Source organism: Zea mays, chromosome 5 (assembly GCF_902167145.1).
Source record: "Zea mays cultivar B73 chromosome 5, Zm-B73-REFERENCE-NAM-5.0, whole genome shotgun sequence".
NCBI classification, from domain to species: domain Eukaryota; kingdom Viridiplantae; phylum Streptophyta; class Magnoliopsida; order Poales; family Poaceae; genus Zea; species Zea mays.
Genome location: NC_050100.1, coordinates 197626895 through 197698809, shown reverse-complemented (window position 1 = coordinate 197698809; position 71915 = coordinate 197626895). Strand labels below are relative to the sequence as shown.

At 46.0% G+C, this 71915-nt stretch overlaps 3 protein-coding genes across 4 annotated transcripts; 1 reads left to right on the top strand and 2 right to left on the bottom strand.

Moving 5' to 3' along the window:
• Positions 1-16091: 16091 nt before the first annotated feature.
• LOC100194169 (uncharacterized) lies at positions 16092-26800 on the top strand. 2 transcript variants are annotated; one of them, XM_008683013.3, is made up of 13 exons: positions 16092-16610; positions 17829-18634; positions 18734-19471; positions 20122-20209; positions 20375-20437; positions 21240-21400; positions 21510-21585; positions 22036-22095; positions 22192-22299; positions 23220-23456; positions 23770-23861; positions 24437-25143; positions 25559-26800. In XM_008683013.3, the coding sequence occupies exons 2-12, from the start codon at positions 18093-18095 to the stop codon at positions 24951-24953; spliced, it is 2682 nt and encodes an 893-aa protein (XP_008681235.1). In that variant the 5' UTR covers positions 16092-16610; positions 17829-18092; the 3' UTR covers positions 24954-25143; positions 25559-26800. The 2 variants fall into 2 exon arrangements, with proteins under 2 accessions (XP_008681235.1, NP_001346347.1); NM_001359418.1 differs by lacking the exon at positions 25559-26800 and having other exon boundaries at positions 16193-16610; positions 24437-25090.
• LOC541779 (plasma membrane intrinsic protein 1) lies at positions 26516-29772 on the bottom strand. The gene is given in 4 exon segments (NM_001111464.1): positions 26516-26958; positions 27314-27454; positions 27879-28174; positions 29376-29772. Coding segments are annotated over 4 exon segments (870 nt in total). The 5' UTR covers positions 29713-29772; the 3' UTR covers positions 26516-26862.
• Positions 29773-34343: 4571 nt separating this feature from the next.
• On the bottom strand, positions 34344-38014 carry LOC103627524 (subtilisin-like protease). The gene has a single exon (XM_008647818.4). The coding sequence runs from the start codon at positions 37156-37158 to the stop codon at positions 34552-34554; it is 2607 nt and encodes an 868-aa protein (XP_008646040.1). The 5' UTR covers positions 37159-38014; the 3' UTR covers positions 34344-34551.
• Positions 38015-71915: the final 33901 nt, after the last annotated feature.

Below are 71915 nucleotides of genomic sequence, written 5' to 3'. Positions count from 1 at the left end.
AAAAGTCAACTCCCTCAAAAACCAAGCAAGTAATAGGAGCATAACAAGGCAAAGTACAGTTTCATAAATCACCTTTTCAGAATTGAGCTGAGCGTGAAGAGAAGAACTCAGTGCATTGGCGTCATCCAAAGCAGCGGAGACCTGACCCAGTTCAGTCTGGCTCTGAGAGTACTTCTTCTCAAAGTCAGTGCACCGCTGGACCAATTCAGCCTGATCTCGGGAATGTTTTTCCTCAAGAGTGGAAATCTGCCGAGTCATTCCTAGCAGGAGACAATCAAGCAAAAAGGGTCAGAAGGTAAAGCAGTCCATAGTGAAGACAAAGAGAAGCAAAAAAGCACTAACCAGCGTTGGTCGCCTCCAATTCAGAGACACGACGTTGAAGTGACACTGGATTCCAACATGCAAGAGATGAAGCTACTTCTGGGACAGAAGCACCCTGTAACCGCAGCTGGCTAGCCATTCCGTCCACCAAAGCCTGATGAGGAGAACAGATGAGTGTAATGACGGCAGTTCGTGCAATGTAAAAATCAAGCTAAAATACATCACATTACCTGGAGGTTGGAAAAGAACGAAGGGATCCCCAAATCAGAAGAGATCAATTGATAACCAGGCGTAAGGCCACCACCCGAAGCAGCTTGCAACGAACCAGCAGGAATCAGCTCGGTGCCTTCAACAGAGCCCAACACTCGGTCAGTGGGGCCGCTGCCCTCTAAAGCGACTCCCTGGTCCAAGGCTTGGGCTACCACCATACAGCCAGAGTGTGGAGGCGATCCCGCATGAACGTCCATGGAAGTACAAGAGGGAGACCCCGCTCGGACACCCTCGGGGGCTGGGTCATAGTTTGCACTGCCCACTTGAGCCGGATCATCCCCGGCAACACCCTCGGGGGCTGGGCAGTGGCTTACACTTCCCACCCGAGCCAAGTCATCCCCGGCGACATCCTCGGGGGCTGGGCATGTGTCAACACCATCCTTGGGGTCCAAATTCCCTGCAGTAGCCACCTCTAAGGTTGACGGGCCCTCAGCTACTTCCATAGGACCAGGACGATCCAAGTCAGTCTCTCGACCCTCGAGATCGCGCTCTAAGGTCGACGAGGCACGGGATGACCTCAACCCAGCATCAAGCACATCAACGCAAACCTCCATCACACCATCATCCACTGGCTCCGATAACAAGTCCTCTGGAACCATATCCTCAAGAGTGTGATCAAAGTTGGCCAGGGACAGTTCTTGCAGACCGATGAGAGCAGACAAAGCAGGAGAGGGAACTCCACTACTTTCACCGCTGGCGATGAACTGTCGACTGTTTTTCTGAGTCAAAGGAACTTCATTTTCCTCCTCCTCCTCGTCCACAGTGGCAACACAAGCAGCACCCCCATTGGGATCAGCAACAGATGGAGCACCCACATTGGGATCAGCAGCGGATTGGGTACACCCATTGGGGTCAGCATCAGCAAATTCAGTAACAGGCATTTCTTCAACAGCAGGAACCGAAGTACCGGCATCCCGATCCAAACTGGATACTCGCTGGAGGCGTCTCCTTTTCTTTTTCTGCTCATCAGCAGAAGGATCAGGCTGATTAGCTCGGCAGGGGCGCCTCGGGCGAGTACTGGCAGGCTTCTGAGTATCCAAAGTTGTATCAGCCTCTGGGAGGGGCGCCACTACCAGTGCCCCAGCAGGAGCAGCATCAGAAGAATCCTCAGCCAGCAAATCAAGCATAGCGCTTATCTCTGCATCACTAGGGTTCGGGGGCACCTCGAAATGGACCTGTCGTTCATCATCAGGAATCTCTCCAAGCGAGGCAACCAAGGCACTAACTTCTTCAGCAGAAGGTCTCACTCTAAGACCCAAGCTGCCATCAGTGACAGGTGGATTCGACACAAAAAGGGTGAAGGCTTTGGGAGGAGGCAGGTTCCAGGCCGAGTATGCCACTGGAGCACCAACATTTGACTCTTTGCCTCTAAGGATCATCTCAAGTCGGCTCACCAAGTCTGCAGAGGGAATTTTTCTGTTGGTAACCCGAGTTGAGTCGGCTAGGCCTCGATACAGATAAGCTGGGTATGCCCTGTCCTTCAACGGCTGAATATTCTTGAAGACAAAATCAGCAACCACAGCTTCAGCAGTCAGACCCCTCTCTTTCAGCAGTCCAACTTCAGCTAGCAACGCACCTGCCTCAGCTACCTCCCGATCTGTGGGAGACTCGGTCCAGCTTGGGGTGCGAACATCCGGCTGTCTTCCCGACCGGGGGGGAGAGAATTTCCATAATTCTCAACTATGAACCACTCCAGGCGCCATCCCTTGATGCTGTCTTTGAGAGGGATCTCGAGATACTCAGTCTTCCTCCCGCGGCGCATCTCCAAGCTGGCACCCTCAACCAACTGATGTTGTCCCCCGGCCATCCCAGGGCGACAATGATACAAATACTTCCACAACCCGAAATGTGGCAGCACGCCAAGAAAGGCTTCACATAAATGAACGAAAATGGAGATTTGCAGGATAGAATTGGGATTCAGATGGGTCAAGTTAAGATGGTAGAAATCAAGGAGGCCGCGGAAAAAGGGAGAAATGGGAAGGCCAAGGCCGCGGAGAAGGAAAGGAGCATAAACAACGGACTCATGGGTATCCTCAGTTGGGACAGTAACCCCATGGCAAATCCACCAAAAACAGAGTTCCCGCGGAGGAAGAACCCCGATGGACACGAGGTGGAGAAGTTCGGTTTCAGAGATGACGGACATGTGGTTACCTGCGAAAGGCAACTGGCTGTTGGGGTCGATTGGAGGAATCACCACGGCAGACGAGCTCGAGGCTTTCCTCTTGGGCGCCATCTCAATTCTATCAGCGAGCAGAGTGGGAGGCGAATTGCAGAGAGGATTCGGAAGCGATAAAGCAAGAACTAGGGCACGGAAAGCAGAGGCGGCTAAAAGCGCAACACTTATGGGATATTCCCGAGCCAGATACCGTTTCAAAAAGTGCCCAGTCAGCACCCGGCGGTTATTTCCAAAACACCGGCGTGCCACGTGATCACCCGGCAGTTATTTCCAGAACACTGGTGCACCACCTCATCACTCGGCTATCATTCTCAAAGTGGCCCACACATCCTGCTATCACTCGGCGTTACCTCTAAAACGCTGATATCGTGTTCAGTTGCTCGGCGTTACCTCTAAAACGCTGACGTCGCCCTCCAGTCACTCGGCGTTACCTCTAAAACGCTGATATCGTGTTCAGTCGCTCGGCGTTAACTCTAAAACGTCGACGTCGCCCTCAGGTCACTCGGCAGTTATCTCTAAAACTCCGACATCGCGTTCAGTCGCTCGGCGTTAACTCTAAAACGCTGACGTCGCCCTCAGGTCACTCGGCAATTATCTCTAAAACTCCGACATCGTGTTCAGTCGCTCGGTGTTAACTCTAAAACGCCGACGTCACCCTCAGGTCACTCGGCATTTATCTCTAAAACTCCGACATCGCGTTCAGTCGCTCGGCAGTTACCTCTAAGGCGCCAGCGTCATCTTCAAGTTACTCGGCAGTTATCTCTAAAATCCTGACATCATCCACAAGTCGCTCGGCGGCTACTTCTAAAAGCATCAGTATGATGCCCGAGTTATTCACTTACTGTTTCAAAGGAATCAGCTCCACAAATGAGCAGGACAATCATCAAGGAGAAACCAACATCATTCCTTCATTAAAGGGAAGATAACATACTTACAAATCAACTCTTTATGAGTTGATACTTCCCTATTACTACTACTACATTACATTACTGCTACTACTACTACACTACACTATACTACTCTACACTACTAAATACTACTACATTATTCTAACTATACTATACTAATATCTAAAAGACCAGTGGCATCTAGCCACTGGCCCTGTTGCTGCCGCCGCCACTGTCGCCCCTGGTGCTGCCTCTGCTGCTGCCGCCACCGCCGCTGCCGCCCCTGCTGCCGCCACCGTCACCGTCCTTGCTGCCGCTGCCGCCGCCCCTACTGCTGTCGTCATCGTCACCGCCGCCACCGTCTTCGTCATCGTCGTCGTCGTCGTCCTCGTCCTCGTCGCCGTCGTCCGAGTCCTCCTCATCCGAGGAGTACTCTGCCTCATCCGAGCCCTCGAGCCCGGAGCGCTCGATGGCCCGGATGTACGTCCAGACCTCCGCCGCGAGCCCCTGGGAGTCGTCTGAGTCGTCAGACGACTCACGCAGGGGGATGGGAGCTGGAGACCCCTCAGACTCAGAGGAGAACTCCTCCTCTGAGTACTCCGAGTCACCAAACTCCTCCGATGGAGGAGTTGGCTCACGCTTGCGCTTGTTGTTCTTGCCCATGGTGGAAGCAAAAGGGAGAGAAGAAAGGGAAGCAACAGAGAACAGCGAGAGATGCGAAAAAGCCGGAGAGACAATGACGTTATTTATAGAAGGAGAAGGCAACCGCTCACCTCCAACCATGGTCACCGAACAGTCACAAAGCATTCAATAAGCACTCCAACCCGTCTGAAGACACGTCAGGCGGCCGACGCCGTTTCACGCAACACAACACCCATTGGGACTCCAGTCAACAGCGCGAAGGATATGATTACACCCGCCGTCACATCACATTACTACTCAGAAGCAGCCGGCTAAAACACTCAGTGTACCAAGCCGTCCCTTGCCCACACCCATTGGGGGGGACGCCCAAGAATTATCAGTATATTTTTCAAAACGGTCACATCTGTGCAGAGCACACAGTGAATACCTCAAGACAAAAATGAGATATCTGTAAGGATCAGAGGAAAGCCAAATATAGCCAGCGAAGTACAAAATATGGCCGATAGAAGCGACATGAAGACTAGACAGAGAACGTCCATCAAATGTCCAATCAGTCACAGAGCAAATAAATTACACTGCCTAGCAAGATATGGATGGATTGCGAACTCGGCTGCAAAAGACAAAATGCATGCTGACCTCTGAAGCATAATATTGATGACATAATGCTGACCTCCAAAGCATAAGGCAGATGGCATCATGCCGATGTTTTACAAGCAGAAAGGATAATCTTCAGCAAAAAGACACAAAAGGAAGACTTTCGAATGGATTATCCTCAAAAATCCACTCAAAGGTCGGGGGCTACACCCATTGGGTGCACCTTCGGTGCACCCCATGGATCATCATTCCAAGCCAGATAGCGCCGACTCCTAAGGCATGGGGCAAGATTAAAGACAAGGCTTGCCCTCAACCAAAACGCATGAGTAAAAATGGAAATAATTTTTGGTAAAGACCTTCGAGCAGATTATTTTCTAAAAATCTACTCGAAGCTCGGGGGCTACACCCATTGGGTGCACCTCCGGTGCACCCAATGAAGTTCAGGGTCCTACAAAACGAAATGCCGACCTCTAAGGCACAAACACAAAACAAAGCTTCGGTTTACGAGTGATCAAAGCAGGAGGAGACAGTAAGAAGTTGTTTTCTTCAAATCGCCTGCAAGCTGGACCTGGGATCTTTGGGTTGATTACCTCTAAATTAACCCAAAGATCGGGGGCTTGTGGGGGATAGATATCCCCCGGGTCCACTAAAAGAGTAAAAGACCTCACGAAAGGCCCAAGGGCCCAATAAGTCGTAAGGTCATTCTTTCGTGGGCCTGGGGAGGGACAACCAGCAAAGCAGATAGACATGGGGCCGAATTGGTGCAAACCCGGACGGCCCACAACGTCGAGCGAGCGACCACAACAGAGATCCGACTTTCCCGCGCTGGAGCCCCCATGCAACGGAGCCATGCGAAGATAAGTCGGTAGAGCCGAACTACAGGGAGATAAACTCAAACAGTTCACTATCTTTTAGCTACACGTTGTTATCATATCCATGTGTATTGCCCCACGGTCGAGTATATAAGGCCTAGGGGGCACCCCTTCAGAACGATCGACCCTACTACTTAGCCACCCACTCCAACTCTCTGCATTCTCAATTCAGAGAGCTCTCTTGTAACCTCATTCACCAAGCATACTCACCAGGACGTAGGGTGTTACGCATCTCTAAGCGGCCCGAACCTGTAAACATTACCCACTGTCCCTCGTGCAGTCGGCACGAACCATTTTGCTACAGTCGTCGACACCGTCCTACTCCTAAAAACACCTTGAGGGGCAACCCTGGGTGTGCGGTCGGACCCAAAACACCGACACCTAAGGCTATTGTCACTAACCTTGTAGGACCCAACAAGAGTTGGGTACCTAAGACCCAAGCCTAAATTTGCCTTGCAGGTTTATGCATCCGGGGGCTCAAGCTGGATTATCGACAGCGGATGCACAAACCACATGACAGGGGAGAAGAAGATGTTCACCTCCTACGTCAAGAACAAGGACTTCCAAGATTCAATCATATTCGGTGATGGGAACCAAGGCAAAGTTAAAGGACTAGGAAAAATAGCAATTTCATCCGAGCATTCCATTTCTAATGTGTTTTTAGTAGAATCGCTCGGATATAACTTGTTGTCAGTTAGTCAATTATGTAATATGGGGTATAATTGCTTATTTACAAATGTAGATGTGTCTGTCTTTAGAAGGAGTGATGGTTCATTAGCTTTTAAGGGTGTACTAGACGACAAACTCTATTTAGTTGATTTTGTAAAGGACGAGGCCGGTCTAGATGCATGTTTAATTGCTAAGACTAGCATGGGCTGGCTGTGGCATCGCCGTCTAGCACATGTAAGGATGAAGAACCTTCACAAACTTCTAAAGGGAGAACATGTGTTAGGACTAAGAAATGTAACTTTCGAAAAAGATAGACCTTGTGCAGCTTGTCAAGCAGGTAAACAGGTGGGAAGTGCTCATCACAGCAAGAATGTAATGACCACATCAAGACCTCTAGAGTTACTTCAAATGGACCTCTTCGGACCCATCGCCTACCTAAGCATAGGAGGAAGTAAGTATGGTCTTGTTATAGTTGATGATTTTTCCTGCTTCACTTGGGTATTCTTTTTGCAGGATAAAACAGAAACCCAAGGGACCCTCAAGCGCTTCCTAAGGAGAGCTCAAAATGAGTTTGAGCTCAAAGTGAAGAAGATAAGGAGCGACAACGGGTCCGAGTTCAAGAACCTTCAAGTGGAGGAGTACCTCGAGGAGGAAGGAATCAAGCACGAGTTCTCCGCTCCCTACACACCACAACAAAATGGTGTGGTAGAGAGGAAGAATAGGACGCTCATTGACATGGCGAGGACGATGCTTGGAGAGTTCAAGACCCCCCGAGCGATTTTGGTCGGAAGCCGTGAACACGGCTTGCCACGCCATAAACCGGGTCTACCTTCATCGCCTCCTCAAGAAGACGTCGTACGAACTCCTAACCGGTAACAAACCCAATGTATCATACTTTCGTGTTTTTGGGAGCAAATGTTATATTCTAGTGAAGAAAGGTAGAAATTCTAAGTTTGCTCCCAAAGCTGTAGAAGGGTTTTTGTTAGGTTATGACTCAAATACAAAGGCGTATAGGGTCTTCAACAAATCATCGGGTTTGGTTGAAGTCTCTAGCGACGTTGTATTTGATGAGACTAATGGCTCTCCAAGAGAGCAAGTTGTTGATCTTGATGATGTAGATGAAGAAGACGTTCCAACGACCGCAATACGCACCATGGCGATTGGAGATGTGTGGCCACAGGAACAAAAGGAGCAAGATCAACCTTCTTCCTCAACAATGGTGCAACCCCCAACTCAAGACGATGAACAGGTTCATCAAGAAGAGGCGTGTGATCAAGGGGGAGCACAAGATGATCATGTTATGGAGGAAGAAGCACAACATGCCCCTCCAACTCAAGTTTGAGCGATGATTCAAAGGAATCATCCCGTCGACCAGATATTGGGTGATATTAGCAAGGGAGTAACTACTCGCTCTAGATTAGTTAATTTCTGTGAGCATTACTCTTTTGTTTCTTCTATTGAGCCTTTTAGGGTAGAAGAGGCCTTGCTAGATCCGGACTGGGTGTTGGCCATGTAGGAGGAGCTCAACAATTTCAAGAGAAATGAAGTTTGGACACTGGTGCCACGTCCCAAGCAAAACGTTGTGGGAACCAAGTGGGTGTTCCGCAACAAACAGGACGAGCACGGGGTGGTGACAAGGAACAAGGCACGACTTGTGGCAAAAGGTTATGCCCAAGTCGCAGGTTTGGACTTTGAGGAGACTTTTGCTCCTGTGGCTAGGCTAGAGTCAATTTGCATATTGTTAGCCTATGTCGCTCACCATTCTTTCAGGTTGTTCCAAATGGATGTGAAGAGCGCTTTCCTCAATGGGCCAATCAAGGAGGAGGTGTACGTAGAGCAACCCCCTGGCTTTGAGGATGAACGGTACCCCGACCACGTGTGTAAGCTCTCTAAGGCGCTCTATGGACTTAAGCAAGCCCCAAGAGCATGGTATGAATGCCTTAGAGACTTTTTAATTGCTAATGCTTTCAAAATTGGGAAAGCCGATCCAACTTTATTCACTAAGACTTGTGATGGTGACTTATTTGTGTGCCAAATTTATGTTGATGACATAATATTTGGTTCTACTAACCAAAAGTCTTGTGAAGAGTTTAGCAGGGTGATGACTCAAAAGTTTGAAATGTCAATGATGGGCGAGTTGAACTACTTCCTTGGGTTCTAAGTGAAGCAACTCAAGGACAGCACTTTCATCTCCCAAACGAAGTACACGCAAGATTTGATCAAGCGATTTGGGATGAAGGACGCCAAGCCCGCAAAGACTACGATGGGAACCGATGGACATGTCGACCTCAACAAAGGAGGTAAGTCTGTTGATCAAAAGGCATACCAGTCTATGATAGGGTCTTTACTTTATTTATGTGCTAGTAGACCGGATATTATGCTAAGCGTATGCATGTGTGCTAGATTTCAATCTGATCCAAGGGAGTGTCACCTTGTGGCTGTTAAGTGAATACTTAGATATTTAGTTGCTACGCCTTGCTTCAGGATCTGGTATCCAAAGGGGTCTACCTTTGACTTGATTGGATACTCAGACTCCGATTATGCTAGATGTAAGGTTGATAGGAAGAGTACATCAGGGACGTGCCAATTCTTAGGAAGGTCCCTGGTGTCTTGGAGTTCTAAGAAACAAACTTATGTTGCCCTATCCACCGCTGAGGCCGAGTATGTTGCCGCAGGACAGTGTTGCGTGCAACTACTTTGGATGAGGCAAACCCTCCGGGACTTTGGCTACAATCTGAGCAAAGTCCCACTCCTATGTGATAATGAGAGTTCTATCCGCATGGCGGATAATCCTATTGAACACAGCCGCACTAAGCACATATACATCCGGCATCACTTTTTGAGAGACCACCAGCAAAAGGGAGATATCGAAGTGTTTTATGTTAGCACCGAGAACCAGCTAGCCAATATCTTTACCAAGCCTTTAGATGAGAAGACCTTTTGTAGGCTGCGTAGTGAGCTAAATGTCTTAGATTCGCGTAACTTGGATTGATCTATAGCATACATGTGTTTTCTGCCTTTGATCATGTTCCTTTATGCATTTTGTTGCTCAATTATTGTGATCAAGTTGTACAAAGCAATCCTCGGACCTCATAAGTTCATGTGTGAGTGATGCACATATTTAGGGGGAGATGTGCTACAACTTGATCCCTTGAGACTAACCATGTGCTTGAGTTTTCTTAAATTAGTCTCAAAGGTGTATTGAAAGGGAAAGGTGGACTTGGACCATGAAAGACTTCCACTGCACTCCGATGAGAGGGTAACTAACTCCAAGTTCATTTCCATGCTCTTATTGCCTCTTTACTCTAAGTTGAAGATTTTGGTGAGGTAATGGGGTTTAAGGGCCAAAAAATGATCCCGTTTTGGTGCTTGATGCCAAAGGGGGAGAAATTAAGGCTAAAGCAAATGGATCAGCTACCACTTGAGGATTTTGAAAATAGTAGAGTTAGAACTTTTGTTTTGTCAAAATACTCTAAGTGTCTCTTTTTGTTAAAAGTTGGTCTCTTGTGGGGAGAATGTTTGATTATGGGAAAAAGGGGGGGTTTGAATCTTTGATCAATTTCTCTTGGAATACCTTTCTCTATGCCTCAACAAGTGAATTTGACTTAGAGATAGGAAATTGAGTTTGATTTGCAAAAACAAACCAAGTGGTGGCAAAGAATGATCCAAATATGCCAAATTTGAATCAAAACAAATTCTTGTTCTCATTTGCATTGATGTTGCACTTCTATATGTTGCTTTTTGTTGTGTTGGCATAAATCACCAAAAAGGGGGAGATTGAAAGGGAAATATGCCCTTGGGCCATTTCTAAGTATTTTGGTGATTAAGTGTCCAACATAAATGGTTATGTGTTAAACTATGTCAAATGGTGGACAAAGTGCAAATCAATACAAAGGTATGATTCTAGACTTAGTACATTGGTTTTTGTGTACTAACATATTTGTCTAAGTGCTAGAATTAGAGAAAAGACAAATGGAAAAGACGTGGCTCGAGCAGCCAAGACTCTGCTCAGTCTGGGTGCACCAGACTCTTCCCACTCTTACATCTGTGCTTCTTTGTGATCATCTCATTGTAAGGGCGAGAGGCTCCAAGTTGTGGAGATTCCTCGCAAACAGAAGAGTAAAGAAAGAAGAACACCGTGGTATTCAAGTTGATCATTGGATCACTTGAAAGGAGTTGAGTGCAACTCTCGTCCATTGGGACGCCACAACGTGGACTAGGCAAGTATTGTACTTGGCCGAACCACGGGATAAATCATTGTGTCTCTTGTGCTTGTTCTCACTGTGTCAATTGTGGTTCACAAGAGCTCTCCTTAGCCACTTGATTTCATTGTGCTAACACTTAATCAAGTTTGTGGCTTTAAGTTTCAAGTTTTTACAGGATCACCTATTCACCCCCCCTCTAGGTGCTCTCAAGAACCGAACCTCGGTAAAACAAATCACTCGTGTCTCTTGTGTTTATTACTTGTGATTTGTTTGTTGTCTCCCTCTCTAAGTTCTCTTGCACTATTCTTTGCTAATATTATTTTGTGTTGCTTCAAGTTAAATTCTCATTTAGAGAAGCAACACCTTGCAAGAAAGAATCTGTGGTATTCCTCTTCTTATCTAAGCCCTCTTGTTTTATTCTCTATAAACATTTTAGTTGTGTTGATTTGTTAATTCTGCATTCTTTGAAAGCAATACTCTTTGCAAGCAAAGGACTTAGTTTTTATACTCCAAAAATTGTGAATCTTGTTCTAACCACTAATCAAGGGATCAAGTATGGGTTTAGAGTTATAATTTTTAGGTTTCGCCTATCCACCCCCCTCTAGGCGACTTCCAACTGCCATAGAGCATTTCTCAATTCCGTTCTCGCGGTATTCCTTCCAGACGTACTCCGTCTTCTTGCGGATCCCCATCCGAAGCGCGCAACTCCGTAGAAGATGAGGGAATCCTTCTACCTCCGAGCTGTAGGATGTCCTAATGACAAAGGATTCTTCCATCTGGTAGCAAGAGAAGAAGGGTTTGTTAATATCGGGGAAAGAAGAGAAGATTCTTTTAGAGGGTAAGAGGTCTTTTCTTTTAAGTCCTATGGCTCCAATACCACCTGAAGTGTCCCGATCCTTTGGGACTCAAATGTGATACAATTACTAGTCTTAGGAGGCTAGTAACCACATTCCTTACTTCAAATAGTACAGAGTTTGAATAAAAGTTATTACAATACCAAAGTACAAGCTCTAGCGAGCCTGAAATACAAAGCACTGTGGAAGATCAACTAGCCCAAGCCACAGGAAGACTGGGTGCAGACACAACCCCCTTCTAGTCGAACATAGCAGAAAAGAAGTCTTCGGCGGCTAAAAAACATAAATAAATCTGGGTGAATACACGAGGTATTCCGCAAGCCCATCTCGCCCGTAAAGAGAGAGGGACCTATACAGTACATGCTTGGTATGGTGGAGTTGAAGTCACTCTTCTTTTTCAGAGAAAGGCAATACTTTGATGGTTTTACCCCAAAGAAAGAAGTAGCGCGTTTTCACACTCAACCACCACTGAGCTTCCCGCTCCCGTGGCATTGTTTTCATTTCCAAAAACACCCACACACACATTTCCCTGTTTACGGAGATCATAAACACTAATTGTCATACCACACTAGACTCGTCCATACCAGTGGACACAAACTATTCGAATAGGTTTAAACTCTGCGCAGAGGGGTACACCTTACCCACTAGTCCGGCTCTGCGGTCTCATGGCCAATGAGAGCCGAATCCGAATCTCTTTCTTTCCCCACATGTCCTTACCTTAGTGGTTATACCGGAAGGAGTCAGGCCACCGCCATGTCCAAACCGGACAAAACATTCCCCCTCCTTATCCTTCCGATGCTCCCCAGCCATCATAACCCTGGGGTTCGGACCGTACAAGTTCAAATTGAGTGACTGCCCATACAGTCTCGAGTGTTTGTACTTGTCATGAGTATAGGTAGTGAAGGATGACAAATCGGTCCTTATATGAGGCGACAATCCTTCTGCTCACACCTAACCCGGCTGAGCCAACACCTGAGGCCCTCCCCTAAACCAGGGAGTCCCTGATTATCCCACTCAAAAGGTGATAAGGGTGAATACCCTTCATCATACACTTTTTGAAAACACCACCCTTTTTCTCATCCCACATTCTGTATTCCAAAAGATATTCTTTAATGTGGACTATCTCTCTTCTCACAATGCAAAGGACCCAACCCTTATTCCCGGCTTAGGTAGTGGTAGAAAGAGCAGGTAATTTATGCATCAAGGGAAGAATGGACTTGCCTTCGTCGAAGTTCTCCTGGCACGAAAGGTCTATTTCGAAGAGATCGGGTTCCTGCCCTTCTTCCGGAGCTACAATTTCCGGAGGATCGGATCCCTCTTCCCCTAGCAAAAATAGGTAATGAACAATACATCAACCATGGTGGCTTAGTGGAGTGTGCCAAGTTTTAAATATCATTATTTTGTGCCCTATAATTTATTTAGACTATTTTTGGTGCATAAAATATCAATATATGCATTTATATATGAAAATAGAAAAAGAAAAAGGAGAAAAGGAAAAAGAAAAAGGGTTCTCGGGTAGCTGGGCCCGGGGGGGGGGGGGGGGGGGATTTCGGCCTAGCTGGCCTAGACGGCCCACGAGGAGAGGGGACGACGCGGGCGGACGCCGTGAGCGCGGGCCCACGCGCCAGAGAGAGGGGAAGGGCTGACGGCGTCGGGCGGTTTGACGGGGGAGGGGGCAAACCGGCCGGGGTCGGGAAAAACCGACCGCCGATGAGGTTCTGCGGCGGTTCTCCGCCGTGGTTCCGGTTCTGGGTGGTCGGGGAGGTGGGCTAGTGTGGCCAGAGGTAGGGGGGTCATGGTGGCGGGGTCAATTTGGCCGGTGGACGCTCGGGATGGCCGGTCCACGGCGAGGTGGCGGGCTCCCGTGGCGGTGAGGTCGCCGGTGGGGCTACCGGGCGCAATAGGCGAAGAAGAAGTGCGTGATAGGCTTGTGGCGCAGTGGCGGAGCTTAAGAGCTAGAGCAATTTGACCATAAGCCACCAGAGAGGGGAGAGTGGAGCTCACCGGAGAGGGGAGGGACGATGACGTCGAGCTCGATTGGGTCCAGGGGAGGAAGATGGAGTGGCTGAGGCCTGGTGCGGTGAAGGGGCTCGGGGCGGTCCTTTTATAGGTGACCGATGAGGGGAGGTGGCGAGCACCGGCGACGCTTGCTGCGGCGGCGATGATGGCACACAGTGGCGACGGGACGGCTCGGGCAGGCAGTGGCGACGAGACGACTCGAGCACAGTGCGCGGGGACACAAGGCGCCAAACCGAGCTGGCGAGCGCGTTAATGGCGAGGCGACGGGGCGGGCGATGGCCGGCAACGAACGCACCGATAGCCTGATCATGGGCAAGGGGAAAGGGGCTGACAAGCGGGGCCCGCCTGCCAGAGAGAGGGCGGTCGCGAGGGAGCGAGGGCGAGCGCGACTGATGGGTGGGGCTGGCAGTGAGCGCGGCGCGGGCGCGCGCGAGAGGTGGGACGAGCTGGGCCTCGGGCGGGGGAGATGAGCGCGCGAGAGAGAGGGGGGGAGCTTGGGCCGGAAACGGCCCAACCGGGGGGAGAGGAATTCCTTTTTCTTTTTCTTTTTCTATTTCCAAATCTATTTCTCTTTCTCTTTTTCTATAATCTCTTTTTCCTTTAAACAAATATTTATCTAGATTTCTTGGGTGTCAAAATATTCTATGTGAAGTACTACTAGCAACTATAGTGTATGCATGTGATGAAGGAAATGTTTCATGAGATGGGGTCTTAGGAGATAATTAAAGGGGGGGTTAGGGGTTTAGGGTTCCTAACCTTGGGATCAAAATTGGGATGTTACAGAGATGCATTTGACATTTGTGGAGATAACCTGAGTGGAGCATCGCAATGATCAAAAGGACAACTTTCGAACGACCACATCCAAACATGGAGGAACAATCGTCATCACAATTTTGACATATTTCACCTAGTCATCTTTAGAGCATATGGAGATCAATCGTTGGAATACTGTTCCAGATGCAACATGAGACGATAAACCCTCAATTGATATGTCAGGGCCGTTTAAATTGCAACTAAACTCCTCACAAGCTCAAGCGAAAATCTGGCCAAAAGAGGGCCTTTCATCGAACATCACCATCACCTTCTCCATTCCATCAAAACTAACATTCCCATAAACATCTTCCTCCACACTTCCTCCATGGTATAGTGTCACTAGGGTGTCCATCTATTGCACACATAGATTTATAACTCAATAATCATTAAAGATGATACCTGACTAACACTATCAACTAATGTCTAACTAAATATTATCCCCATCTACTAATCTACTAATGCCTAAATACTTAATACTAACTATATATACTAAGAAACAACTAACCACATCAAGCAGTTATATAATCGATTAATACTGTGTGAAAACAGGTATACATGAGGTCGCGGTGTAGTCAAGCTACCGGCGGCGGAGGTGGTGGAATCGGACGACCTCCTATCTACAAAAAATAACATAGTAGCCTCAGTAAAAAAATATTCTGCAGCACCTCCCCTACACAACGAGGTTTCTAAAACCTATAGAGAAACGATCAACAAGATGGCTGACATCTACACTTTCCAACATAGAAAATAACACGATGGCTGACATCTAAGTAGCTATCAAACTATATTCACTAACAACTAAGTAGCTCTAACTATATTCACTAAATATACTAAGCAAAACGAAATAAACTATATAACTAAACTAAGTAACTAAACTTAGATCACATAGATGAAAACAATTTAATGGAACCTATATATACTTATATATAAGTAATGAAGCAATTAATGAAAACAATTTAATGGAATTGTATATACCTATATATAAGTAATGGAAACAACTAACTTAGATTACATAGATGAAAACAGTTTCACAAATACAAAAAATCTAATTATCATCTACCTGTGACGCCGGAGCGCGGAGGGCGGCTCGCCGGGGCGGCGCGGCGTGGCTGTTCGGTGGGGAGCGTGCTCGTTGGGATGACGGATGAGCCAGGGCGGAGGACGAGCCGGAGCGACGCTGCGGCGCTGCGGGCGGGCGGACGTGCGGCGGGGAGGCGACTGTAAGAGTGAGGGTTCGGCGGGAAGAGAATGGGAAAGAGAAGCCGGGCCCGCGTCTAAAGCCCTAGCCGGGCTATGTTGGCACCTCTTCGTCCTCACCGTCGTTGCCACGTCAAAGCTCGGCGCTATAGGTTATGGTGTCGAGCTATGTTGACTTGACGTCATAGACTATGACACAGAGCAAAAGGTACAAAACATAAAATAAGTCGTTCAGAGGTTTAAACGTGATTTTTTTTGAAAAAAGAATTAAAATAAAAAAATTCGGTTGCAACGTATGAACATTGTACTAAGTATTAGTATAAACCACTACCGTAATTGCACACAGCAAAGTGTGACGGCAGCTCGGCAAGACGTCGCGGCTGAGCCGCTTTGCAGGTTAACATCAGCACATGCAGTGCAACACCATAGTTAAAGCTCGGATTTTGGCACAAGGAGGTTTGAGCAGCAGCCCCGGACCCCACCACGGCACGACAGCCCACAGGGATTCCGAACCGCACGAGATTCTCGCCACCACCACCAACCATCCCTTCCCTCCTCACTCCCGTCCCGTCACAGCACAGGCGCGGCGCGGAACACGCACACTCCCCTAGTCCCCTTGGCCCTTCCCACCTCACTCGCACAAGAGCATTGCGGAGCACACAGCAGACAAGGCGAACAATAACTGCCCCCCCTTCATCCTCCCCCGCTCCCGTCGTCGTCTCCTTTCCACCCCCTTTCCCCCGCCCCCTGCATCCTGCATTACCCCCCTCGCGCGTCCCTCTCCGATCCCTCACCCCCCAGATTCCTCCTGCCTACGCTCGCGGGTCTCTCCTGCCCGCCCGATTTCGCCTCGGACCTCGTCGTCCATGGTGTGCTTTTTCTTCGTGGCGATTTGCTGCGCCTCGTCGCCGGCGACCTTGGCGCTTGCAGGCGGCCGACTGCAGTAGGGCAGGTCTGCTTCCACAGACGTCTTCGCCGTTTGAGAGGTGGCGCCCACCTCCACCGTCTCGTCTGCTGCCTGCTCTAGTGGTGCCGGACCTGGGGTGGAGCGGAGATCCACAAGGGCTTGGATTGCTTTCGTTGTCTTGCTGGTACGTAATCCGAACTTGTTTGTAGATAGATTGTGCTCGGAGTTCGTATCGTTGTGCGGCGCATATTAATGCTGCTACTGTGAGTAATCAATTCGGAATCTTGCTTTATCTACACTCAACCACCTGTGGATTTGTTTACTATCTGCTGCGCTATTCTAGTCTGTCCATAGTTCGATTATCCTGGGGTTCTTCCGGGCATGATCAGTGCCACTTGGCCCCACAGGATTTGGTATCCAAAGGCTCGAGTGTAATTGATTTCACAAAAATCTCCGAAGTTTGTATCTTGTCATTTCCTGCATAAGTTCCAATTGGTATAGAAGTTAGGGCTTGTGTTGTTCCCTTGCAGATTATATAATCCAGCTTATTTCATATAGATTATATAATCCGGATTATATAGTCCAGTTTATATAATCCTATTAGAGATATTTCTTTACACAAATTATTAGTGAGTAAAAAGCCAATCAATAATCTAAAATAAGCACCTAATGACCTGCTTATGGATTATCATAATCTAGGTACCTAGATTATATAATCCATTCCAATAAAATGTGTTGTTTGTTTGCCTCTTAAGTCTTAACTTATTTAAGCTGGATTATATAATCTAGAAGGTAAACAAACAGGGCCTTAGCTGAGTTATATCAGTATTCTTAGTGTTGGATACTTCAGAACAAGTTGGCTTGGTAGTTTATGCCACCAATCGGAATGGTGCATATTGGATTGTGCATATTTTATGCCGTCAGCACATACCATACCCATTCAAAATGGTTATTGCGTGAAAGCTCTGAAAGAAACCTGCATATCATATGCCCGGTGTTTTTGCATACGTTTTGATTAGATACTATGTCCATATGGCTGTTAGTATCGTGGGCAATTTTTTGGTCAACATCGTGATAAATTTTCCTGGTACTTTACCCTTTTGCATGTAAGCAGTTCTCATGAAAAACGATGTTACAAGATTGAAGAAAAGCTATTTTTCGGATCTTTTCTTTTGATTTCTATATGATCCCAGCAAACCGTTGAAATGATGCCTATTATAGTTTGAGTAAATTGTTTCCATTTGTGTGTTTTTAGAGCACACTACTCGAAATGGTTACTCGATTTATTGAAAATCTGAAACTGAACATTCGCTTGCAGTCAGCTTAAGAAATTGTCATAATATTTTGTTTTAGTGCTCCATTATTGTTATTGATAGCACCTGATGTTTGGATATGGTTTCAGGCTTTGAGGTGGAGATGACACTAAGTTGAAATTTTTATCACACGAGGAAGCAAGAACAGGAAAAAAAATCACATTTCAGTGTTGCACTCTGTGGAGGGTTCATTGTTGGTCCACCAAACTACTGCAGTGCTGGAGGGTTTTTGTTGAAGTCCTCTTCATGTTCACCATTTCTAAATTGTCATAGGCTCATAGCATTGTAGCTGATCAGTCTTCAAGATCTTCCTATGAGTACATAGATAAATCATCATCGTATCTGTGTTAAGTATGCCACCATGGTGGGGAAAATCTTCATCCAAAGAAGTGAAAAAGTCTGCCAAAGAAAACCTCATCGACACATTTCAGCGTCTCATAAGTTCAAATGAGCAAAAGGGAAGCAGAAAATCACGAAGTAGTCGTAGACATGGTAAAGACACAGCTGGTGACAAAGGTTGCTGGTCCACTGCCCAATCCCGCTCAACATCCCCTTCAAAAGAGGTCTCTCGATGTCAGAGCTTTGCAGCAGATAGACCACATGCACAGCCACTTCCTCTTCCCAAATCACGTGCTAAGGTGACACGTACTTCTTCTGATATTACCAACTCAAAGTCCACTTTGGAAAAGCATGGCAAAGGACAACTGCTTCCACTCCCTCCAATTCAGCCTAAAAAAAGACCTGAAGCTACTGAACCTGTTACTGAAGTAGCTACTGCTTCGGTCTCCAGCAACTGTTCTATTGACAGTGATGATCCTGGTGATTCTCAGCTTCAGAGTCCTGTGGGAAATGAGGCTGAAAATGCGACTAGAATTACTGCAACAAGTAGTTCAAGGTATGCCCTCAGGTTCCATGAATAATTGTTTCTTCTTTTATTGGTTTCTGTAATTACTTGAATTCATGCTTATGAATTTTGATTACTCTTCTTGTGAAGTGTTGTGCGCAAAGAATGTTCTAGTGCTATTACCAGAAAGAACACAAAGGAAGTTGCAAAGCCAAACAGTGCTTTTCTCAGTAACCAAATCCTGTCAACATCTCCAAGAGGTACCTTTGCTGATGGTTATCAATCCAATTTACAAAGCCCCCGACAGATTGCCCTGGAGAGTGCTCCGAATAGTTTGATGTCAAGTCCTTCTCGAAGCCCAAGAAATATATGTCCTGTTCAGATTCCAACTTCAGCTTTTTGGGCAATAAAACCTCATACTGATGTAACTTTCCTTGGGTCTGGTCAGTGCTCCAGTCCAGGTTCTGGTCAGACATCTGGGCATAATTCAGTGGGAGGTGATATGCTAGGCCCAATCTTTTGGCAGCCTAGCCGAGGTAGTCCAGAGTGTTCACCAATTCCAAGCCCAAGAATGACGAGTCCTGGTCCAAGTTCTCGGGTGCATAGTGGAAGTGTCTCTCCTTTGCATCCAAGAGCTGGTGGGGTCACTCCTGAATCCCCAACAAATCGACATGCTGAAGGGAACAAGAAGCAAACCCACAGATTGCCGCTTCCGCCATTAAGCATTGCTAATAGTTCTACCTTTTTGCCAAACAGCTCTAACCCAACTAGTCCTATATCTCGTAGTCCTGGTAGAACAGAGAATCCACCGAGTCCTGGTTCACGGTGGAAGAAGGGAAAATTGATTGGCCGTGGGACATTTGGCCATGTATATGCTGGTTTTAACAGGTATGCCTTTTGCCATTCTCATGCATGGAAATGTATTGTATTTATTTCAGTTTGTATGCTGATTGAAGATATGATTTGTTTATCAGAGTTACAGTTTCTGTAGGTAGCCACTAAATCTAATTTTATATTTTGAGTTTTGAATGTTTAATTTCTGGCTTCTCGTTCTTGCAGATGTGTTTTAACTTTTAAGTGCTGCCACTATCATATAAAATAATGATCTTTTAGCAAGTTACTATCTGCATTCACCTTTATTATCTCTTAATAATCCCTTGCAATCTTTCGCTAGTTTGTGAAACTACATGTAATACCATGATTTATAGATTGGTATATTTGGAAGGAGTCATTGACGTGAATGCTTTACATTAAAAATCCAGAATTCCAGATTATGTTCTATCTGTGCTGCAAGAAATTTGGGCTAGAATAGAACATATATTGTGATATAAGTAGTAACAAATTGCTCCAGATCTTAGTTGTTTTCTCTTGTATGGTGTCTTCGTTCCTTTTACCATCAATGATAGGGTCCTGTGAAAACATAATGTCAGACCTCATAATAACTCTAAACTATCATCTGTCTTGACTAGCTAAATGTTTTATTGCACTTGGTCATTATTTGTTTCCTTATTTGAATTGTTCATTATCATCTATTTCAGTGACAGAGGTGAAATGTGTGCGATGAAGGAGGTTACCCTTTTCTCAGATGATCCTAAATCAAAAGAAAGTGCAAAACAGCTCTGCCAGGTATGGTGTCTTGTACATGTTTGCACAATATTGAAAACTAGGCCTGTTTGGTTTCTTGCCTAAGACACCACAACTTGCCTAAGCTAGTGACTAAGCTTAGACAAGTTGTGACCATCATGCCTCATGCTGTACTTTCTCTTTTAACATTATTATTTCATTTCACAGGAAATATCACTTCTGAGCCGACTGCAGCACCCAAACATTGTGCGATACTATGGATCTGAAACTGTATGAACTGCTGCCTTCAGTTATTAATTTATTGCCATTATTATTCATACTATTGTTGTGACTTTCACATTTCCATGATTGCACTGGTAGCTGAACAGTTTATGTTTCCTACTCTTCACTATGTTCTTCATGTAGAGAATAGCAGCAAAAGAAAAAAAACGAATGAAACCTGCAGCATTGTATTATCTGTCTAAAAAAGAATGCAATTCTAGGTGCGTTCTTGGTTATAGTGTCTAAGGTTTGACTAAATATATAGTTAAAAATATTAATGTTTGTGACACCAAACAAGTATACTATGAAAATATATCTTATGACAAATCCAATGATACTTATTTGATATATTGCGAAAGGGCCTCTAGCTGGATTGGTTAGGTGGTCTGAGTTTTAGGCTGGGGCCTCTACCCGTGGGAGCGAATTTTAGGTTGGGGCTAAAAAAAACCCCTTGTCCATCCCACACCAAAGCACAAGTCTAAGGTCCGGCCCTGGTCGTGGTCGTTCTCACACAGGCTACGATGCCGCTGTGCATGGGTGGGGCAGAGGTTTGGGGGTTTTCTCGACTTGTGTGAGAGGTCTTCTCTTAACACAATATCCAGAGGCTGTCTTACCCTCCGCAGGTTGAGTTTTTTATTTGATATCTTAAATTTTGATACTTTTTTTACATATAATTAGTTAAACTCAAGATACTTTAATTTGGTACTGTGCTAGAATCACATTCTTTTCTGGATGGAGGGAGTACATAGTTACTTTTCCCCATGCATCTTGTGATTCTTCTAAATGCATCTCCATATATTATACAAAATAGGTTGATGATAAGCTTTACATATACCTGGAGTATGTTTCTGGTGGATCTATACATAAGCTTCTCCAAGAGTATGGACAGTTTGGTGAACAAGCCATTTGCAGTTATACTAAGCAAATACTTTTGGGCCTAGCTTATTTGCATGCAAAGAATACAGTACACAGGTAACATAATTTGTATAGTTTTCCTTTTCCAGCCTATTATTTTATGCTTACTAGAGGTCTGCTATTTTTATTTTTTTTTCTTTTACTTACTCTCTTCCTAAATTTGCAGAGACATCAAAGGCGCAAACATATTGGTAGACCCTAATGGCCGCGTGAAGCTCGCTGACTTTGGGATGGCAAAACATGTAGGTTTTCTGCTCGTCTTTTATTCCTATTTGTAGAAACTAGAAAGCAACTCAGATGTCAACAATAGTATTTTGTCTCCACCGAGGAAATGTGTTGCTCTCTTTTGTACCTGCACCTCTACTAATAACTTCTGCTATTTCAACCTCTTCTATAAGAGTTAACCACTTTATTTTGGCCGTCGGTGTCTCTGTTACCATATCTTCTGCTTGGATTTTCATTGTCAGCCATGCTTTTCACTGGGCAATAGTTCTGAAGTCTTAGATATGTCTCCAATTTAGCTGAGGGCTTTTATTATACCTTGACTGGTTGTTTTGTTGATTGCTTGTAGTAAGTTTCATCTAAATGTTGAGAATGTTTTCTCCCCTCAAAGGCTCAAAATATGATTCTTATATATACATATTTTTTAACCTGTGAGGTCTAAACATGTGTTTTGCTGTTTTATTTCTTAGATCAATGGGCAGCAGTGCCCTTTCTCATTTAAGGGTAGCCCGTACTGGATGGCTCCTGAGGTATTGCCCCAAATCTTGCATTGTCCCGCTACATTAGTTATTTTGGTTGGGTTTATATATCTTGACTTTTTTTCTTGTGTTGTGACAAATATGCAGGTTATAAAAAATGCTAGCGGATGTAACCTTGCAGTTGATATATGGAGTTTAGGATGCACAGTCCTAGAGATGGCTACTTCAAAACCACCATGGAGCCAATATGAAGGGGTTAGTGTTAGACTTTAAAGCTATGATTTGTGTTTCTGTAGTGTAAATTTGATTGCAGAGGGTCACACATTATGCAAGATGTATGATGCACCTTTTTTTCTGCTAATGCATTGTCAGTCAGCAGTTCAAAATTGTATTAACCACTGGATTGGGATTCTTACAGAATAGATGTAAAAAGAAGATAGCTACTAGAGAAGTTATTATTCCGTGCTGCCATTGGATTTGTTGTAGCAGTCTTCATTTTATATAGCATATTCTGGTGATATTCATTAACAAAAGTATTAACTAAAGTACAGGATGGAAAAGCATAACATTGGAGTCACCAGCAAATTAATGAAGGGTCCAATCAGTAACACTAATCGAATCGAACACCCTAATCGAGCATAGAGAAACAATCAGCCCGACTAATCGTGACTAATCGTGATTAGTTGGACGATCTGAAAACAATCAACGTTTTCCCCCCTTGTTTTCACCGCTTTTCTAAAAAACTGATCGATTCTGGTTTTCTTTGTTTACATCCATGGATGTTACTGCAGTGAACGAAGACATCTAGGTCACAAACTGCAATCAGTTCTTAAACTATTTGTTCAGCATGGCGGAGTTGTTTCATTTTACCGCCTTGGTCTTGTACAGTTCTTACGTCATGAGTAGCCAATAAACTATTATCAACTGCATTTTCAAAGAACTATTTCCTTATGCTGCATCTAAGCTTTGAGAGCCTTGGAATGCTTTTAAGAATGATGAGTACTTTCACTTTGAATTTCTTGTCATTGAAAGAAAAAAAAATCTGAAAGTATTGCTACTTGCTAGGAAGAACAGTTTATAGACATAGTACTAATGCTGAGTTATCTTTTGTTTTGTAAGATACTGTTGTCCTTCAAAATGTAACATGTCACTTTACTTTTTTACTTCTCCAATAGATTGCCGCAATGTTTAAGATAGGAAACAGTAAGGAGCTTCCACCAATACCGGATCACCTCTCAGAAGAAGGGAAAGACTTCATAAGACAGTGCTTGCAACGTGATCCATCCAGCCGTCCAACAGCAGTGGATCTTCTGCAGCATCCATTCGTACAAAATGCACCGCCACTTGAAAAATCATCTGCCTCTCATCCACTGGAACAGTTGACGGCTATATCATGCAGAACAAATTCGAAGGTATCAACTGTTTACTCTTGCTGAAGCTATGCTATCTTTCGGCTAATTAACATGCATGCTTTATTAGCCTGCAGATATGTCTTCAATTCTGCAAATTTTTTAAGTATAAAGTATTGACATTTGGTTTTAGTTTCCCCCCTCTATTTTGCCTCTCTCTGGCTGTAAATGATTAACATTTTGTCTAGAAGGTCTACTGGCACACTAATGACCTACATAGAATATTAGGGCCCTATCAATGGATGAGCACATGCTTGTTTATTTCTTTTTCGTTGTTTTGCTTACTACATTCTTTTTGGACGTCTTGATATTTCAGGTGGTTGAGCATGCCAGAAATATGTCCTCGCTTGGTTTGGAAGGCCAATCAATTTTGCAGAGAAGAGCTGCCAAATTTTCTTTGCCAAATAGGTAACATATTCATTTTTTAAAAATCTATCTGTTAAGTTTGTACGTTGGTTCCTTTCATATGTCCATACGTATATCCTAATTTGCATACAACCAAATCTTTTCATGGTAGAATGAAGTTTACACACTAATATATCCTAATTTGCATACAACCAAACATTTTCATGGTAGAATGGAGTTTACATACTAATATAATATATATCCTAATTTGCATACAACCAAACCTTTTCATGGTAGAATGAAGTTTACTTAACATTTGAAAATAGGAAGTGTCAGTTGGAGCAGTGTCCTAAATATCACATATTATATGGTATCCTGATATGCCCTCTGTTTTCGCTATTGCTTCTATAATTTCATTATTCAGATCATATATCATTTTGTGCGAAAATAAATAGCAAAGCACCCACCTGTAGAGGGCGTTATGTTTTACTCTTCTCTGTAGCCTATATTACTGCAGTTTTGCTGTAACTTATTTTTCGATCAACCCAACACCATGCTCCTGTCACAAATTTTACCATTCAATGAGTTTTCTTGTCTATATTAAAATGTCTGCCCACTAATTATTTACATATGTGCAGTGATATCCATATACGGAGTAATATATCTTGTCCTGTATCTCCATGTGGAAGTCCTCTTCTAAGATCAAGATCTCCACAGCATCAAAATGGTAGAATGTCACCTTCTCCAATTTGCAGCCCCAGGACTACTTCGGGTGCTTCAACTCCTCTGACTGGTGGTAGTGGAGCTGTTCCTTTAAACCATGTGAGGCAACCAGCTTACAGAAATGAGGGCTTCACGGTCACATCAAGAGGTTTTGATGACCACATGCCTAGCCGGCCTGTTGATCCAGTACATGGACGTTTTATTCGAGTGCAGCAATTTTCCGTGGGTCGGCAGGAGAGGGTAGTCTCTGAAGTTGACATTCTGAGCTCTCAATATGGAAAGATGAGACATGCAAATGTGTGGGATCCGCATGATAGGCCATTACCTTCTGAGCGTTCCTCTCAACAGTGCTTTGGGAATCATGCGAAGCTAAAACCTTCACTGGACTTGAGATCTGGTCCTCGGCAACCTGGGCGCAATCATGGCCATTGATTCTGTAGCAAAAGTTAATGGATAAGCTTTCAGTCGTGTCTATGTGATAGCTAGTGGTCCTAAGCTGGTTCACTGAAACCTTTAATTGTATCATAGTAGAAGATGTTCATTAATTATTTCAGATGCTGACAGTTGGCAGTGGATAAAGATTCTCAAATGTCAATCTCATATTCCCATTACTCTAAAGAAGGTACGTCCCTTGTCAGGATTTTCTGGTGATGAGAAAATTACAATCAGTAATGTAGACTGTAGAATGGGAAATAACTGTTATAACTTAAGTTCTTTACATTATCCACTACTCGTTTCATTTACTAGCTATATACAACGCAAAATGAACAAGTTACATGTGTGCAATAGTTTTTGCCTAGTTTGAATGAACAATTTAATTGTTTCTTGAAATGTGTCTCATTGTTTGGTATTACAGTTTAGTTTGCAAACTGTATGCTTTGGTTATTTTATCAACTGATTTTTGGTAAAATTTTGAAACACAACCTAATATGGGAAATGGGTGGTCTGAGGTCTAGATCACTTCCAGTGTCACCATTCAGTCTTCGGTTCATGTAACTGCACACTGAAATTTGTTGAATTGCCTTCTTGACTGACAGATGAGACATGCCCTATCAGGAAGGGGATGTTGTATACTCAAGGACCCAAAACAGTGACTCTGAACCTGTATACTCTTACTCTCGTATCTACAACAATTTAGTTTTCGTTTTCTTCTATGGGTTTGGAGGCCATTGTACAGAAGGGAACTCTCAACAAGAAATCCAGATTACATGGCACAGGCGAAAGCAAGTGAGCCGTTCACCAATCTTTCCCTTTTTTTTCGTTTTAATCTTATATAACAGATACACATATGCCGACTGCTCACTGTAAAGTGTTGATCGAACTGTGGTTGTAATACCGGTTCGATCCATTAAACGTATCTGTTACTCGAATATCATGTGAAGAGTCTAATCGTTAATCAAATTAACTGGTCCAGTTCTAAAACAGATTAACTCTTCCTGTGAAATCCATTTTCGAACGGGTGTGTAATGCCGCTTGAGTCCTGACGAACTAGTGTCCGATGTCTGCTTCAAGAGTCAAGAACACACTACACCTGCCTTCTGGGATGGATCATGTGATGTCTACTATCCAGTGGTCCGGTGGTGAGGGAGCCTATACCTTATCGTTTTGCGCCCTTCACCTTCGAAAACGCCTTGGCGGCTTGCGAGTTGCGAGCCAAAACAATCAAGGGAACAACCCATGTGCCATGGCGTAGAGTACGCAGGCAGCAAGCCAGCAATGCATTAGCCATTAGCTCCCAGGGTCCCCCATCCAGCAGTCTTTTACACCTGTCATCCATCATGTTCGTCCTCACTCCAATCATGGCGCTGCCAGAAGGCCACCCACACACACCAGGTCCACCATCGCTGTAGATTCAAATGAAGCACTGGAGCTGTTTTGAACCACTAGTGGTCACGCTACGTTCTATGTTGCTTTTAAGATCGTTTCAAATTACTATTAGTTTCCAGGAGGCATATCCGATGTGAATGCGAATCCAGCCAGTGCCGATTTCTGTTGAAACTGAAACCAAGAAAACCCTGAATCGATTTCACTTAACTTAAATTCTCACATGACATCTGCCCTTTCTTGCCAACATCCCAACGCATAAAATGAGACGGCAAACCTTGCAGCAAACGGATAATAACTTAAATTCTCCACGATGGAAAGAAAAAAACATGCACAGCTCGGTACAGGAATACACAGAGTTCTTGTTTCGGTTAACAGAACGGCGCAGCAGTGAGCACCAGCCCTGAAGAGACGACGAATAGGAATCGACAGAGAAACTAGGCGTGGGCAGACAAGAAGACATCACAGGAAGACGCCCGTTCTTCGGACTGGCATGTCTCGGCACGGCCACGGCAGCTTAAGACCTGCTCTTGAACGGGATGGCTCTGATGATCACCTGGTGGTAGATGGCAGCCAGAGCAGCGCCAATGAAGGGGCCGACCCAGAAGATCCACTGCAAAACAATCATAGGTTATAACACGACTCCTCGGTACCAATAGAGGATTAAACATGCATGCATTAACAAAGGATCATTAGTTAATACATGCCATCTATATGTATAAACCTATAATTATATAGGTCATGATTGTCAATAGCATGCCACTGTGTCTTCATCATTTGAAGTTTGGTGAGTTAATGATAAGTCGTAGTTAGAATCAGGCCAGACTTTCTAGAGCATGCCACTATGATTGCTGCACAATGGAAAGTTGGATGTCTGATATTTGGATGGAGACATTACACTGCGAGTGGTACCAAACTGTAGGAAATGGAAAGTTGGTTAGAGGGGAATCGAGAGTAGTTCCACTCACATGGTCGTTCCAGGCGTGATCCCTGTTGTAGATGATGGCAGCGCCAAGGCTCCTAGCTGGGTTGATGCCAGTGCCAGTAATGGGGATGGTGGCAAGGTGGACCAGGAACACCGCGAACCCAATTGGCAGTGGGGCAAGGATCTGTTTTCACCAAATAAGGGTTTCATTCATCGTAAGTCTTAACACAATATGAAAAATATGTATCGAAGAGTATGCATACATTTTCAATTTGTTGAAACACAAGATTAAGGAATCAGCTAAATTCCAGTCCCCAAAAGACATAAGACCTACAGTTCATCAGTTCATTACATGTGGTTTCTTACTGTCAAAAATAATGGATACTTAAGGAGTTCATTTCATCAGTATGTATGTATGTGCACAATCTATGAGCTGTATCAAGTTCAACATCAGAAATCCAGAAGTCAGAACACAAATTAAAACCATTATCTTATATTTAAGTTGCAAAAGTTGATTCAATTACATATATGTGTGCTAAGCCAAACTAATCCAAGCAGAACTATAACAACTGAACAAACTAGGAAAAGGGAAGTGGAAGAGTACTTACAGGAACATGGGAGTCCCTGGCATTCCTCTTGGCATCGGTGGCTGAGAAGACGGTGTAGACTAGGATGAAGGTGCCAACAATCTCAGCGCCAAGGCCATCACCCTTGGTGTAGCCAGGTGCGACAACATTGGCGCCACCACCGTTGCCCATGTAAAGTCCCTGCTGGAAGCCCTTCACCACTCCAGCTCCACAGATGGCACCCAGGCATTGCATGATGATGTAGAAGAGGGCCCTAGTCAGGGACAGCTTCCTGGCTAAGAACAGCCCGAAAGTCACAGCTGGGTTGATGTGTCCTCCTGTTGCAGTAGCAGGTAACAACCATTAGTGGTGTCTTTGGTTGTTGTAGTTGTGTTCTTGGTCTATGCTTGCTGAATTGCATGGATTCTTTCACAGTTCGATGCTTTGAAATTAAGCATGTATCTGGAGTCAATTACACAAACCATGACCAGGAAAGTACTATGCAAATTAACCATATGTCGGACCACTACTGTTTTTGAGATGGAATGACCACTGTAGGTTAACTGATATAGTTTTCTATGTACACACCTCACAAGTTAAAATGGTGCCTTTTGTACTTTAATCTTTAATTTTTTACACACAACTGTGGCCCGAAGTGCTGACATGAACTACTAGCATGTTTGGTTTGAGGAATGAGCTAGTCCATCATATTCTCACTCCTCACTTTTTTTGTTTGGTTTGTGGAATAGAATGAGTTGATCTATCATCACCTCATTCCTTATAGTTAGTTAGTTAGTACTAATATGAGGAATGGGGTCATCCCACCAAATTTGAGGAATGGATCCATGATGCACCACCATATTTTGGATGGAATGATTCCTCAAACCAAACACCCCCTACATCTGGCAGTTGATGATGCCTTTGCATAATTACACGCAGCACATGCTATAGTAGTACAGTATGTTACATGGTTTTTTTTTATTGCGGGTCAAATCTCCCTAGGTGCAAATAAGGTACAAACTGGTAACAGACAGAAGGGCCGGAAGTGGCTTAAGATCTGTTTTCTTTTTAACAAAATAATGAATTAACAGGGGCTTGCTAATCCCCATGCTCACGGCATGTATAACTGTGAGAAAGCTCTACTGTTTCAAAAGAAAAAAAAAAGGAATTTAAGATTCTCAGTTACTGATATCGGCTAAATATAAAATTATCTCTTTTTTTTGTCGTCTTCTTTAGTAGTGTTACTGACTGTAATCAGTGTATCCAAAGTAGGAAGTGGAGCAAATTCAATACGTCAGAGCGTATAGCAAAGTGGATACCCTGCCTATACATGTTGCTTTTTTTATTTACCCCAGCTCTTTTGCTTGAATATCTCGGAAAAATTGCACAGTAACTAGTCGGTACCATGAAGGGTTGTTACTGAGCTAAGCAAGTTGACGGACCAAAAGTGTAACGAATAATTGCAGTAAATTTAAAAAGTTCGTCCCATGGAATCTGGAAATAGAAGAAGCCACGGCAGCAAGAAGGGAGAGAGCTGACCGGAGATGCCGGCGGTGCAGTAGACGAGCGCGAAGATCATTCCTCCGAAGGACCAGGCGATGCCCTGGATGCCGACGGTGGCGCACTTGGAGGTGGACTTGGAGACGCCCATGACGGTGAGGATGGTGATGTAGAGGAAGAGGAAGGTGGCGACGAACTCGGCGATGCCCGCGCGGTAGAAGGACCAGGACTTGAGCTCCCCGGGCTCGAACAGCGGCGCCGGCGGGGGCTCCTTGTAGTCCTTGTCGTCAGCGGCGCCCTGCGCCGCCGTCCCGATGGGCTGGCGCTCCGAGAACTTGTTGGCGCCCAGGCGCACGTCCTCCTCTTTCCCCTCCATTGTTTTGCTCCCCGCCTCTCTCTCTCTCCTGCCTCGCGCGCTTGTGCGGTTGGGCTCGGCGGTGGTTTCTTGGAGCAGCGGCGTGTGTCACTGAGGCGCTCTGCCCCGGTGATTTATAAAGGCAGGCAGAGGGAGCTTGGGAGCAGGTCAGGTCAGGGTAGTGGTGAGGAGAGTGAGCAAGGAAGACACGGACGCTGTCCCTTCTGGAACGGAAGAGAAGGTGGTGGCGAGTTGTCGACACGGGAGTTGGGGACGGGGCCCACAGGCGAGATTCCGTTTTCTCCTGCGTTATGTCCAGACTTATCCAAATTGTTTTTTTTTTGTTTGTAGCGAGAAGCATTGAAACGAGGAAATACGAAATGGATGTTTTGTCAAAGAGAATGAAGGAAAAAAATATATGCGTGGTTGCAATTGCAATATTCTTTCACGGGGCGTTTAGATCCATTTATTTTAGAGAAATTATAATTTACTTAATAAAATAATTTATTTAGCTTGAAATTTAATATTTCACTAATTTCCAAAGTTTAAATATAAGACTTTTTCAAGTTCATGGGGTGAAGAATAAAAAATGCTTTTATGAATCGGTAGAATGTATTTCTACTTTGCAATATATAGGACGTTTTTCGGGTCACTACTTTATAGTAAAAATGTAACACATAAATATTTTTAACATCTTATCAATAATAATATATAAATATATTTTACATAAAACTATATTAGCTTAGTTGATATGTGCCTAAGTTACTATTATTAGAATAGAATTGGATTCCAAGGATGCAAACGGGTCCTCAGGGTAATTGTGACTATACTCTTCTCGACATTACAATTATGATTTAATCGTTTTTCAACTTTGGAATTTTACCTCTGTTTTAAAAGGGAAGCTATCGTCTGCCCCTCCCTTGTAACATGGTTTATGAAAATCAACTTTAGCGATTAAAAAACGAGGGATAAAATCACAATTGTAAGGTAGGAGAAGTGTATAATCACCCTAAAAATAATGTTAGATTTTTTGGGTTAATTATGATTATACTCTTCTTTCACTTTGGAATTGTGATTTTATCCATCATTTTTTATTTTCTAATCACTAATTCTGATTTTCATCAACGATATTAAGGGGAGGGCAAATGGAGGCTTCATTTTCAAAACAAGGTAAAATCGTAAAGTTGAAAAGCGAGAGATAAAATCATAATTGTAAGGCCACATAAGGGTATAATCATAATTGCCTCTTCTTTTTGCGCCCATTGTTGTCAATATATGACCAGTAGATTGTGCATATAACCGTACAAAAATATTTTACACTATTTTGAAATGGAATATAAAGATAAATAATCTGTTGAAGATAGTTTTAAGCTGCTTGCCTTTTGTTATCATGACTAAAATCCCACCATATATGCACCATCCATAGCAAAATTCTATGTACCCACAAGATAAGTGCATGTAGCCTCATCGATCTCCGGCAAAGAATTTACTGCTCCTTGTTGTTGTTGTGATCCTGTCATTATTGCTTTTAGCATGTGCTGATAGCGCATGATTTCATTCCTTGCGTTGGATGATCGATGGAACATGAACCTAACCTCTTTGCTTTGTCACTCGGCAACGGTATGGTTGTCTAGAAGCATCGCCGGTGCGAAAACTGCAGTGCAATTCAGGCCATATCCTGAATTCCTGGGTATATATATCCGCTGGTACTTTTAAAAAGAATTCAGGCCAGTGTTTCAGAAATATCATTATCTTCAGTGGAGCCGTGAATTCCCCGTGCGCATCTTTATAGATATGTGAACAGTATAGCATATAATATAAAATAGTGTTTTATATGGTCATAGGTTCTATATACAATGTGTCCGCCATAGCATTAAGACAATACGCTGCATGATCGATGTTTCTCCTTTCGCTCCTGAAAATAAAAAATAAGTCTTGATGCACCAAACCCCTAGATCCATCTAGGGCTTATTCAGTTACGTCGATCAAAAAAAAGATTGAAAGAGATTAAATCCCTAATTAACTAGCTAGAAAGAGATTTAATCTTTTTATGGATTGACTTAACAGAACAAGCTTTAGTCGGTGACACCAGTGAAAGAAAGGCAAGCAGCCAAGGAGTCAAGGACCCACCCACGAATATCGTGCTGCAACCTGTACTGCATACTATCTGAAAATCTACTGCAACGAGAGGTAAAAACGTCGTTTTGTAAAGCAAAGAAAATACTCCTATAAAATTCGAGGAATCGAAAAGGCCAGGAGAGAGACGTTACCAGTGATTGCGTTCCAAACTTGCAAACAACGGGCCTGGAATCGTGCAGATTTTCCAAAACGATTCTGGGGCACCACCAGGGCAGAGGGAATCTTTACACCGAAGCGCGACTGATGAACGATGATGATTGAGGGCCCTCGAGGGCAACGAGCCACTTGTACAAGCCAGAGATGGAAACGTGGGGCACGACGACAAATAAACCGGAATGATCGTACCTGTTTGGTCCAACTTTTTTTTTCTGAGAATTTGGTTGTAGAAAAAATCTAGTTATGGAGAAAATCTGAGTATCTCGAGGATTACGTGTGAAGTAAGATGAAGTGGTCCAAATGGTTTAGGATCTAGAAAGCGATGGATTCTATTATCGTAACGACTCGACCGATGTTGTGTTCATTTTAATTTTAGACGATCTTTACCAAATCAGTTTTTATACAAGCTGACTGAAAATACAAGACGTTTGGCTTCTGCATCAGTTTTTGGTGACTAAAAGCTGAAAAAAAGCCCAAACAAAAAGTGCCATCATCGTTCAATTTGTGACCCGCATCAAATAGGTCGTTTTCAAATAACGCAAGCATATAGCTAAACAATTCCCCCCGGACGAAAATTAAGAAATCTAGCTCAGAAAACATGAGAGAGAGAGAGAGAGAGAGAGTTGAAAGTAATACGGGTAGCCTATGCAACTGTGCCTTTTCGTCCAACTCACAGTCTTGGGTATCGGCGTACCATGCACATGCACGTGCAGAGTGCAGCGCAAACAAACATGTAGAAACCGTTGCGCGAGCAGAAAATGCAGGCGGCCGGAGGAACAAGTGCAGCAGTACTTCCCGCTCTGATTGTTTCGTCACGGCGCAACGACTTCCGCCGCAGGTACAGGCCGCGTCCGCGTCACGACTCACGCCCCCCACCGTCCGTTGCCGCGCGCGCCACACACGTACTACCACCGTACCGTGGCCTTTGAGGCCGCTGGCGCTGGGCGGCGCCGCCAACTACCGCGCGCCGTTGTCGTCTGCCTGCTGCCGTGGGGGTCTGTTCCGTTCGTTTCGTGGCTCCGCCACGTCTCCATCCAACCCAACCCAACCCGCTGCCCGTTTTTTAATAATAATAATAATAATAATAATTCCTTGGTGGAAGTGGAGCCGTGGTGTTTGGAATTTTGGATACGGGCAGCGAGCGAGAGGAGCTCAAATGATTGCAGAGATGGGAGGGGAGGAAGTAAACAAATCCGCTCCCGTCAATCATCTAAACTAGGGGGATTAGTTTAGTGGCCGGGCCCAACCACTGCATCTGCCTGGCTCACGTACTTGGGGCGGTGCTGGCTGTTCGGTAAGGCAAATGACTGGCTCCGCTTCAATCATCCCCTGCTTTCCGTTCCGTAGCTCTACAGCTACAGGCCCAGCTTTGTTCGCAGGCACAGCAAAAAAAAAAAGTCGCAGAAACAGACAGGTCGGGCGACGAGAAGCTTGTTTCATTATTCGGCAAGGCGCAAGGATTGGCTGGCCGTAATCTAATAATACTCCAGCTAGTACAAACCATGCAGGCGAAGACAAACAACCCACCCGTCGGTTCTTTTTCGTCCTTTCCATTTGCTTCAGGAGTGGATGGCAATGCAGCTCGATTTGCTTTGGGCAGCGAGCGAGCGAGCCAGCATGTCCCCGCTGTCAAGCATCTCCTGTCCATGCTGCTTCTCGGCACCGGCTAGCTTTTTAGAAATTAGAAAACGAGGCTGTATTTGATGATGATTGCTTAGAATGCGACCGCTCAACCACGGCGTCCTTATCGTAGAGCGCTGTCTGTGTGCATGCCTGTCCTTGGCTGAATTCTGACCGTCCTTGCATACCCTGTGGATTCGTTGTTCGAGCTCACAGTAGGAGGACTCGTATGTCTCGGCTGCCAATGCTGCTCAAACCTTATTTTCGTTCGAATTCCTGCTCTTTGACGTCATGCAGTGTCACACCATGCTGTGTCTTTCCTTTCTTCGACCTCCTGCGCTTGGCGCATTCTTCATATGCTTCTTCTTTCTAACAGCGTTCAGCTTCTCTCTGTGAGTGTTCAGAGTCACAGCTTTGACTAGACAAGCTACTGAGGTTGACCACTTCTGTGACAATAATAATTTCTTACAGAACTGTATTGATGATCTAGGGAAGGTAAAATGGGAACCTTGTTGTATTTAATCTGACAAGCAAAACATATCTTACACCATGGTGCTGCTGCCTCCGTCAGTCCGAGTGCCTTCTTGGATTTCAGTTCAAATTTTGGTCCAAGTGGAGAGCTTTAGTCGTGATATATATTGTCTCATCTGGCCATACCAGAGGACGGACATCTATTTACTTGATTCGAGGGCACTTCGCTTTAGATGCGTGGAGTTTTTGGTTGAGACAACGGCTACTTCAAAAGAAATTCTAATACTTTTATTCATCCTCTCTTGTCTCATTGAACTTTTAGATATATCCCTTATTACTTATGTTAAATTATTATGTGCAGTTTAACAACACATACCACCCGCTAAGATTTTATATGCAAAGCAAAAGTCGGAAGCTGACATTGCATCAACCTTTGGGATCTAGTAGTCTGCTGGTCTTCAGGAACTATAACAATCAATGTCTAAGATGAGCTGTGGTGGAGTTATCCGTGACGAACTTCTTGAACGAGACGAGGATCGGGGTGCGCACTACGTTCTTGGGTGAGACCCACGTGAGGTGCCCCTCGGCGATCCCTTTCTGGATACTTGTGTCCATAGACCCGATGGTGACCGTGAACCCCTTCGCCTCGTTCACCTTCTTGAACAGGAGCACTCTCGGAGTTACTGTCACCGACACCGTGCTCGGCATCTCCACCCTGGCGACGTACAAGGAGGTGCCGCGCCCAACGTTCGTCACGACGCGGGTGACATTAACGACGTAGGGCTCCTGCTCTAGGAACGCGGTGATGGACGGGTAGTTGAGGTCCTTCTGCTCCACGACGCCCATCTGCGCGCACGACACCGCCGGCAGCGGGTGGATGATCGAGTTGATCTCTTGGTCGGTGTACCTGAGCCCACACAGGTAGGGGATGTAGTCCAACGCCGTCAGGTTGTACACGAGCCCCGGCGTCAGGGCCTTCATTGGTTCGACGAACCCGGCGCCCACCGTGAGCAGGTTGGCAGGGTACCCGTCATGGGCTGCTATCGGCTCCCCGCGGCGGTTCTTCGGGTCGGCCGTCGTTATAATGGCCGATTTGATCGCCGCCGGCGTCCATGTAGGGTGCGCTTTCTTCAGCACCGCGGCTATGCCGCTGAGGTGCGGCGTGGCCATGGACGTGCCGGACAAGACGTCGAACTTGGCCGCCAGTGGATTGGGAGGCGTCATGAGCCCCGCCGGCTTGGGGACGCCGGCGATGATGCTCACTCCAGGGCCGGTGATGTCCGGCTTCAGGATCCCCTGGTTTTGTTTGCTTGGCCCCCGCGACGAGAACGGCGCCACCACTGGCGAGTCGCGGTTGCCCAGCACGGTTCCTTTGAAAATCAGCTCGCCCGTCGGGATGTCTGTGGAGTTCATGTAGGCCCTGATCTGCTGCCCTGTGGCGTAAGTCACCTGCGACGCCGGGAGCGCGTGCGCCTTGGGTTGGACCACCGAGCCGAATTCCTCGATGGTGATGACGACCATACCGGCTGCACCGCCTGCGCGTAGGGCGGCGCCCATCTCGAGTGCGGTGAAGTTGCCACCGGCGTCGCAGACTACTATCTTTCCTCCGACGTGCTCCGGCGTAAGGACCTTCTCGTCGGAACATGTGCCGTCGCTGAGGTCTCTTACCAGCAGCCGCGGCACGCTTAGGAAACCCTGTGGCTGGAACAACGACTCGCCGTCGAGCTCGACTCCATTGCCAAGCCTTACGGAGGCGACGAACCTCCGGTCAGTTGTCGCTGCCGCCACTGTGAGCAGCCAAGGCGCCTCGTTGGCAATCGTTGCATAGTCCGGGCCCATGTTCCCACCCGCGGCGCTGACGAAGATGCCTTTCATGATGGCGGTGTAGCCCCCGAGCGCGATGGGGTCGTAGGCGAAGTCACCGGCCTCGTCGTCGCCGAGTGAGAGGGAGAGCACGTCGACGCCCTCATCGACGGCGTCGTCGAGTGCTGCCAGTATGTCGTCACGGTCGCATCCCTTGTCCTCGAAGCACACCTGGTAGAGCGCGATGTGCGCGCGGGGGGCCATGCCGGCAGCCGTCCCGATCCCGTTGCCCATGACGTTCGCGCCGGGCACAAACGCGCCGGCCGCCGTGCTCGACGTGTGCGTCCCGTGCGAGCCCATGCTGACGGGCAGCACCGGATCGTCAATCCCTTGCCACTTCCACTTGGCCGACTCGTAGAACGACCGCGCGCCGATAAGTTTGTTGTTGCACACGGAGCTGTTGAAGTCGCACCGGCCCTTCCACTTGGCCGGCGGCGGCGGGACGCCCGTCGCGTCGAACGACGGGTGTCCGGGGCTGATGCCGTCGTCGAGGACGCCGATGATGATCCCTTCGCCCATGTTGCTCTTGTCCCACAGACCGCCGTGGAAGCCTCTGCCGCTGAGCCCGAGCATCTGCGGCGTGTGGGTGGTCATCAACCTGTACGTCTTCTCTGGCATGGCCTTAACGAACCAGTCCTTGTCTGCCATCTCGCGGACCTCCTCAACGGTGAGGCGGGCCGAGAAACCGTTCACGACGTGGCGGTAGGAGTAGATGAGGCGCGCCATGGCGGCCGGATCCTCGTTGAGCTCCTCCTCGGCCATGTCGCACACGGACGCGAGCAGGGACGCGTGCCAGTTCGACACGTCCTTGAACATGCTCCGGTCATACTCGTACGGCGTGCGCACGATGATGAGGTAGTTCTTGTGCACGCCGAGGTCATTGTGGGCGACGGCGGTGCTTACCAGAAGCAAGGCGAAGGAGAAGACGGCAGCACAGAGGGAGAGAAGTGCCGCTAAGCGCATTGGATTTGGAGGATCCATTGGAGAACAAACTAAACCAAGGAGGACGGATGATGACCAGCTACATGCGAGGAGATTGCTGATTATCCTAAAAATGGCATGGTGCCTAACTAACGGTAATGATGGGTAACCTTTTGCCTGCAGGATGAACAAGCTTAATATAGCATTGGCAAGCGGGATTGAGGTCGCTTGCTTGTGGGCCACAAGCTCAGTTGTGCTTCGTTTGAGCTCCAAACGTGGAGGAAATGGAAGAGGCATCTGCACCTCAGACTGTCTTGAACGCGCTTCCCGCGAGCACTCCTCCCCTCCCCTTGTTTAGCGGCGACAGTGGTTCTCCTCTCTCCTTCCGTCGCGCGCTCGTCCGGACCAAGGAAGTCTCCTTCGGCGGCGGACACAGCAAGTTCCGGCTTGCCGTGGCGCCGTCCCACTCTCCCTGGATGCTATCCATGAGTGCCGGATCTTGCTCCGGCGCAACCGAAGCCGTGCATGAGCAATCTTCGTCCGATTTATTGCCCCGCCGAGCAGTTCGGGCGGATCCAAGGCAGCGGCGATTTGGAAGCAAGCGACGACAAGGCGCGTGCACCGGCGACCCAGGAACGGCGGCGTCGCCAGCAGGCCTCGGCGGGGAAGGAGATTCGTCTCGCCGAGCTGGAGGATCCGCCTCCGTCTTGGTTGGCTGACAATCGGAGAAGGGACGGTCCCAAGCGTCGCCGCCTTCGTTGTCGACCGTACCTCATCTTTGTTGTCCCAAGACGGTCCTAAACCTTCTTACCCCAAGCGGCGTAGGCAGCACCAAGATCCATCCGCATTGCACACCTCATTACGCCGTTCCTCATCTTTGGATCTGCAGCATATTGGAAAATCGCCGCCCTCGTGTTCGTGTTTCTTTTTTAAGCATAGGATGGTCCGGTTAATAGAACGATGAAACATTTATTAGTAAGGGAAATAAAAATTAATTTGCAATTAATAGCTCGTGTGATAATGAACTTCCACGTGGATATATAAAATAAAAATAAAAACAAGAAATCTATACTACTCTATTAATATCTTTACTACTCCGTATGTACATTTTGCGCGTGTCCACAGTAGACTTCATCATACCCCGGCCTTGCCCACCGTCTCTCGCAGCGTCCTTCCCCACCGCCGCCCAAGCCCTTCCCCACCGGATCCGACAGCGCACATCCATTCACGCCCGCACACCGCGTCCCTCGCCCTGGGATCCGACAGCGCATGCCACACGACGTCCACGCCGCCCGGGATCTGACGGCGCGCATGCCGCCCCGTCCACGCCCTTCCCCACCGCAGCGCGACGCCATTCCCGTCCGCCGTCCACGCCCGTCCCCACCGCAGCCCTCTCGCCCCCGCCTGCCCCCCCCCCCCCGCCCACGCCCACGATTGCCTCCGAAAATATCGCCCACGAGATACGTCGTCCTACTCCCGCTCACCGTGCCCACCTCCCCCGAGCCTTAGCTGCTCCAGCCCTCGCCACCAACTCCACGGGCGCACCTCCACGACCTCTCATCCGCACGACTCGCCTTCACCTCCTCGTCGCCAAACGCGCCCGTCACCACCCCACGAGCTGGCAGGCGGTCGCCATCAACCTCTAGGGTCTGGGCTCACCACCCACCGTCCCCCGCCCTCCCCTACTCGTGTGCGTCATACGTCGCCGCCCAAAACCCTAGCGCCATCGCCCTGATATGACCTATGCGGCACTGCTATCAGACGGGGTGCCCCCGCCCTGGCGCCCCCTCATCCTCGACGCCCCTGTCCCGTCCGTCCCGGCCTCTATGTCATCCCGCCGCGCCCCTCACTCCTCTGGTCCTCCCCAGTCCCCACCTCGCATGTCCCTCCCGTCTTCCGCTGGCCACCGCGATGGCGTCTCGCTCGCCTCTACTTTGCATTCAGACTCCCCCATCGACTCCCCACCTCCACATGACTCAATTCGTGCGCCGTGCTCAATGGCGACCCTCCTCTTATTCTTTGCAGGTGGGCAATGTCTTCATGCATCAGTATTACAACATCTCACACCAGTCGATGGAGCTTGTCTACCGCTTGTACTAGGAGTCCATCCGCCTCGGGGTTCCGCCGGCACCGACGACAACAATAAGTACACGATCACCACCATGGACATAAGTTCCTCGCCCACGCCGCCTCTGTTACTCTCCCGTGGCCTAGATCTGGGCGCCCCTTGGGCCTAACTGTCACTGCAATGGAGGGGGTTTTGGAGTGGTGTGTGCCTCTCTGATTGTGTGTGGCGCGTGCGTCTTGTTTTGTAGGCGATTAAAGACAAGTTTGTGTCCATGGGCATCGACTGAGCGGAGATCAAGGCGGTGGACGCGCAGGAACCACTCTGTGGCGGCGTCATCGTGTCCGTCATGGGACACCTTATGGGGAGGAATGGCGTCAGTCGCGAGTTCGTGTAGCCCTTCTTCCTTGTGCCATGAAAGAAGGGCTACTTCGTTCTCAATGATATATTGTGCTACGTTGGGGAGGAGGGGACGAGCAGCAACCACTGCAACAGCGCCACCGGAGGTCGCTACGGATGTGGAGGTCGCCACCCCTGCACATATCTTGGCCAACAACACAGACAGAGAGGATACAATGACCGTGCCTCAGTGTGTGTAGCAGTGTAACATCTTTGAAACTACAACAACCGACACTGGAGATTGCAGCAGAATGAAAGATTGGATTTTGTTTAGCGTGACATTCTTATTTTTGGCTCATGCATTCATATAAGAGGTGCTTTATAATATTGCAGGTCTAGCTGCTTAGTTGACACATGGAAACATTGGCTGAAGCTTGCTTTGTTCATTATTAACACAACTCATCACCCATCAATTCACTATTGACGCACATGTTCATCAGTTTAACCCACACTTATAATCCCATAAACCAATTTAACACATATACACAACTCATTAATCATTAGTTTAACTCATAGGACATAGACGCCACACAAAGATATAACATGTTCATCAATTGTTACCTAAATGATATGCATATGGTTTTGTTTTGTTGAAATGTGATAGCTGAAAGGGAAATATGCCCTTGGGCCATTTCTATAATATTTTGGTGATTAAGTGTCCAACACATAGTGAGTGAGATATTATGTGCCATACAAGCAAAAGGTGCAAATCATGTAACAAGGTACGTTTCTAGAATTAGTACATTTTTTTGAGTACTAACTTATATTGTCTAAGTGTTAGAAACAGAGAAAAGAAAAGAAGAAAAGGATTGCAAGTGACTTGGCTGTGTACAACCGAAGTCCAGCTCAGTCTGGCACACCGGACTGTCCGGTGGTGCACCGGACAGTGTCCGGTGCGCCAGGCTGAACTCCGGTGAGCAGACCACTCTCGGGAAAATTTGACGGCGTACAACTATAATTCACCGGACTGTCCGGTGGTGCACCGGACTGTCCGGTGAGCCAACGGCCGCCAGCGCAACGGTCGGTCGCGCAATCCGCGGGCGACGCGTGGCCCGCGCCAACGGACGGCAGGGGGCACCGGACTGTCCGGTGCGCCAACTGCCACGAATCTGCAACGGTCGTCTGTGCCAAAATAGGAAGGAGATCGCGCACCAGACATGAACAGTGGCTGTCCGGTGGTGCACCGGACTGTCCGGTGCGCCACCCGACAGAAGGCTACTTTGGCCTTCCTTGTTGGCCTCCAACGGCTCCTAGATGCCTTGGGACTATAAAAGGGACCCCTAGGCGCATGGAGGAGTCATCCAAGCATTCAAGAAACATTCTAAGCCTCCAAGACTTCAACTTCGCGCATTTGATTCTTTGAGATAGTGACTTGAGCTCCATTTGAGTTGTGAACTTCGTGGGTTGTGTTTTGAGCTCAAGTTGTGACTTGTGTGTGTGATTGTGCTGCGATTTGAGTCTTGTGTGTGTTACTCTCCCCTCCCTTACTTCCGTGCTTCTTTTGTGATCATCATTGTAAGGGCGAGAGGCTCCAAGTTGTGGAGATTCCTCGCAAACAGGAGAAAGTCAAAGAAAGGAAAAACCATGGTATTCAAGTTGATCATTGGATCACTTGAAAGGGGTTGAGTGCAACCCTCGTCCATTGGGACGCCACAATGTGGAAGTAGACAAGTATTACTTGGCCGAACCACGGGATAAAATCATGTGTCTCTTGTGTGCTTTACCTTTGATTATCTGTGTCCAAGAATTCGCTTCAAGCACTTAGCCGTTCTAACTTTCATAATCAAGTTTTGTGGCTATTAGTGTTGAATTTTACAGGATCACATATCCACCCCCCTCTAGGTGCTCTCAATAGCTCGTTTGGCTCGCGAGCTAGCTCGTTAATAAACCGAGCTGGCTCGTTAATGAACTGAGCTAGGATGCCATCTCAGCTCGTGAAAAAAAATCAAACGAGCCGATCCGAACCGAGTCGAGTTGACCACGAACCGAGCGAGCCAATGAGCCACGAGCATTTCGTCCACCCCTATTCATAATGTCTTTTTTGAGGTGTTGCTTTCTCAATGCATTAGTCCAAGTCACTTTAGTATCCTGTGAACTACAAACACAAACACTAGCAAGCACATTAGCTCACAAGTTATGTTGATCATCAAACACCAAAATCACTTAGCCAAATGGCCCATGGTCCATTTTCCTTACAGGTGTTGACCCAGGATGGGGTTATTTCTCTTCGGTATGTGCCATCAGAGCTTCAGCTGGCCGATTTCTTCACGAAGGCACATACCTGGGCTCAACATCGGGTTTATCTTTCCAAACTCAGTGTTCTCGATCCACCTTGAGTTTGAGGTGAGTGTTAGTGATATGTGTCCATATTAGTGATATATGTCAATGTGTTAGAGATATATGACCATATTTGTTTTCCCCTTCTATATTGTAATATCCAGTACTTCTATATATTTGGGTCTAGAGCTCTCATAATATACAAGTTTCATTCATAATAGTCACCCTATAGGGCATTTACTTTTGAATACAAGATGGATGAGGAAATAATTATGATGATCATATTCGATAGCTTATGCTTAGAAGTAACATGCAGGACCGATCGTAGCATTCCGTGATTTGTTTACTTTGGTGGTTCGATTCGTTTCCTAACACTGGATGATTTAATTGTCTCTAGTGATTTGTCACCAACAACCCTTTTATTTTATTAGATATTGTATACATAGGTCGTAGATTCATATGCATACAACATACTTGACTCCCAGGGCGGCTGCCCCCTCGACCCCCTCCAAGGTCGGCACTGGTAACATGTATGGAAGCTTATGGTATGGTACATGTAGGAAATACAAATGAAGTCTATCTAGACATGTCGAGTTATTACTGAGGGTTTGTTTGGTTGTGAGACCGTTAACTCTGTCTGGCCCAAGCATCCATTCCAAGCGTATGATTTTAAATGCTTGATGTTAGGATTAATGTCCGGGTGTAAAGTTGTTTAGCAGGGTACCAACAAATCAACCTCTAAAATCATTAAATGCATCTAATTAGGGCACATGCCTAAAAAAGAAAGACTAACAAATCACTACTATAAAAAAATTCAGCAATTATACTCTTATGTGGACTGATGCGCCAAAGCAAACCACCTCTGTAAGTGTATTTTTAAAGGTAGCTCACTAGTCATCCGCCTCTACAATTGGCTCTATAGAGATGACTAGAGTTACCAACCGCCTTAAAAATGTAATTATTTTAGAGGCATTTGATAACTCTAGACGCTTCTATAGGGCCAATTGTAGAGACGACTTGATTTTGAGACATCTCTGGTTCATACACACACTTTGTCTCCTCTTTCAAAGCCTCACCTCTCCTCAGACACCATCTTTGGTTTCATCTCTCCTTGTGTGCATAGTAATGTCTAGTGACCGTCATGACTGTAATGCTAAGGTCTAGGTGTAAGAAAAATAAACTGAAGCACATTAACTGATTTTTTGGTGTTTGATAGCCAACATAATCATTTAGATTAAAAATATTTTCTTGTATCTTTGGTTGTAGTTTAAAGGATATAGAGTGGACTTGGACGAAGGCAAAGAGATGATCCAAAAGATCAACACATGAAGAAAGATACTGGAAGACCCAATGAAGAATCCAAGACACAGGATGGAAGAAGTTTAGACAAAGGCACACAATGAAATAAAGGAAAACAAGTCACTTATCTGCACCAGACATGTTCGAACAGACATCAAATACATCATTAGATACCTGTGATATTGTATCAAAGAAAGGCTACTGAGATAGAGTACACCAGACATGTAAGTATGCACCGAATGTAACACCGAATACAATAATCAAAGAAGTTTGCAGTGTGTTTGGGGAAATTCATAAGGCACCAACCATGTTCGATGTCCCACCAGATATTCCATCGAGTAGGATACTTAGAGAGGTTTCACAACTGAAAGGGAATTAGGCTTACACCTAGTTCCTAAAGAATTTTGGTGGTTGAATTGCCCAACACAAATAATTGGACTAACTAGTTTGCTCTAGTGTATAAGCTATACAAGTGTAAAAGGTTCACACTTAGCCAATCAAAAGATCAAATATTGGATTCAACAAAGGAGCAAAGGGCCAACCGAAGGCACCCTAGACTGGTGCACCGGACTGTCCGGTGCACCACCGGACATGTCCGGTGCACCAGGGAAGACCGACTTCAAACTCTTCACCTTCGGTAATTTCCAGAGGCAACTCCGCTATAATTCACCGGACTGTCTGGTGTACACCGGACATGTCCGGTGCTCCAAAGAAGAGCTGCCTCAGGAACTCGTCAGCCTCGGGAAATCGGAACGTCTGCTCCGCTATAATTCACCGGACATGTCCGGTGTACACCGGACTGTCCGGTGTACACCGGACTGTCCGGTGCATCCACGGAGCAATGGCTACTTCGCGCCAACGGACACCTGCAGGCGCATTCAATGCGCGCCAGAAGCGCGCAGAAGTCAGGCACGCCCATACTGGCGCACCGGACATTGAACAGTACATGTCCGGTGTGCACCGGACACCCAGGCGGGCCCAGAAGACAGAAGCTCCAACGGTCGGAATCCAACGGCTTTGGTGACGTGGCTGTCGCACCGGACATGTCCGGTGTGCACCGGACTGTCCGGTGCGCCATCGAGCAGACAGCCTCACCAAACGGCTAGTTTGGTGGTTGGGGCTATAAATACCCCCAACCACCCACCATTCATTGCATCCAAGTTTTCCACTTCCCAACTACTTACAAGAGCTCTAGCATTCAATTCTAGACACACCAAAGAGATCAAATCCTCTCCAAACTCCACACAACGCCCTAGTGATTAGTGAGAGAGATTTGCTTGTGTTCTTTCGAGCTCTTGCGCTTGGATTGCTTTCTTCCTTCTTGATTCTTTCTTGCGATCAAAATCACTTGTAATTGAGGCAAGAGACACCAATTTTGTGGTGATCCTTGTGGGAACTTTGTGTTCCGAGTGATTGAGAAGAGAAAGCTCACTCGGTCCGAGGGACCGTTTGAGAGAGGGTAAGGGTTGAAAGAGACCCGGCCTCTGTGGCCTCCTCAACGGGGAGTAGGTTTGCGAGAACCGAACCTCGGTAAAACAAATCCACGTGTCTCACTCTTCATTCGCTTGCGATTTGTTTTGCACCCTCTCTCGCGGACTCTATTATATTTCTAACACTAACCCGGCTTGTAGTTGTGATTATTTTTGAGAATTTCAGTTTCGCCCTATTCACCCCCCTCTAGGCGACTTTCAATTGGTATCAGAGCCCGGTGCTTCATTAGAGCCTAACCGCTCGAAGTGATGTCGGGAGATCACACCAAGAGGGAGATGGAGACCGGCGACAAGCCCACTACGAGCCAAGGGAGCACTTCATCGGAAGAGTCCCGCACCAAGAGGAAGGAGAAGAAGAAGGACTCCTCCAAACGGAAGGAGAAAAGATCTTCTTCTTCTCACCACAAAGAGAAGAAGGAAAGATCTTCTTCCCACAAGTCGCATCGGAAAGGCGACAAGCACAAGAAGATGAGGAAGGTGGTCTACTACGAGACCGACACTTCATCAACATCGACCTCCGACTCTGATGCGCCGTCCGTAACTTCTAAGCGCCAAGAGCACAAGAAGTTTAGTAAGATCCCCTTACACTACCCTCGTCCATCTAGACATACTCCATTACTTTCCGTTCCATTAGGCAAACCGCCAACCTTTGATGGCGAAGATTATGCTAGGTGGAGTGATTTAATGAAATTTCATCTAACCTCACTCCACAAAAGTATATGGAATGTTGTTGAGTTTGGAGCACAGGTACCATCCATAGGGGATGAAGATTATGATACGGACGAAGTGGCCCAAATCGAGCACTTCAACTCCCAAGCTACAACCATACTCCTCGCCTCTCTAAGCAAGGAGGAATACAACAAGGTGCAAGGGTTGAAGAATGCAAAGGAAATTTGGGACCTTCTCAAGACCGCGCATGAGGGTGATGAACTCACCAAGATCACCAAGCGGGAAACGATCGAGGGGGAGCTCGGTCGCTTTCGCCTTCGCCAAGGGGAGGAGCCACAAGATATGTACAACCGGCTCAAAACCTTGGTGAACCAAGTGCGCAACCTCGGGAGTAAGAAGTGGGACGACCACGAAGTGGTTAAGGTTATTCTAAGATCTCTTATTTTCCTTAACCCCACTCAAGTTCAATTAATTCGTGGTAATCCTAGATACACACTAATGACTCCCGAGGAAGTAATCGGGAATTTTGTGAGCTTTGAATGTATGATCAAGGGCTCAAAGAAGATCAACGAGCTTGATGAACCCTCCACGTCCGAAGCACAACCGGTGGCATTCAAGGCGACGGAGGAGAAAAAGGAGGAGTCTACATCGAGTAGACAACCAATTGACGCCTCCAAGCTCGACAATGAGGAGATGGCTTTAATCATCAAAAGCTTTCGCCAAATCCTCAAGCAACGGAGGGGGAAGGACTACAAACCCCGCTCCAAGAAAGTGTGCTACAAATGTGGTAAGCCCGGTCATTTTATTGCAAAATGTCCTATATCTAGTGACAGGGGCGACGACAAGAAGGGAAAGAGGAGAGAAAAGAAGAAGTACTACAAGAATAAGGGCGGCGATGCCCATGTTTGCCGGGAGTGGGACTCCAACGAGAGCTCCACCGAGTCCTCCTCCGACGAGGACGCCGCCAACATCGCCGTCACCAAGGGACTCCTCTTCCCCAACGTCGGCCACAAGTGCCTCATGGCAAAGGACGGCAAAAGGAAGAAGGTTAAATCTAAATCCTCCACTAAATATGAATCCTCTAGTGATGATAATGATAGTGATGAGGAAAATAATCTGCGTACCCTTTTTGTCGACCTAAACATGCAACAAAAAGAAAAATTAAATGAATTAATCAGTGCCATCCATGAGAAGGATGATCTCTTGGACTCCCAAGAGGACTTCCTAATCAAGGAAAATAAAAAGCATGTTAAGGTTAAAAATGCTTATGCTCTACAAGTTGAAAATTGTGAAAAATTGTCTAGTGAGCTAAGCACTTGCCATGAGACTATTGACAACCTTAGAAATGAAAATGCTAGATTAATTGCTAAGGTTGATTCTCATGTTTGTATTGATTCAACTTCCAATCATAGAAATGATAATGTTGATTTACTTGCTAGGATTGATGAGTTGAATATTTCTCTTGCTAGCCTTAGAGATGAGAATGAGAAATTATTTGCTAAGGCTAAAGATTTTGATGTTTGCAATACTACTATTTCCGACCTTAGAACTAAGAATGATATATTGCATGCTAAGGTTGTAGAATTAAAATCTTGCAAACCCTCTACATCTACTGTTGAGCACACCTCTATTTGTACTAGATGTAGAGATGTTGATATCAATGCTATTCATGATCACATGGCTTTAATTAAACAACAAAATGATCATATAGCAATATTAGATGCTAAAATTGCCGAGCATAACTTAGAAAATGAAAAGTTTAAATTTGCTAGAAGTATGCTCTATAATGGGAGACGCCCTGGCATCAAGGATGGCATTGGCTTCCAAAGGGGAGACAATGTCAAACTTAATGCCCCTCCTAAAAACTTGTCTAACTTTGTTAAGGGCAAGGCTCCCATGCCTCAGGATAACGAGGGTTACATTTTGTACCCTGCCGGTTATCGAGAGAGCAAAATTAAGAAAATTCATTCTAGGAAGTCTCACTCTGGCCCTAACCATGCTTTTATGTATAAGGGTGAGACATCTAGCTCTAGGCAACCAACCCGTGACAAATTGCCTAGAAAAAAAACTCCTAATGCATCAAATGAGCATGACATTTCATTCAAAACTTTTGATGCATCATATGTGCTTACTAACAAATCCGGCAAGGTAGTTGCCAAGTTTGTTGGGGGCAAACACAAGGGCTCCAAGACTTGTGTTTGGGTACCCAAAGTTCTTGTTTCTAATGCCAAAGGACCCAAGACCGTTTGGGTACCTAAAATCAAGAACTAAAATTGTTTTGTAGGTTTATGCATCCGGGGGCTCAAGTTGGATACTCGACAGTGGGTGCACAAACCACATGACAGGGGAGAAGAAGATGTTCTCCTCATATGAGAAAAACCAAGATCCCCAACGAGCTATCACATTCGGGGATGGAAATCAAGGTTTGGTCAAAGGTTTGGGTAAAATTGCTATATCACCTGACCATACTATTTCCAATGTTTTTCTTGTAGATTCTTTAGATTACAATTTGCTTTCTGTATCCCAATTATGTCAAATGGGCTACAACTGTCTCTTTACCGATGTAGGTGTCACTGTCTTTAGAAGGAGTGATGATTCAATAGCATTTAAGGGAGTGTTAGAGGGTCAGCTATACTTGGTAGATTTTGATAGAGCTGAACTCGACACTTGCTTGGTTGCTAAGACTAACTTGGGTTGGCTCTGGCACCGCCGACTAGCCCATGTTGGAATGAAGAATCTTCATAAGCTTCTAAAGGGAGAGCACATTTTAGGACTAACAAATGTTCATTTTAGTGACTAAAGGGAGAGCACATTCTAAAGGGTGTGCACCAGACTGTCCGGTGCGCCATCGAGCAGACAGCCTCACCAAACGGCTAGTTTGGTGGTTGGGGCTATAAATACCCCCAACCACCCACCATTCATTGCATCCAAGTTTTCCACTTCCCAACTACTTACAAGAGCTCTAGCATTCAATTCTAGACACACCAAAGAGATCAAATCCTCTCCAAACTCCACACAACGCCCTAGTGATTAGTGAGAGAGATTTGCTTGTGTTCTTTCGAGCTCTTGCGCTTGGATTGCTTTCTTCCTTCTTGATTCTTTCTTGCGATCAAAATCACTTGTAATTGAGGCAAGAGACACCAATTTTGTGGTGATCCTTGTGGGAACTTTGTGTTCCGAGTGATTGAGAAGAGAAAGCTCACTCGGTCCGAGGGACCGTTTGAGAGAGGGTAAGGGTTGAAAGAGACTCGGCCTCTGTGGCCTCCTCAACGGGGAGTAGGTTTGCGAGAACCGAACCTCGGCAAAACAAATCCACGTGTCTCACTCTTCATTCGCTTGCGATTTGTTTTGCACCCTCTCTCGCGGACTCTATTATATTTCTAACGCTAACCCGGCTTGTAGTTGTGATTATTTTTGAGAATTTCAGTTTCGCCCTATTCACCCCCCCTCTAGGTGACTTTCAACAACAACCTAAGAGGGCTTACAACATACCATCGACCAAAGCACTAGATGCCTATGCTCAGGAGGCTAGCAATGGCTAGTTTCAAAGGCTACCTGACGTGAACAAAACATCGACGTATCCGGTGACTGCACCGAACATGTCCTATGAGTATGCAAAAAATTGTGCCATTTATAACATTTAGTTTTAGACTTGGGGCGTGTTTGACATGGCTCTAGAGCAGAACTCCAAGGATGAGCTAGTAACAGGCTACCAAACACCATAACTCTAGAGTTGCAAACTCCATGGAGTTTTCAAAGCTGCAGTACAATTTTTTTGGAGTACGTCTTTTGCTGCTACAAAAACTCTAAAAACAACCTAGCCGTGGATTTTGGAGTTATTTACCCGCCACTCCATTGGTCATGGAAGACAATTTAAACTCTGAAGCAGAGCTGTCCACCTAGAGTTTTAAAGTGGAACTGTTCTGGAGTGGAGCAGAGCCATGCCAACACGCCCACCCCAATTGACCATTTGAGAAGTGGGAGCTAAGAAAAATACTATTGAGTTGAGAGGCACACAATAGCTCTAGTCACCAAGTGCTCATAGAATTATTGAGTTATTAGCGTAGGTGTTTTGCAGAGTGAAATTCATATTGATCCCAACACTTAGTGGATTTAGATGACTGAGTTGTCTAATTAAACTATCCTCTCAATAGTATGAACATCTATCCTAATTCCGATCATACACTCTATTGTGTATTAACTAGTAAAACAAAATGCCTTAGTTTATACTTTTGCTTTGAGCCCATGCATCTTGCTTTCCCTCTTTTCATGTTGATAACTTGTTCATCTTTTATGATCATCAACATCTTTTTCACGGTAATCAACTTTTCTCAACCTTTGGATATGGATTCGAACTTATCTCAAACATAATTAATACTTAGAGTACATGTTAGTCCACTAGTTGTCGTAATTACCAAAACTATACATTGAACTTTCACCTATCCCTCCTTATACAGGTCGAGGAAGGATTGTAAGATATCCAGTCGATTGACATATATGTTCTCTAGTTGGTTATATGAAAAGTATAACATATCATTCAATCACATCCCACAAACATCATAACACAATCTATCTATGCTTGGTACCATGATCATCATGTCAGTTGCCACACCTGACAAATATGGGCCTAGCTAGTAGTCATGGGTTATCTTTGAACTCCATCTTACAGCTCCAGTTATCCTCCTCCTAACTAATGATGAATGTTATCGATGGTTGACGCCTCGGCTCCCTCCCCTGGCGCCTCGGTTCCCTGCCCTGGCGCGACGCCCTCCTCCTCGAAACCCTAACTCGCCTGTTCGACTTCCCTCCTAGCTCCCCTTCCCACCAGCCCCTCGTCGGCTATCACTCCGGTACCGGCGACTACCCCCTTGATTTCCACCTCCTCGGCGTCTGCGTCCTGGCCGTCCCAGTGGTTGAGCTCCCAGGATGGGCGGTCCAAGGCCCAGCGCTGGCGCGACGACTCTTCAGCTGGAGGTTCCATTCCATCTTCTCGATCCTTTAAAGATGCACTCCTCTCCAGCTCGGTTTGCGTCGCTGGTCTCTCTCCCTTGGCAAGCCATGTCTCCCCCTCCCCTTCTGCGTTAGCTGCTTCTGCTTTCCCCGCCAAGGTGTCGACTGGTGCGGCCCTTCTGGTTGAAGAAATGGGCTGGCAGGTGGTTTAGCGTAGACAGAGGACCCGTGGTGTGCACCTCCCTCGTCGAGGATCCCGTGTGGATCTCCGAGGTCGGTGTTACAACTGCCTTTCTACTTCTCACCGGGTTGCTACCTGTCGGCGTCCAACAAGGTGTTTTCGGTGTCTCAGCTTTGGACATTGAGTGGCAGACTGCTCGTCTCTGTCGGCCGATTATCAGAAACAGCCAGTGTGGCAGTGCCTGGGCAACGTCAAGCAACATCTTCTGGGAAGACAGGATACCTCCCAGCGTGCCTTGGTGAGGCCGAGGATTCCAGTGCGGCCTCCGGTGTGGCAGAGGTTATCTGGGATGGACAAGGCTCATTCTCTGGAGGGCGCGTGCAAGACCTCGGTCTGGAGACGTCTTGCTTCGTCGCATGATCATGCCGTGATGGAGCCTGTCATGGATCTAGAGAGGCAGTCGCCCTTATAGCCCATGCGTAAAAGAAGGCGTTCTAAGCACGGGAAAGGGGCTGCAGTGTTGGGGCACAGTCAGTCTCCCCCTGCTAACTTGGTTCCTCTCACATCGAACTTGCCCTCTTGTGTTCTGGAACTTTCGACAGACATGGCAAGAGAAGAAGTTGCACTCCGTCGAGCATTATTTGTCACTGTCACTGGTACCGGACCCGTTGTTCTCGGCTCGGATGTGCTAGAGGAAGTGGCTCGTCGTTTTTGCATCAATATTGATGATATGTCTATTCACCACTCCATGCCGGAAGACTTCGTTCTGTTTTTGTCGGATGAGGAAGTGGCGACAAGAGTGCTTAATGAAGGAAAGCCATTCAGAGGCCCTATGTTCTCGCTCGTGTTCAAGCAATGGACAAAATTTGCACATGCCTTGGCTACGTCTTTATCTCACTTGATGGATATTGAGATCCGTGGGATCCCAGCGCACGCGTGGGATCTGAGCACAGCCAAGAAGCTTCTTCACGACTCCTGTCACATTTTGGAGTTGCACCCCGCCTCTGCGAGCAAGACAGATCTCTCCTCACTCAAGCTTCGGGCTTGGTGTTTGGATCCGATGAAGCTTCGCAGGGATATGGACCTCCACATCATTGAGCGAGGGGCATTTAATCAGGAGGTGAGATGTCTGACCTACAAGATTAGCATTGCTGCTATTCTGGCTCCCCTTCAGTTTCCCTCGGACAGCAGTCTTACTCCTTCAGATGAGAATGAGTTTCATGGTGAGGAGGGTGGAGATGTCCAGGGTCCGTCCAATCCCCGGATCCGACAGCCGCACCCTTTGCAGCGTCAGCCTATACACCATCGCCTCGGTTCACATCAGAGACTGGGCAGAGAACGGTCTGTAGCTATGCATGGAATTATGATGGAGGCACCGGTTCTAGCTCTGGAAGATGGTGCTGCTGTCTGTGTTGGTGATGGGCTGCTGACCTCACCTGGACCTTCCTCGCCTCAGCACAGAAGTTTGGCTGAGCCACTGGAGAAGGCTGGGTTGAGCTCGCCCCTTTCTGTCACTCAAGTGCCATGCATGACAACCTCAAAGATTAACTTAGCTGGGTCGTTTGGGTCGGCTGTTGTGGGGTCGCTGGATTCTGTCCTCCCTATTTCGCCCTAGCGACACAGGACTGTTAATGGGTCGCTGGAACAGGCTGGTGCGAATTCGCCCCATCCTGGTGGTCCATCTGCTGCTTTGGCCCCCCTGAGAGTCTACTCGAGAAGCAGATTCAGAAGCAAACACGCCCCGATTCAGGAAGGGCAGATGATACAGGTCGTGGAGGCCAACATTTCAGAGAGGCCTTGCCTGCCTCATTCGGAGTCCTTGGGTAATTCTTTGTCTGGGTGCACTGCTGTTGCCCCTGCCCTCGGTTTTGCTGCTGAAACCCAACCGCATGAAACAGCAAGCTTTGAAGCCAGAAAACAAGAGTTCTTCAATGGAATCTCTAAGCATTCTTCTGGGATTCTTCTTGTTCCGCGAGCTGAACTGCATGTTGATCCTCCACCTTCCCCACATACTACTCCCATGCCAAGAAGAAGTCGCCGTGTTGCGGGAGTTGGAGTGGAATTTAATATTCATGACCTGGGAGGAAGAACTACCAGGAAAGTCATGAGATCCTTGCATATTATTTCCGAGAATGAGGGAATTAGTCAGGAAGCCTTGGATGAATATACTCAGCTTTTCAAGTGCCCCCTGACCCGTAGTGAGGTGGAGGCTCTTGCTGCCCTGTTTGGGTGGAGAGCCCCTGAGTTGGTTCCCCTTCAGTAAGGGTGTTGTTTTCTGGTTGGTGCTGTAAACTGTGTGTTTCTTAATGGATCCATCCAAAATTCTTATTTGGAATGTGCGAGGTCTCAATTCTCGTGCTCGCCAAGATTCAGTTAGAGAATTAGCTCTGTCCGTTAAGGCTGAGTTAGTATGTTTGCAGGAAACTAAGATGCAATTTATTGCTAGAAGCACCTTAATTTCTGTTTTGGGTGCTGAATTTTCTGAATATGTCTTCTTGCCTTCGAATGGAGCCAGTGGAGGAATTCTGGTGGCCTGGAAAAATCACTTGAGATTCACAGGTGCGAGCAGAGTTGATAATCATAGTGTCTCCATTCAGTTCCATAAGCAAGAAGGGGGTACCTGGTGGTTAACCTTTGTATATGGTCCCCAAGGGGATGAAGAGAAGATCTCTTTTTTGCAGGAGCTAAGAAATGTTAGAGAGGGCTGCAATGGACCTTGGGTTGTTGCTGGGGATTTCAACTTAATTTACAAAGCCTCTGACAAGAACAACAACAATTTCAGCAGAGCTATGATGGGGACGTTTAGGCGCTTTATCAATGATCTCGCCCTTAAAGAAGTTCCTCTCCATGGTCGGCGTTTTACTTGGTCAAATCAACAACTGGAGCCCGTTCTGGTCAGGTTGGACAGGGTCCTATGCTCAGTTGACTGGGAGTTTCTTTTCCCTGATGTGTTGCTGCAGAGTTCTGCTTCCCAAGACTCTGATCATTGCCCATTAATTCTGTGTCTTCGAGATAATAAATCAGGGAGTCGACGTTTTCATTTTGAGGCTTTTTGGCCTAAATTGGAGGGATTTCATGATATTGTGTGTGATGCCTGGGACTCTGTTGGAACATCGAATTGTCCTTTTCTCACTCTTCACTATAAACTGAAGAAGACAGCCAGGAGGTTGCAAGCTTGGAGTGATAGGCAGGTTGGTCACATTAGATCTCAACTAGCATTGGCAAAAGAAATTTCACATAAGCTGGAATTTGCTCAAGATGAAAGGGTGTTGACTCCGGATGATTTTTGGCTGAATGGCAAGCTTAAAAAACATTCCTTGCTTTTATCCTCCCTGAAGCATACTATGGCTAGGATGAGATCAAGGATTTTGTGGCTTAAAGATGGTGATGCCAATACAAAATTCTTCCACCTACATGCCAAACACCGTAAGAGAAAGAATTTTATTGCTACGTTGGTTGATGGGGATGATATCCTTACTAGTCATAGGGACAAGGTTGCAGCAGTGGATGGTTTCTTTTCAAATTTAATTGGTTCATGCCGGGAGAGAGAGCAAGCAGTGGATTTGGAGGCCCTTGGCCTTTCTCAGCATGATTTGGCTGCGCTTGAGGCTCCCTGTTTGGAAAGGGAAATATGAGAAACCATTAAGCTTTTACCTTCCGATAAAGCTCTAGGGCCGGATGGATTTACTGGCTGTTTTTACAAGTCCTACTGGACCGTTATCAAATCTGATATCATGGCCGCAATTCAAGCTATCTGGAATAAAAACTTTGTTAATTTTGACAAGTTGAATTCTGCTTACATTACCTTGATCCCAAAAAAAGAGGGGCTGAACATGTGAAGGATTTTAGACCAATAAGCCTTGTGCACAGTTTCGGCAAGCTGATTACAAAAATACTTGCCAACAGGCTGGCTAGCAAGCTTAACGGGTTGATCTCTCCAAACCAGAGTGCCTTCATCAAAGGGCGGTTTATCCAAGATAACTTCATGCTGGTGCAGCAGACTTCCAGATTCCTTCATCGCCAGAAGAAGGCTAGTTTACTTCTCAAATTGGACATCACCAAGGCATTCGATTCGGTCTCGTGGCCTTTTCTTATTGAGGTCCTGGCGTAGCTTGGTTTTGGACAGCTTTGGAGGGATATTATCTGTAGACTGTTGGCCTCTTCGTCTACTCAGGTCCTTCTTAATGGTTTTTCGGGAGGAAGAGTATTCACAGAAGAGGACTTCGGCAAGGCGCCCTCTTTCCCCGATGCTATTTATCTTGGTAATGGACATCTTGGCCCTGCTCTTTACTAGGGCCGAGGAAGCAGGTTTATTGCAGCGCCTGTCGGGCAGGGTTAATCTCCACCGGATCTCTATGTATGCTGATGATGTTGTCATATTTTTTAGGCCCTCGGCTGCAGACATTTCCACTACATTAAATATCTTGGATTTGTTTGGGAAGGCGTTTGGGCTCCGCAACAATGAGCAGAAATCTAATGTTTTTCCCATCCAGTGCCCTACGGATGACCTTGTGTTGGTACAGAATTTATTGCCTTTTGAGAGGTCTGAATTCCCTTGCAAATATCTTGGATTTCCACTCTCCCTTCATAAGCTGACCAGAGAGCAGATTCAATCTATCATAGACAGGGTGACCGACCGTCTTCTGAGTTGGAAAGCTGATCTTATGACAAGAGCTGGTATGAAGATTATGGTTTAGCATGTGCTCTCCAGTATGATCATATATTTAGCTATGGCCATTGATTTTCCTCAATGGGCTTTGGAGGCAATTGATAAAATTAGAAAGGGTTTTCTTTGGAAAGGCCGCAAAGAAGTCAGGGGAGGACATTGTCTGGTTGCCTAGGGAAGGGTGTGCAGACCCCTCCATTTGGGAGGGTTAGGTATTTCTAGTTTAAAGGAACTTTGCTGGGCCCTTCGTATGAGATGGTTATGGCTTCATAAAACTGATCCAGAAAAACCCTGGGCAAACCTCCCTATCCAAGTTCCAAAAAAGGCAGGAGCTTTCTTCTCCACTGTTTTGGTCTCTGAGGTTGGAAATGGAGCAAACACTTTGTTTTGGACAGATAAATGGATCTTGGGATAGAATTTGTGTAGTCTGACGCCTAGATTATTTGCCATCATTCCTAAAAGGATTGCAAATAGAAGAACTGTGCTTGAGGCTCTTTCCAATAGAAAATGGATATCTGATATAAAGGGTGCTCTGTCTGTGGGAGTTCTAGTGGATTATTTGAATCTTTGGGAGCTTCTTTCAGAAATAGTGTTGCAGCCTGAAGTGGAAGATAAGCATATTTTTAGTATTGCGGCAGATGGTAAATACTCGGCTAAGTCGGCATATTGATAGTCGCCTAGAGGGGGGTGAATAGGGCGAAACTGAAATTTACAAATATAAACACAACTACAAGCCGGGTTAGCGTTAGAAATATAAACGAGTCCACGAGAGGGCGTAAAAACAAATCGCAAGCGAGTGAAGCGGTGAGACACGCAGATTTGTTTTACCGAGGTTCGGTTCTCGCAAACCTACTCCCCGTTGAGGTGGTCACAAAGACCGGGTCTCTTTCAACCCTTTCCCTCTCTCAAACGGTCCCTCGGACCGAGTGAGCTTCTCCTTCTCAATCAAACGGGAACAAAGCTTCCCCGCAAGGGCCACCACACAATTGGTGCCTCTTGCCTTGGTTACAATTGAGTTTGGATCACAAGAACAAGTGAGAAAGAAAAGAAGCAATCTAAGCGCAAGAGCTCAAAAGAACACGGCAAATCTCTCTCGCTAATCACTAAAGCCTTGTGTGGAATTGGAGAGGATTTAATCACTTGGGTGTGTCTAGAATTGAATGCCTAGCTCTTGTAAGTGGTTGAGAAGTGGAAAACTTGGATGCCATGAATGGTGGGTAGTTGGGGGTATTTATAGCCCCAACCACCAAACTAGCCGTTTGGTGGGGCTGTCTGTCGTATGGTGCACCGGACAGTCCGGTGCACACCGGACATGTCCGGTGCGCCAACCACGTCACCAAAACCGTTGGGTTCCGACTGTTGGAGCTCTGACTTCTGGGCCCGCCTGGATGTCCGGTGGCGCACCGGACATGTACTGTAGAGTGTCCGGTGCGCCAGCATGGGCGTGCCTGTCTTCTGCGCGCGCTGGCGCGCAATTAATGCGCTTGCAGGTAGCCGTTGGCGCCGAAGTAGCCGTTGCCCCACAGTTACACCGGACAGTCCGGTGTACACCGGACATGTCCGGTGAATTATAGTGGAGCAGCCATTGCAAATTCCCGAGGCTGCCAAGTTTCAAAGCCGCGTCCTCTTGGAGCACCGGATAGTCCGGTGAATTATAGCGCGCTGGCTCTGAAAATTCCCGAGGCTGAGGAGTTCAGCGCGAAGTCCCCTGGTGCACTGGACACTGTCCGGTGGCACACCGGACAGTCTGGTGCGCCAGACCAGGGAGCCTTTCGGGATGCCTTTAGCTCTCTATTTTGAACCCAACATTGGTCTTTTTAATTGGCTTGTTGTGAACCTTTGGCACCTGTATAACTTATACACTAGAGCAAACTAGTTAGTCCAATTATTTGTGTTGGGCAATTCAACCACCAAAATTATTTAGGAACTAGGTGTAAGCCTAATTCCCTTTCAATCTCCCCCTTTTTGGTGATTGATGCCAACACAAACCAAAGCAGATATAGAAGAGCATAATTGAACTAGTTTGCATAATGTAAGTGCAAAGGTTGCTTGGAATTGAGCCAATATAAATACTTACAAGATATGCATGGATTGTTTCTTCATTTTTAACATTTAGGACCACGCTTGCACCACAGATTTTGTTTTTGCAAATTCTTTTGTAAATCCTTTTCAAAGTTCTTTTGCAAATAGTCAAAGGTAAATGAATAAGATTCTACGAAGCATTTTCAAGATTTGAAATTTTCTCCCCCTGTTTCAAATGCTTTTCCTTTGACTAAACAAAACTCCCCCTAAATGAGATCCTCCTCTTAGTGTTCAAGAGGGTTTTGATAGATCATTTTTGAAATACTACTTTCTTCCCCTTTTGAACACAATAAGATACCAATTTGAAAATTTCCAATTTTAAAATTAGGTGGTGGTGCGGTCCTTTTGCTTTGGGCCAAATATTTTCTCCCCCTTTGGCATGAATCGCCAAAAACGGAGTCATTAGAGCCCTCGAAGTACTTTCTAAATAAATGAGTGAAGATTGTACCAAAGACGAAGTCCTTTTGCTTTGAACTCTCCCGAAAGATGGAGAGATGCGCGGAGTGATGGCGAAGGATGAGTTGCGGAGTGGAAGCCTTTGTCTTCGCCGAAGACTCCAATTCCCTTTCAATACACCTATGACTTGGTTTGAAATAGACTTGAAAAACACATTAGTCATAGCATATGAAAGAGACATGATCAAAGGTATATAAATGAGCTATGTGTGCAAATCAACAAAAGAAGTTCCTAGAATCAAGAATATTTAGCTCATGCCTAAGTTTGTTAAAAGTTTGTTCATCTAGTGGCTTGGTAAAGATATCGGCTAATTGATCTTTAGTATTAATGTAAGAAATCTCGATATCTCCCTTTTGTTGGTGATCCCTTAAAAAGTGATACCGAATGGCTATGTGCTTAGTGCGGCTATGCTCAACGGGATTATCCGCCATGCGGATTGCACTCTCATTATCACATAGAAGAGGAACTTTGGTTAATTTGTAACCATAGTCCCTAAGGGTTTGCCTCATCTAAAGTAGTTGCGCGCAACAATGTCCTGCGGCAATATACTCGGCTTCGGCGGTAGAAAGAGCTACGGAATTTTGCTTCTTTGAAGCCCAAGACACCAAGGATCTTCCCAAGAACTGGCAAGTCCCCGATGTGCTCTTTCTATTAATTTTACACCCCGCCCAATCGACATCCGAATAACCAATCAAATCAAAAGTGGATCCCCTAGGATACCAAAGCCCAAACTTAGGAGTATAAGCCAAATATCTCAAGATTCGTTTTACGGCCGTAAGGTGAGATTCCTTAGGGTCGGATTGGAATCTTGCACACATGCATACGGAAAGCATAATGTCCGGTCGAGATGCACATAAATAAAGCAATGAACCAATCATCGACCGGTATACCTTTTGATCAACGGATTTACCTCCCGTGTCGAGGTCGAGATGCCCATTGGTTCCCATGGGTGTCTTGATGGGCTTAGCATCCTTCATTCCAAACTTGGTTAAATGTCTTGAGTATACTTCGTTTGGCTAATGAAGGTGCCTTCTTGGAGTTGCTTGACTTGGAATCCTAGAAAATACTGCAACTCCCCCATCATCGACATCTCGAATTTTTGTGTCATGATCCTACTAAATTCTTCACATGTAGATTCGTTAGTAGACCCAAATATAATATCATCAACATAAATTTGGCATACAAACAAATCATTGTCAAGAGTTTTAGTGAATAAAGTAGGATCGGCCTTGCCGACTTTAAAGCCATTAGCTATAAGGAAATCTCTTAGGCATTCATACCATGCTCTTGGGGCTTGCTTGAGCCCATAAAGCGCCTTAGAGAGCCTATAGACATGGTTAGGGTACTCACTATCTTCAAAGCCGGGAGGTTGCTCAACATAGACCTCTTCCTTAATTGGTCCATTGAGGAAGGCACTCTTCACGTCCATTTGATAAAGCTTGAAGTCATGGTAAGTAGCATAGGCTAATAATATGCGAATTTACTCAAGCCTAGCTACGGGTGCATAGGTTTCACCGAAATCCAAACCTTCGACTTGGGAGTATCCCTTGGCCACAAGCCGAGCTTTGTTCCTTGTCACCACACCATGCTCATCTTGTTTGTTGCGGAAGACCCATTTGGTTCCTACAACATTTTGATTAGGACGTGGAACTAAATGTCATACCTCATTCCTAGTGAAGTTGTTGAGCTCCTCTTGCATCGCCACCACCCAATCCGAATCTTGTAGTGCTTCCTCTACCCTGTGTGGCTCAATAGAGGAAACAAAAGAGTAATGCTCACAAAAATGTGCAACACGAGATCTAGTGCTTACCCCCTTATGAATGTCGCCGAGGATGGTGTCGACGGGGTGATCTCGTTGGATTGCTTGGTGGACTCTTGGGTGTGGTGGCCTTGGTTCTTCATCCTCCTTGTCTTGATCATTTGCATCTCCCCCTTGATCATTGCCATCATCTTGAGGTGGCTCAATTGATTGATCTTCTTCTTCATCAACTTGATCCTCATCCTCATTTTGAGTTGGTGGGGATGCTTGCGTGGAGGAGGATGGTTGATCTTGTGCATTTGGAGGCTCTTCGGATTCCTTAGGACACACATCCCCTATGGACATGTTCCTTAGTGCGATGCATGGTGCCTCTTCATTTCCTATCTCATCAAGATCAACTTGCTCTACTTGAGAGCCGTTAGTCTCATCAAACACAACGTCACAAGAAACTTCAACTTGTCCAGTGGACTTGTTAAAGACTCTATATGCCCTTGTGTTTGAATCATATCCTAGTAAAAAGCCTTCTACAGTCTTAGGAGCAAATTTAGATTTTCTACCTCTTTTAACAAGAATGAAACATTTGCTACCAAAGACTCTAAAATATGAAATATTGGGCTTTTTACCGGTTAGGAGTTCATAAGATGTCTTCTTGAGGATTCGGTGTAGATATAACCGGTTGATGGCGTAGCAGGCGATGTTGACTGCCTCGACCCAAAACCGATCCGAAGTTTTGTACTCATCAAGCATGGTCCTTGCCATGTCCAATAGAGTTCGATTCTTTCTCTCCACTACACCATTTTGTTGTGGCGTGTAGGGAGAAGAGAACTCATGCTTGATGCCCTCCTCCTCAATGAAGCCTTCGATTTGAGAGTTCTTGAACTCCGTCCCGTTGTCGCTTCTAATTTTCTTGATCCTTAAGCCGAACTCGTTTTGAGCCCGTCTCAAGAATCCCTTTAAGGTCTCTTGGGTTTGAGATTTTTCCTGCAAAAAGAATACCCAAGTGAAGCGAGAATAATCATCCACTATTTCAAGACAATACTTACTCCTGCCGATGCTTATGTAGGCAATCGGGTCGAATAAATCCATGTGGAGTAGCTCAAGCGGCCTGTCAGTCGTCATGATGTTCTTGTGTGGATGATGGGCACCAACTTGCTTTCCCGCTTGGCATGCGCTACAAACCCTGTCTTCCTCAAAATGAACATTGGTTAGTCCTAAAATGTGCTCTCCCTTTAGAAGCTTATGAAGATTCTTCATTCCAACATGGGCTAGTCGGCGGTGCCAGAGCCAACCCATGTTAGTCTTAGCAATTAAGCAAGTGTCGAGTTCAGCTCTATCAAAATCTACCAAGTATAGCTGACCCTCCAACACTCCCTTAAATGCTATTGAATCATCACTTCTTCTAAAGACAGTGACACCTACATCAGTAAAGAGACAGTTGTAGCCCATTTTGCATAATTGAGATACAGAAAGCAAGTTGTAATCTAATGAATCTACAAGAAAAACATTGGAAATAGAATGGTCAGGAGATATAGCAATTTTACCCAATCCTTTGACCAAACCTTGATTTCCATCCCCGAATGTGATCGCTCGTTGGGGATCTTGGTTTTTCTCGTAGGAGGAGAACATCTTCTTCTCCCCTGTCATGTGGTTTGTGCACCCGCTATCGATGATCCAACTTGAGCCCCCGGATGCATAAACCTACAAAACAAGTTTAGTTCTTGACTTTAGGTACCCAAACGGTTTTGGGTCCTTTGGCATTAGAAACAAGAACTTTGGGAACCCAAACACAAGTCTTGGAGCCCTTGTGTTTGCCCCCAACAAACTTGGCAACTACTTTGCCGGATTTGTTAGTCAAAACATATGATGCATCAAAAGTTTTGAATGAAATGTCATGATCATTTGATGCATTAGAAATTCTCTTCTTAGGCAACTTAGCACGGGTTGGTTGCCTAGAACTAGATGTCTCACCCTTATACATAAAAGCATGGTTAGGGCCAGAGTGAGACTTCTTAGAGTGAATCCTCCTAATTTTGCTCTCGGGATAACCGACAGGGTACAAAATGTAACCCTCGTTATCCTGAGGCATGGGAGACTTGCCCTTTACAAAATTAGACAATCTTTTAGGATGGGCATTAAGTTTGACATTGTCTTCCCTTTGGAAGCCAATGCCATCCTTGATGCCGGGGCGTCTCCCATTATAGAGCATACTTCTAGCAAATTTAAATTTTTCATTTTCTAAGTTATGCTCGGCAATTTTAGCATCTAATTTTGCTATATGATCATTTTGTTGTTTAATTAAAGCCATGTGATCATGAATAGCATTAACATCAACATCTCTACATCTAGTACAAATGGAAGTGTGCTCAACGGTAGATGTAGAGGTTTTGCAAGATTTTAATTCTACAACCTTAGCATGCAATATATCATTCTTAGCTCTAAGGTCGGAAATAGTAGTATTGCAAACATCAAAATCTTTAGCCTTAGTAAGCAATTTTTCATTCTCAATTCTAAGGCTAGCAAGAGAAACATTCAACTCATCAATCCTAGCAAGTAAATCAACATTGTCATCTCTAGGATTGGAAGTTGAAACATTACAAATATGAGAATCAACCTTAGCAATTAATTTGGCATTTTCATTTTTAAGGTTGGTAATAGTGTCATGGCATGTGCTTAGCTCACTAGATAATTTCTCACATTTTTCTATTTCTAGAGCATAAGCATTTTTAACCTTAACATGTTTCTTATTTTCCTTAATTAGGAAGTCCTCTTGGGAATCCAAAAGGTCATCCTTTTCATGAATAGCACTAATTAATTCATTTAATTTTTCCTTTTGTTCCATGTTAAGGTTGGCAAAAAGGGTACGCAAGTTATCCTCCTCATCACTAGCATTATCATCACTAGAATACTCATATTTAGTGGATGATTTGGATTTAACCTTTTTCCTCTTGCCGTCCTTTGCCATGAGGCACTTGTGGCCGACGTTGGGGAAGAGGAGTCCCTTGGTGACGGCGATGTTGGCGGCGTCCTCGTCGTCGGAGGAGTCGGTGGAGCTCTCGTTGGAGTCCCACTCGCGGCACACGTGGGCATCGCCGCCCCTCTTCTTGCGGTACCTCTTCTTTTCTCTCCTCTTGCCCTTCTTGTCGTTATCCCTGTCACTGTCACTTGATAATGGACATTTAGCAATAAAGTGACCGGGCTTACCACACTTGTAGCAAACCTTCTTGGAACGGGATTTGTAATCCTTCCCCTTCCGTTGCTTGAGGATTTGGCGAAAGCTTTTGATGATTAAAGCCATCTCCTCGTTGTCGAGCTTTGAAGCGTCGATTGGTTGTCTACTTGGTGTAGACTCCTCCTTCTTCTCCTCCGTCGCCTTGAATGCCACCTGTTGTGCTTCGGATGTGGAGGGATCATCAAGCTCGTTGATCTTCTTTGAGCCCTTGATCATACATTCAAAGCTCACAAAATTCCCGATAACTTCCTCGGGAGTCATTAGTGTGTATCTAGGATTACCACGAATTAATTGAACTTGAGTGGGGTTAAGGAAGATGAGTGATCTAAGAATAACCTTAACCACCTCGTGGTCGTCCCATTTCTTGCTCCCGAGGTTGCGCACTTGGTTCACCAAGGTTTTGAGCCGGTTGTACATATCTTGTGGCTCCTCCCCTTAGCAAAGACGGAAGCGACCGAGCTCCCCCTCGATCGCTTCCCGCTTGGTGATCTTGGTGAGTTCATCACCCTCGTGCGCGGTCTTGAGTAGATCCCAAATCTCCTTCGCATTCTTCAACCCTTGCACCTTGTTATATTCCTCTCTACTTAGTGAGGCAAGGAGTATGGTTGTGGCTTGGGAGTTGAAGTGCTCGATTTGGGCTACTTCATCCTCATCATAGTTTTCATCCCCTACGGATGGTACCTGTGCACCAAACTCAACAACATCCCATATACTTTTGTGGAGCGAGGTTAGATGAAATCGCATTAAATCACTCCACCTAGCGTAATCTTCACCATCAAAAGTTGGTGGTTTGCCTAATGGGACGGAAAGTAAAGGTGTATGTTTAGAAATGCGAGGGTAGCGTAGGAGAATCTTACTATACTTCTTACGCTCTTGGCGCTTAGAAGTGACGGACGCCGCGTCGGAGCCGGAGGTGGATGCCGATGAAGAGTCGGTCTCGTAGTAGACCACCTTCCTCATCCTCTTTTTCTTGTCCCCACTCCGATGCGGCTTGTGGGAAGAGGATTTCTCCTTCTTCTCTTTGTGGTGTGAAGAAGATCTTTTCTCCTTCCCTTTGGAGGAGTCCTTCTTCTTCTCCTTCTTCTTGGTGCATGACTCTTCCGATGAAGTGTTCACGTGGCTTGTAGTGGGCTTTTCGCCAGTCTCCATCTCCTTCTTGGCGTGATCTCCCGACATCACTTCGAGCGGTTAGGCTCTAATGAAGCACCGGGCTCTGATACCAATTGATAGTCACCTAGAGGGGGGGTGAATAGGGCGAAACTGAAATTTACAAATATAAACACAACTACAAGCCGAGTTAGCGTTAGAAATATAAACGAGTCCGCGAGAGGGCGTAAAAACAAATCGCAAGCGAGTGAAGCGGTGAGACACGCGGATTTGTTTTACCGAGGTTCGGTTCTCGCAAACCTACTCCCCGTTGAGGTGGTCACAAAGACCGGGTCTCTTTCAACCCTTTCCCTCTCTCAAACGGTCCCTCGGACCGAGTGAGCTTCTCCTTCTCAATCAAACGGGGACAAAGCTTCCCCGCAAGGGCCACCACACAATTGGTGCCTCTTGCCTTGGTTACAATTGAGTTTGGATCACAAGAACAAGTGAGAAAGAAAAGAAGCAATCCAAGCGCAAGAACTCAAAAGAACACGACAAATCTCTCTCGCTAATCACTAAAGCCTTGTGTGGAATTGGAGAGGATTTGATCACTTGGGTGTGTCTAGAATTGAATGCCTAGCTCTTGTAAGTGGTTGAGAAGTGGAAAACTTGGATGCCATGAATGGTGGGTGGTTGGGGGTATTTATAGCCCCAACCACCAAACTAGCCGTTTGGTGGGGCTGTCTGTCGTATGGTGCACCGGACAGTCCGGTGCACACCGGACATGTCCGGTGCGCCAGCCACGTCACCAAAACCGTTGGGTTCCGACCGTTGGAGCTCTGACTTCTGGGCCCGCCTGGATGTCCGGTGGCGCACCGGACATGTACTATAGAGTGTCCGGTGCGCCAGCATGGGCGTGCCTGTCTTCTGCGCGCGCTGGCGCGCAATTAATGCGCTTGCAGGTAGCCGTTGGCGCCGAAGTAGCCGTTGCCCCGCAGTTACACCGGACAGTCCGGTGTACACCGGACATGTCCGGTGAATTATAGCGGAGCAGCCGTTGCAAATTCCCGAGGCTGCCAAGTTCCAGAGTCGCGTCCTCTTGGAGCACCGGACACTGTCCGGTGTACATCGGACAGTCCGGTGAATTATAGCGCGCTGGCTCTGAAAATTCTCGAGGCTGAGGAGTTCAGCGCGAAGTCCTCTGGTGCACCAGACACTATCCGGTGGCACACCGGACAGTCCGGTGCGCCAGACCAGGGAGCCTTTCGGGATGCCTTTAGCTCTCTATTTTGAACCCAACATTGGTCTTTTTAATTGGCTTGTTGTGAACCTTTGGCACCTGTATAACTTATACACTAGAGCAAACTAGTTAGTCCAATTATTTGTGTTGGGCAATTCAACCACCAAAATTATTTAGGAACTAGGTGTAAGCCTAATTCCCTTTCACATATGAAGGCCTCTTTGCTGGATCAACGTCCTTTGGTCACTATCACCTGGTTTGGAAAACCTGGGCACCTCCAAAGTGTTGGTTTTTTCTTTGGCTAGTGGCTAACAAGAGATGCTGGACTGCTGACAGACTTGCAAAGAGAGGCTTGGATCATCCAGCTAGGTGCCTTTTTTGTGACCAGGAAGCTGAAACTATTGACCATATCCTCGTCTCATGTGTGTTCACAAGGGTGTTCTGGTTTTCTCTTCTTAAACCGTTTAGGTTTCAGAGTCTGTCTCCCCAGCCAGGAAATTCTTCATTTATGGCTTGGTGGGAGCAGATTTCTGGGTTGGCTACTGGTCTTCCTGGTAAAGGTCTTAATTCTCTTGTGGCCTTAGGAGCATGGATAACGTGGAAGCTTCGTAATAGTTGTGTTTTTGATGGTTGTATTCCTAGTTTAGATCTGTCAATTAAGTTAGCTAGGGAGGAGAGGCAGTCTTGGGAGATGGCCGGGGCTAAGGGTCTTTCATACCTTGCTGCCCTAATTCCTGGAGACTAGGGAGTTGTAGGTTGAGTTTGATGGATTTTTTCAGTTTCCTGTGTTTCTGGCCTCCCTGAGGAGGCCTTGTAATCTGTCCAGGTCTCTTTGATCTGGACTTATCTCTTCTTCTTAATATATTAAGGCACGGTTCTCCTGCGTTTTTCCAAAAAAAGTAGTCATGGGTTGGAATACAGGTGGTGAGGTATCCCTCTCCTATATCCTACAAGGGGCTATATACCAGAACTCAACAATAGAGACACTTGTGATTTATCAATCATATCTGTGAAACTTAGGCTAGCCCTGTTTGAAAGTAACCCAATTTTTAAGAAATCAATTTTTATCCTTTAGCTAGGAGAGACCAGCTTCTTGGTTTTTAAGAAACCGAGAATCTAATTTCTATAAATTGAGTCATAAACTGATATATTTGGAACCATCTCAATTTCTATAAACCACTTTCTTAAAAACTAGGTATTCCAAAGAGTGCCTTATTTGTAGCGGCGGCTATGAGTCTCAATCGCATGGAGAAAGTGATTACTAATAGCAACTCTACGAATGGCTGGTTAATTTGTAGAGGCAGAAGAGTAGAGGCAGCTAGAACAACCACTCTGTAGAGGCATTCGAAATTTCCAATCGCCTCTATGGTAAAAAAAACTGTAGTAGTGAATTCGGCTAGCTTTGTGCCACGTAATTCCTCCATTATAAATTACATTTCATATTAACATAAGCTAAATTTCTCTAATTTTGAACACATATGTAAAAAAAACACATCAATTTTACAATACTATGAGTCGGTAATGCATTTGTTTGAACTCATAGATGTTAATATACTTTCTAAAAAACCAGTCACATTTAGAAAAGTTTGATTTAGAATAAAGTTAGAATAATCTATAATTTGTTTGGAAGGAGTGGATGAACTGCTGAATGCATGATTTCTACTTTTTCTATATTTACATTTTTTTTCCCTGAATTTCGCCTCAACTATATTCTATTTCATGCAAAGCGCCAACAACAAAGCGTTGGAACTCGGAAGAAGACTATTCATGCGACTTCCTTGGCTAATCTGATATTCTGATGTAACTGGCTTCCTAGGAGCAACACTGTTGTCAACATGTACAGTCGCCTATCAGAAATAGTAAACAGAGACGATAGATATCGGACTACGCACGACATGACACCCACGTGAGCTACGCGCTCAAAATTTGAGACTCCAACGCGCTGCTTGGAGCCTTTTCCATGGCGACGATAAAACTAGCCTTCTGGTTCACCTCGTCGAACTGCAATTCTCGAGGAACCACTGTGATGGAGACCCCGTCAGGTGCACTCATGTCCACCCGGTACAACGACCGGGCCGCTCCGACGTTGGTCACCGGGTCTGACCGTCACGCCCGGCTCGTCCACTGTCAGCGCGACCATGATCGATGGGGTATTGAGATCTTTTGCCCCGGTGTTCTCCATCTCAGCGCATTGTACCTCGGGTGCAGGGTAGATGATGCGGTTCCCTTGTTAGACAAGGGGTTAGTAGGGCCATGGCCCTAACAAAAAGAATTTTTTTGTAGTTGACCTTTTATGGCTAAAATAAAAGAGTTAGTTTATACTATATCCGTTCTTAAATATATGACACTGTTGATTTTTTTAAAAATTTTTGACCGTTTGTATTATAAAAAATCATGAATTATAATTTATTTTGTTATGATTTGTTTTATCACTTAAAGTTGTTTGAGCATGTCTTAAATTTTACATTTTCGATTAAATATTTTGAATAAAACGAGTAGTCAAAGTTTTTTTAAAAAAACTCAACAATGTTATATATTTAAGAGCATGAGAGCGATTTTCGAGGAGAATTGAGATTGAGAGAATGCAATTTCACAAGGCTGCTGGAATGGACGTGGAGATTCATGTCGGGAAGGAAGGAGCAGGCAGTTCGGGGGTGAACAAGCGTTGTCACTTGACACTCCTCGTCTAAAGTGTCAAGCAGTTGAGCTCGTAGGTTGTTCTAGAGATGGTAATGAGTACGGGTATGACTAAATAATCGTGGATAATTATTCATTAGATATAGGTATGGTGCAATTTGATATCCATAGGTACGGTTATGGATATAATAAGATATCCGCGGATATTTTTTCGCGGGTATGGATATCCAGTATCCATACCCGTTACCCAATGGATATCTAACATGTGGGCTATCCGGATTTATATATTATCATAAATTCTTAATTTTCAATTTCTATGCATAACAGGTTGTTTGGTGCTGAAATTATTATTTAATGCTATTGGAATGATAATTATTTTAAAATGTAATAAATTGTTGTTTGGTGTTTAATGCTAAAATTGTAGTGGGCGGGCGGGCAACGGGTATCCACTGGATAGCGGATACCCGACGGGTACGGGTATGGATACAGATCCATACCCACGAACGTATATGTGTAAAGATATGGGTTGAGTTTTGTCTCGCGGGTATGAATTCGCGAACTATATATCCGTGTACTACCCGCCCGATTACCATCCCTAGGTTGTTCAGTTGTAGAGGTTTGACTGTTTGAGCAGGTAGATCCAGTTCACCTGTAGCCGCTCAAGCTCACTTGACACTAGGGGTGGATAACGAGCCAGCTCGGCTCGGCTCGTCCGAGTCTGAGTTCGAGCTGGCTCGTTAAGCTAACGAGCCAGTTCGGCTCGACTCGTTTACGAGCTCAAGCTGACTCGTTTAGCTCACGAGCCAGAGCAAAAAAAAAATATGTACATAATAATTATTTTTAGTTAATTTCAAACTAATTTAACAATAGAAAATAGTAATTATACTCATAGTTTCACAAACCACGTCAATGTAACACCAAATTAGCACAACTTATCACTCATTAATTCACAATTCACATACATGTTCATCAGTTTAACCCATAATTATATTTGCATAGACCAAATTAACACATAGACATAGTTCATTAATCATTAGTTTAATTTATAGGCCATATACATCTCACATATATATAACATGTTCATCAATTGTTCTATAAATGATATGTATATAGTTTCGTTTTGCTGGAATATGGTAGCTCGTTTAGCTCGCGAGCTAGCTCATTAACAAACCGAGCTGGCTCGTTAACGAACCGAGCTAGGATGTCAGCTCAGCTTGTAAAAAAATTTAAACGAGCCGATCCGAGCCGAGCTGACCATGAATCGAGCGAGCCAGCGAGCCACGAGCATTTCGTCCAGCCCTAGTTGACACTCTGCTTCAACGATCTGTGCGGTTGGCAGCTGTAACTGGACTGGGCCATTTTTTGGAAACGACGTGATCAGACGAACTCGAGCCGTTTCAACATGCCCGGCCCTAAACCCGTTAGGGCATGATACTATGTTACAATTCTCCAAGTACTAGATACATCTAATAAACTCGTTCATATAAACTAACTAGTCGGTTGCACGTGCGTTGCGACAGCTTACAACAATACCCATGTAAACTATCCACCAAAAAATTTCAAGTTTTTTTATTGATTATCTCCACTCTCCGTATAATATTTTTTTGATTTTGCTAACCGATGGCAGGGCCAGCCCTGAGGGTATGCAGGGTATGCGACCACTCAGAGCCCCCAAGATCAGTAGGGCCCCCGTTTGCCCATATTATGTCCAAATACATATATGGTACATGTAAATCTCTATTCTTGTTTCTTTGTTGCGTCTCTCTAATTTTCTGGAATCATGTCTTCGAGGTCGTGCAACATTCTGCTTATGACAAATACTAAATATTGATTGATGCGGGAAGGACGTAAGGTGTTGTACACATGTGTCTTTCGCGTTGCTTAATTCTAGCCTACCGGAGGGCCCACCCTGATAACCTACGTTGTTTAATCCAAGTTTAGTTTGCTGAAATTTGTTTTCAGAAAATTTGTTCTAATGTATTTAATTTTGGTTTACTGTGAATTTTAAGGTTTAGGCTAGTTTGAAAAAATAAAAGTAAAATACTCGCTCTTAAAGCAAATGTAGAGTTATATTACATAATGTGTATAATTTTACAACTCATAAAATATTGTAACAGTCTCCATTCATATCATTTTGAAAATTGTGTAAATCATTAACTTCTTTTATTTTTCAGTTATCATATTTCAAAAAATAGCAGAATCAAACTTTCGTATAGGGTCTCCATATTGATTTTCGCTTAGGGCCCCCAAAATGTCAGGATCGGCTATGACTGATGTTATTGTTTACTCCATCCAATATGTCTTGGTATAAACACGACCAATGAAGTGAACGATTAGAAGAGAGTTCACAACGATTGATTGAACGAACAGAAATTATAAAATGACATAATTCCACCATACAGACACCAAATAAGAGAAAGTTTGTGAGCTCAAGTTTCTAAAATAAGTCACATGAACTCAAACTTATAAAAAAGATAGATCGAAATATAGAGTGATTGCTAAAGTCAAGCATCAATAAAAACTGGATGCGCTCCATATAAATTATGCTACTTCGTAGCAATTACTAACATTTAAAACCAACAAATAACCTTTCAGTTTACTGTTAGTGTGGCAAATCATTGTTGCTCCATCCAATTCAACAACCTCAAACACCATGGAGTCCATTGCGTCAATATGGTCTCAGAAACGACATAATGTTTGCAAGAGCAAGAACGTTGTGCCGTGCTTGGGCTGTAGCCTCGGTCCGTAGTGCTGGCCCGGCCCGACACGATTATATATTTTTTATTTTACAAAAAAATGTATATACATGTATACAATTTATATTCAATATTGTTAGACAGTTTCACCCAGTGTCTCCCGCAATTCCTGCATCAAGACATGAGTTCGAACTCCACCTCCTGCACAGTTTTTTAACATTTTACGCTTATTTAATCAAATGGACCGACGGGCTAACGAGCTGGCCCAACACAGTCAACAGGCCGGCATGACGTGCCGGGCCGCCGTTTGGCCATCTATAGCCATGCAACAGGTTAATTTGAAATAGCTGTGAGGGGTTATTTTTAAAAAGATGACACGAGATGACCGTTGAAACTGGTCTTTAAGTATTGTCGGGGACCATAATTAGGGGTACCCTCAAGACTCCTAATTCTCAGCTGGTAACCCCCATCAGCATAAAGCTGCTAAGGCCTGATGGGTGCGATTAAGTTAGGGATCAGTCCATTCGAGCGACTCGATCACGTCTCGCCCGAGCCTAGCCTCAGACAAGGGCAGCCGACCCCGGAGGGTTTCCGTCTCGCCCGAGGCCCCCCTCCGACGGCGAACATATTTCCGGCTCGCCTGAGGCCCTGCCTTCGCTAAGAAGCAACCCTGACTAAATCACCGCACCGACCGACCAAGTCGCAGGAGCATTTAATGCAAAGGTAGCCTGACACCTTTATCCCGACGCGCGCCCCCCGGCAGAGCCGAAGTGACCGCCGTCACTTCGCCGCTCCACTGACCGGCCTGACAGAAGGACAGCGCCGCCTGCGCCACTCCGACTGCAGTACCACTTGACAGAGTGAGACTGACAGGCAGTCAGGCCCTGCCAAAGGCACCATAGGAAGCTCCGCTTCGCCCGACCCAGGGCCCGGACTCGGGCTAGGTCCCGGAAGACGGCGAACTCCGCTCCGCCCGACCCAGGGCTCGGACTCGGGCTAGGTCCCGGAAGACGGCGAACTCCGCTCCGCCCAACCCAGGGCTCGGACTCGGGCTAAGTCCCGGAAGACGATGAACTCCGCTTCGCCCGACCCTAGGGCTCGGACTCCGCCCTGGCCTCTGCCGACGACCTCTGCCTCGCCCGACCCAGGGGCTCGGACTCGGCCTCGGCCATGGAAGACAGACTCGACCTCGGCTTCGGAGGAGCCTCCACATCGCCCAACCTAGGGCACAGGCCAGCCGCGTCAACAGGAGGCGCCATCATCACCCTACCCCGAGCTGACTCGGGCCGCAGGGAACAAGACCGGTGTCCCATCTGGCTAGCTCCGCCAGATAGGTAATGATGGCGCCCCGCATACTCTGTGACGACGGCGGCTCTCAGCCCCCTTACGGAAGCAAGAGGACGTCAGCAAGGACCCAACCGCTCCGACAGCTGTCCCTCCGCCAGGCTCCATCGCTCCTCCGACGGCCACGACATCACACCAGCTGGGTGCCAAAATCTCTCCGGCTGCCACATCGGCATGTACTTAGGGCGCTAGCTCTCCCCCGCTAGACACGTAGCACTCTGCTACACCCCCCATTGTACACCTGGATCCTCTCCTTACGCCTATAAAAGGAAGGACCAGGGCCCTCTTAGAGAGGGTTGGCCGCGCGGGGACGAGGACGAGACAGGCGCTCGCTTGGAAGCCGCTCGCACCCTCACCCGCGTGGACGCTTGTAGCCCCCTACTGCAAGCGCACCCGACCTGGGCGCGGGACGAACACGAAGGCCGCGGGATTCCACCTCTCCCACGCCGGTCTCCCGCCGCCTCGCTTCTCCCCCCTTCGCGCTCGCCCTCGCGCTCGACCCATCTGGGCTGGGGCACGCGGCGACACT

What these genes read in the sequence shown, in the direction of transcription:
- LOC100194169 (XM_008683013.3), top strand. Translation starts at nt 18,093, where the DNA reads ATGCCACCATGGTGGGGAAAATCTTCATCCAAAGAAGTGAAAAAGTCT. An exon ending in GCAAAGAATACAGTACACAG is followed by an intron (nt 21,401 to 21,509) that starts GTAACATAATTT and finishes CTAAATTTGCAG; the next exon opens with AGACATCAAAGGCGCAAACA. An exon ending in ACTTTGGGATGGCAAAACAT is followed by an intron (nt 21,586 to 22,035) that starts GTAGGTTTTCTG and finishes TTTATTTCTTAG; the next exon opens with ATCAATGGGCAGCAGTGCCC.
- LOC103627524 (XM_008647818.4), bottom strand. Translation starts at nt 37,158, where the DNA reads ATGCCTCTTCCATTTCCTCCACGTTTGGAGCTCAAACGAAGCACAACT.